Below are 72,089 nucleotides of genomic sequence, written 5' to 3'. Positions count from 1 at the left end.
GGCCCGCCCAGCAAATGGGCTGCTGGTCCACCACGACGGACTGGGAGGCTAAAAATACAAGTTGTATGGTGCAGAGGCAAGTAAAAAACGCTATCGAGAGCCATCCACTGAAGAAGAAAAAATCGCTCCTGATGTGCTTCTTCAGTCGTGCCGCCGGCCCCCTCTTTAATCCAGTTCGCTCGGGGATCTGGTATCATTTTTTTCAGAGGGCGAACAAGTATCAGCTAGGCCTAGGTTTTGTATTTTAACATGCGTAGCCCACGACATACGGAGACAGTGGTTTCAACTTATTTTTTGAGGTCCATACCGGCCTATGGGCTTTTTCTAAAAGATCGGCAGCCCAATGTATTTTTTAATAAAACGCAGGTCTCTGTTCTATTTATCTATATATAAGAATAATAATGTTGTGTCCAATTTATGTTTTCCCTTCTAACCACATTATATATATTTATATTATTACTATTATCGTATATTTTATAGAGACTTATATATACATTATAAAAACATCCCACGTGTTATTAACTTATAAAAGTAAATGTTTAACGGAAGTTGGCAAGGAAAATCCTGGTTGTTTTTGACTCACAGGCAAGGAAAATCCTGGTGATTGCGTACAAAAGCTTGCGAAGATTTTAAGGACCAATTTAATAATAACGCGCTCATTTTTATTTTGAGCAATAACTCGCTAATTGGTTAATTATATATATAAAAAATGTGCCTCTCTAGTTTATTCTTTGATATTAATTGCTCCTTCTAACATAACATTATATATATAATGAGCCCACCTAATACATGTATTTCAAGGAAGTGCAAATGGGCTGGGATTTCTTAGAAACTATAAATGGGCCTGATTGATGCGAAATTATTTATTCACCCACCCAGCAAATGGATTGTACATTCTAGAAAACATGGGTTAAATATATGCCACATTTTTGCAGGCTGACATGTGGGCCAATAGGTCGAAGCCTACGCAGGGCATTGTCAACTTGGTCAACAAATGATTGTGTCATCCACAGTCATTGGATTTATATCCAGCGGCTGACATGCACCTTCAATCTCTCGTCTTCTTCCTCCAGCGTCGCCGGGACCGCCTGGTCCGGCCTCCGGCGGCTAGCGGCTCTGCTTAGCACGCATCACTGCGAAGCGCTACCCCACCGCCGGCCAGGCTATCCCTCCACCCCTCGACACCTCCTGTTATTCTCCACAGACTGCAGCCCCACGCTGCAACAGAACCAGTTATAACCCTTCTCCTCCTCTCAATCTGCGACTCCACTGCCGCGTCTTCCCATCTCCGAGTCGTTCCCGTCCGGGGCCTCGCCGTCGTCCACCGCCTCGCTGCGCTCGGTGCGGCGTGGTCAACAAACGAGAGTCATCGGAAGAGGACTGTACGTGGAGAGCCTGACGGCTGGGACCCACGAGGTCCATGGTCGCACGCAAGGAAAGTTCCTCCTTATTAAGCTAAAAAAATGTTTCCTCCACCTGACAGCTGGGACCCACCGGCTGTATCTTCGCACGGAAGGAAGTGCCTCCTTGTTTTGCGAAAAAAATTATTCATCCCGTTGACAGCTGGGACCCGTCAGATTTGGTGGCTGACTTGTGGGCCTACTAAGCGGACGTGTACGCACGGCTTTGTCAACTTAATCAACAAATGATTCTAGCAGCTGGACCGTTGGATGTTAATCCAACAGCCGTGCTCCTTCTTCAACCTCTGTTCTTTGCTCCTGTCTCCCGTGGGCGGCACCGCGGCTGTGCTGCCGCGCACCCGAACCAGTGAAGTTTCCCACTCCTCTCCATCTGCGACTCCACTGCCCCGTCTTCCCCATCTCCGGGTCATTCCAGTCTGGGTGCGCTCGGCACGGTGTGGTCAACATGGTCAACAACCGAGAGTCATCAGAAGATGACTGTACATGAGAGGCTGATAGTGGGGACGCACCACACCCATGGACGCATGCATGCAACAGAACGTGGCGTGGTCAACATGGTCAAGGAACGACTTCCATCGAAAGTATACTGTACGTGGAGAGTCTGACAGCTAGGGCCACGGCCACAGCAAGGAAGTGCCTCCTTATTATGTGGAAAATAATGATTCCTCCAACTGACAGCAGAGACCCACTGGACGGGCCACCGTATTTTGCAAAAATCGTTTGCCCCCTGACTGCTGGGACCCACCTGACGGGCCACCGTATTTCACGAAAAAAACGTTCCCCCCCGCTGTCAGCTCGGACCCACCGGAAGTGCCTCCTTATTAAGAAGAAAAAATGAATACTCCCCCTGCTAGCTGGGACCCACCTTGGTGGGAGGCTGACTTGTGGGCCCACTAAGTTGACGGGGACGGAGGGCTTTGTCAACTTAGTCAATATGAACGATTCTAGCTGCAGTGAGCGTACGATGTCCATCCAACGGCCATCGTGCTTCGTCAACATCTGGTCTTCTTGCTCCAGCCGCCCAAAGCAGCGCCGATCGTGCCGCCTGCTCCTGCCTCCTGTGGCCGGCTGTGATGCCGCGGAGGCCTCACCGCCCCCTACTACTCCCGCCGCTGGCCAGGCCATCCCTCCACTCACCCACACCCCCTGTTATTCTGCAGCGACGGCAGCCTCACACCGCAGCCGAACGAGTGAACCCTCATACTCCTCTACGCGTGGGCATCCACTGCCGCGTCTTCCCCGGCTCCGTGTCGTCCCCTTCCTAGGCCTCGCTGTCGTCCACCGCTGTGGTGCTCTCGGTGCGGCGTGGTCAATGACCGACTTCCATCGAAAGAGTATTGTACGTGGATAGGCTGATAGCTGGTCCATGGCAGCCGCAAGGAAGTGTCTCCTTATTACGCGCAAAATAAATATTCCTCCACCTGACAGCAGGGACCCACCGGACGGGCCACCATATTTTGCAAAAAAAATGTTTCCCCATTGACTGTTGGGACCCACCAGCTACACCTTCGCACACAAGGAAGTGCGTCCGGGCAAAAAAAATTCGCCCCCTGACTGCTGGGACCCACCAGCTACATCTTCGCACGCAAGGAAGTGCCTGACAGTCGGGACCCACCTGGTCGAAGCGTATGTAGCGTTGTCATTCTGGTCGCAAACGTGTACGTACATATATACTGGTGGATGTAGAGGCGCGCACGTGTCGATGTAGAGGCGCGCACGTAGCATGTACATGTACGTACAACGGCCAGTGTGCAAGAAAGAAAATACGGCCATGTATGTGTACATACGGGCGGGGTCTCGAACGCCTACTCGCGCATACGTACGGCCAGGGCTCGTGTACATGGCTGGGTCAGAACGGAGAAACAACATCGTCGTTGTGTTAATGGGAGGCAAAAAAATGCATCGTGTTCATGGGGAGGCAACGGAATGCGTCGTGTTCATCGGGAGGCAACGGAACGCGTGGGAGCCAACCGGCTGGGTCGGAACGGAATGCGCGGTCGTGTTCATCGGGAGGGCTTGGACGGAACATGAGATGGAAACAAGGCCTGGCGTACCGCAGAACGTAGGAAATGGCCTTGTGTTCGACCGGCCATGTTCGAAACGAGATCCTGTTCATCGGGAGGGGTGTGGCGTACCGCAAAACGGAGGAAACAGACATCCTACTGTCGAAACGGGGGTCCTGTTGATCGGGAGGGGTGTGGCGTACCGCAAAACGGACGAAACGGACCTCCTACGGTCGAAACGGGGGTCATATTGATTGGGAGGGGTGTGGGATACCGCAAAACAGACGAAACAGACTAGTGTTGGAGCGCTACGGTCGAAACGGGGGTCCTCTTCATTGGGAGGGGTGTGGCGTACCGCAAAACGGGACTCCATGGGATATTGTTCATCTCCACCATCGACCTCCTCCAGCCTCCACGGGCTACCGTCGACCTCCTCCAGCCTCCACGGACTCCTGTTCATCCAGCCTCCACCGCATGCCACTCCACCAGCTACTGTTCAACCACCCCTCCACGGGCACCCCTCCATCGTCTACTGTTCATCCAGCCCTCCACACCACGGGGTCCTGTTCATCCAGAGGCAACGCCGCCGCTCACTGTTCATCCAACCCCCCCCCCCCCCCCCGCAATGCTCACTGTTCATCCCAGAGGCAACATCGATCGACTTCAATTAGCAGAAGTAGCGAAGGAATCGCTCGATCGGGTTCAGTTAACAACCATCGATTGATCGCTCGGGTTCAGTAATGCGTAGCCTGCAGTGCAATCGCTTGGGTTCAGTTAGAGCCCAACGCCTTGCTCGGGTTCAGTTAGAGCCAACGCCTGGCACACATGCGTGTACGTGTACGAGAGAAACACGCATCGCTCGGCCCCGACCTCCCACCGTAACCGGGAACTCCCCGAAATTTTCCTTGCCCTCGCTTCTACCACGGGTTTTTCTGTCATGGACGGACCAAAGAATGTCATGCAACTGCGTCTCCGGCCCGCCCAGGACGAAAAGCCCATTTTCTGTCATGATTTTTTGTCATAGAAGTAGGAGCCCACCACATCTATGATGATATCGGGTTTTGTCACAATTATCGTCATAGAAGTGTCATATGTATGACAGAAAAAAGTTCCGTTCGGCCCAAAATGTCACGGATGTGTCTTTTTTTGTAGTGAAGGGTTTGCACCCCCTGTAACACCACACACATATAATCCAGTCGACCGCCTCTGGGCACCGAGACGTAGGGATTTTACTTCCTCCGCGAAGGGCCTGAACTCGTAAATCTTGTGTGTACACCTTCACCATAGCTGAGATCTTGCCTCTCCATACCTACCCCCCCTTTCTACTGTCAGTCTTAGGACCACGACACCTAAGCAAAGTCATCAACCCGCACATCCTCGCATAGCAAACAAAGTGCAGATCGAGAAGATCATCAATGACATTCGTGCACCAGGTCCCCTCACGCGCTCAAAAGCTTCACATTTATCTAACTTTTGTGGGCATTTTGCATTTGTCTCTATCATAGAGCCCACTAAAGTAGATTAAGTATTCATGGAATCTGAGTGGATTCAAGCCATGCAAGATGAATTGCATCAATTCAAGCTCAACAATGTGTGGGAGCTTGTCATGCGACCAGACCCACGCAAGCACAACATCATCGGTACCAAATGGATCTACTGCAACAAACAAGACGAAAATGGCCTCGTGGTGAGGAATAAGGCTCGTCTTGTAGCTCATGGCTACACACAGGTTGAAGGAATTGATTTCGATGAAACTTTTGCACCTATTGCTAGACTTGAGGCTATTCGCATATTGCTTGCGTATGCTAACCATCATAATATCATCTTACAACAAATGGATGTGAAAAGTGCATTCCTCAATGGTAAGCTTGAGGAAGAAGTATATGTTGCTCAATCACCAGGTTTTGAGGATCCAAAATTTCCAGATCGCGTCTACAAACTCAACAAGGCCCTCTATGGCCTCAAGCAAGCACCTCGGGCTTGGTATGACACACTGAAGGAATTCCTCATGAAGAAAGGCTTCAAACCCGGTTCACTTGACCCAACTTTTTTCACCAAAACATATGATGATGAATTATTCGTGTGCCAAATATATGTTGATGATATTATCTTTGGTTGTACTAACCAACATTACAGTGATGAATTTGACTATATGATGAGTGAAGAATATCACATGTATATGATGGGAGAATTGAAATTCTTCTTAGATCTTCAGATTCATCAACAATACAATGGCATATTCATATCTCGGGAGAAATACCTCAAGGATGTGTTGAGGAAATTCGGCATGCAAGATTGCAAAGGCGTCAAAAATCCTATGCCCACAAATGGTCATCTATGCACCGATGAAAATGGTAAAGAGTTCGATCAAAAGGTATACCGCTCCATGATTGGCTCTTTATTGTACCTATGTGCATCTAGGCCGGATATCATGCTTAGTGTTTGCATGTGTGCCCGATTTCAAGCTACACCGAAGGAATCACACCATAAGGCTGTGAAGCATATTCTTCGATATCTAGCTCACACACAAACACTTGGATTATGGTATCCCAAGGGCTCTTCTTTTGATCTCATTGGATATTCAGACTTTGACTATGCTGGCGATCGCGTGGACCGCAATTCAACGTCAGGCACATGTCATTTCCTCGGACGATCCTTGGTATGTTGGTCCTCGAAGAAACAGAACTGCGTATCACTCTCCACTGCAGAAGCTGAGTATATTGCTGCTGGATCTTGCTGTGCTCAACTACTATGGATGAAGCAAACACTCAAGGACTATGGCATCAAAGAATGTGCCACTCTACCGCGACAACGAGAGTGCTATCAAGATTGCACACAACCCAGTTCAGCACTCGAAGACAAAGCACATCTAGATTCGTCATCATTTTCTTCATGACCATGTGTTGAAGGGCGACATCTCCATCGACCATGCAAGTACTGAAGACCAGCTGGCCGATATCTTCACAAAGCCCTTGGATGAGAAGAGATTTAGCAAGTTGCGGTGTGAGCTAAATATCCTAGAATCTTCGAATGTTCTTTGAAAAGGACACACATCCTAACACTTATGCTGACTTGATGACTTAGATGTGCAACACATGAAGTAATGTTTTTCTTCAATCAATGAAGACTAACCATCTAAGTGTGAAGAAATTAATGAAGAAATTGATTCTCAGAACCCTAGAGAGTTGTACGCAGTGTCTGAAATCAGATTTCTTATACGGTGGGTTACGCCACCAACCAAAATTGAAAATCTTCAATTTGAGTTTTTCTTCATTTTCGAAATTCCTCGGTTTTTCAAATTCTTAAACTTTGCATTGTCTTCACTCTTTCCGCCGTTGTTCTTCATTTGACTATGTGTGTGTGTGTGTGTGTGAGTTTATGTCCTCTACATCATTCACTTATTGATAATTCTTCAATTTGACTTTTCTGCTAAGTGAGTGTGATCGGACCCTTCTCCCTCTATGCTAAACTCAACCCAGTCTGTTCACAAATTCTTCATGTGCATTCTATTTGAAACTCGTTCAAATTCTTCGTTCTGTCCCTGTCAGTTGAAGAAATTGCGAACAAAACTTTAAGATATTCTTATCCGAATTTTCGGCTTTTGCCGCCCAAACCGTTACGCATTCCACGATATACTTATCTATCCACCCACGATCTCACATGATCTCCACCTCTCAGTACGTGGGTGACACATGTCGCTCGAATGAGAAGGGACAGGGGCACGTTTGTCCAAATTCTTCGGGCAAACACTGTTTCACCTCAGCTATAAATACCCCCTTCGCTTCCTCATTTCACTTTTACTCCGCCCGACCCCACTCCCTCGCTCGAGCTTCTCAAGACCTAGCTTCGCTGCTACCTCCATCATTGCCGGTGAGGAAGAGCTTCACTGCATCGACCTCGTCGCCGTCATACTCGCGTCGGCTGCGGAAATCTTCCCTCCGCCGCCGCCGTAGACGTCTTCCTCCGCCAAGTTAGGGCATGGAAGATCCGAGCCGACAAACTTCTAAATCTACACCTCTTGTTCATCGTGTTCTTCATCAAGGTTAATTAAAAGTTACTTTTACCGCATTTATTCTACTGATGATTTTCATTAAATCTTCGAAAGGTGTTTATTCTTCTACCTCCACACTCTAAACACCTAGCACAAATCTTCGGTTCTTGATCTGTTTCTCTAAGTGACGTTTTTCTTCATGATTCCTCAATTATGTGAATCTCACGATCCGCACAACTCTGGAACCTAAGTCAAAGAATGCTTAGTGAAATTCTTCAAGACACATTGGGTCAATTTCCTCAAACTTGTTCAGCTTTGCAAAAACTTCTAAGAACGCATATGAACTCTCCAAATTCTTCGCACCTATACTCTGTTCACAGGTACACATGTCTGCTGTTGAATCACTAGGTTCTCATCAACTAAACTCATTTGCAGCGTTCCTCGAAGAAAAGCTGCATACTTCTTCAGAGAACTCGATTGTGAAAATTCCTCAGCTGAAGAAAATGGCAGATGGAAAAAGGCCTCGGAAAGGAGGAAAGAAGCTTGAAGTTAACACTACTGGAAACAACTTCTTTGCTGTCTGCCATGGCAGACGGCAAAGGCATAAATCTCGGACGGCAAACATCTTTGTCGTCCGCCAGCAGACGACAAACTATCCGTCTGAACAGGTGCCAGCAAAGTCCTTCTTTGCCATCCGCTTCCACAAAACGGACGGCAAACGATTGTGCCATTCGTCGTCTGAGGCCAGCAGACGGCAAAGACAATGAACGACAGTGGGGTGGCATCAGAGTCGTTAGGGCGTTAACGGCGCTCTTTGCCATCCGCGAGCAGACGGCAAAGATTCAAAGGTCTTTGCCGTCTGCCAGCAAACGGCAAAGAGCTCAGTTAGGCCAGAACTGGGAAGCTGCCACATGGCCAGCTATGCCGTCCGCCAGCTAATGACAAAGATTCAAAGGTCTTTGTCGTCCGCTAGCCGACGACATAGCTGACCAAATAGGCAGCCAGTGTTCCCAGTGTCTACAGGAAGCTGCCACGTGTACTCTTTGCTATCTGCTAGCAGACGGCAAAGCTCTTTGTCGTCCACTAGCAGACGGCAAAGAGGCTATATATCCCCTATTTTCATTTATATCCATTTAATTTCACTGGAATTCACACACAGATATACATATTTTTTCACATGCACAGCAGACATATGATCTATGCAACACATAGCTCCATCCATGACAACATATATACATACATAAGAAACACAGTTTCATCCATACATCTTACACTACTATCACAATGTTCATCCAACACTACTATCACAATGTTCATCCAACACATGCATCCATATAACAAGTTCCACATTATTCTTCGATAAAAACAAAAAGAAGAACAGAGAAACAAGCACTCCATCCATGCAAGCTTCCATATAGTGATTTAAATCTGCAAAATGGGAAACAAGAAAGTTAGAAGAAGAAGAGGAAGAAAACTAGAAGAAGAAGAAGAAGAAGAAGAAGGAGAAGAAGGAGAAGAACACTAGAAGAAGGCAAAGAAGACTAGAAGAAGAAGAAGTAGTAGAACTTCTTCTTCTTCTTCTTCTTTTCTTCCTATTCCTTCTTTTCTTCCTCTTCCTTGATTTTCTTCATCTTATATGTCATTATGGACTAAATAGGCTAAATTATGTCATAAATGGACTAAATAGGATAAATAAGAAGAAAATGCCATTTTTGAGCTAACGTAGCAAATTATGCCATTTTTGGCCTAACTAAGCTTATTGTGTCATTTCAGAGGACAACAAGCTATGTATATGCCATTTATGAGGTTAGCAGGGTTATGATGCCATTTACGAATAAAAACAAGTAAGAGGAGGAAAAGAAGAAGAAGAAGAAAAGAGGAAGAAAAACTTCTTCTTCTTCTTCTTCTTTTCTTCCTATTCCTTCTTTCCTTCCTCTTCCCTGATTTTCTTCATCTTATTATGTCATTTGTGGACTAAATAGGCTAAATTATGTCATAAATGGACTAAACAGGCTAAATAAGAAGAAAAATACCGTTATCACGAAGGTGTAGGAATGGTCGGGGCTGCGCCATTGACAGACGGAGGTGAAGGACCGATCGGGGTTCCGGCATTGGCAGACGCAGAAGGATTGGTCGATGTTTGTTGGGAGCCATGCTGAACCAAAGATCATTTCCAATAATGTCTCGTTAGCATGATGCAAACTGAAATGTGAATAGTAGTAACTAAGGACCATTCAAATCAAACTCACCGTGCCTGCCAGAGCAATCTGGGGCATCGGCAGAGGGGCCTGACCGTTTTTCTCGCACATGGTCTACACATTTGGTTCTCACGAGTCAGTCATATTAGTTAGTAATGCGAACATTGCGTGCATGATTGGGCTAATGTGCACAAGAAACGTACCACGATGAGCTCATATAGGGCCCGATGAGACGCCTCGTTCTAGTTCCTCTCCTCCTCCAACAACTTAGTTGTCTTCTCCTTCCTCTACCTCTCCCTCTCCGCCGCCTCCCTTTTTTCCTCCTCCAAAAGCTCCTGGGTCTTCAATCTCTTTTTCTGAACCGCTGCTTGCAACACAACACTCCTCGCTAGCATTGTAACCATCGACGGACGCACACACAATGTAATGGGGGAAAGGTCAGAGAGTCTGTATAACTAACCGTCACGGCGAGCTTCGCTAGCCGTGCACGAGGCGTTATCTCAGGATTAGAGCTACTCAGGCGCTTATTGATCTGCGGGAGAGTCTTAGGGCAACATATCAGTCCATCACCAATGGCTTGAGAGCCATGGGACCTCCCGCCACCAGATATCATCACCAACTCTGTATCAAAAGGATACTGGCTTGGGTTAAAGTCCTCCCCTTTCCTCGTCTTCCCCTCGTCTCTGTACTTCACAAGCTTGTGGTGGGAGGAGATGTTGGTGAAGTTCTCTGGATGATCTAGGTCCGACTCCGTGAATGCCTTGGCCTTCTTGTACGGGGCCATATGGGCCATGCCATAGAGGTCGAACAGAGTAGGCACAGGCTTCTTGTGGTAGTGCGCCTGAGAGAGAGGAACAAAATATTAGTTAAGTAGGGCTCAAGCTAGCATTAAGAATGATATTACAATGTAAATAGGTCATTTTGGAGCTAAGAAAGGTTATTATGTCATTTTCGAGGAAAATAAGCTAAGTTTAGGTCATTTTGGAGCTAAGAAATATTATTATGCCATTTTTGACCAAAGTATGCTAATTATGTCATTATTGAGCTATCCAAGGTAGTTATGCTATTTTTAGCTAACTAAAGCATATTAAGTCATTATTGAGCTATCGAAGGTAGTTATGCCATTTTTTAACTAACTAAAGCATATTAAGTCATTTTATAGAGCTATCTAAAGGTTATTATGTCATTTTAGAGCTAAATATGTCATAAATGAACTATCCAAGGTAGTTATTATGTCATTTTAACTAACTAAGCATATTAAGTCATTTTGGAAAGGATAAATGCTACCATGAAGAATGAAATTGCATGAATCATGTGGCAAACCACATACCCAGTTATCCCCGTACTCAAACAGGTTGGAGCTCCCTTGATGGTGTGGCACACCTTCCATTTGGTCACTCTTATCCTTGACCCTTTGGTGTTCGAGCCGCCATTAGGGAGAGCACCACACATCCACCAATGCCTCCCAACAGTCCATCTTATCGACACACCATCTCAGGGGCACCTAAGTGAGTCAAGATAAATTTCAGCGCTACGAATCAAATCAAGAAAACTAAGTTCAAGGCCTTAAGGATAGGTATAATTACCAACAAGTACTTCTCCCTACTCAGAAACTTGTTGTGACACTTCTTCTTGGCCCTCCTAATACCCTGCGAGGCGTAGTAGTCTCGAACGGCCTGCACCCGAGCCTTGTGACGTAAGTTCTGAAGTAAGCGCTTGAACTCAGCTTCGACAACCATAGCCGTGGCCTCCTGTTCTCCCTCTGAAACCCTATCGAAGGTCTACAATCAAAGAAGACAACAACGATTAGTACAATCACTAGGTAGGTAGTGTTCGTTTTTAATTCTCTAAAGGAGAAATTACCCAAAACCGACGGAACACAATGTCGGCCACCATCCCGCATGCGACAGCGGCGACCATCTCCCCTGGAGGGGCCGGGGCAACAGAGTACAGCTCCTAGCTCAGTGCTAGTTGTGGAACCTGACCCTCATCGGGCATCGTGACCCACCCAGGGAAGTGTTGCCGGCAAAGCGTGCCAAGGACCTGGTTGGGCCTGCGGACACCACGGTCACGGGGGTATACCCAGCCCCTACAGTATGACAAGGCAAACGCATTAGATATTAATTTGCAGGAACATGAAGGCAAAAGGTTAAAAAATAGTAAATGCACTTACTTCAACCCTTTAGGCGCAATCAACACCTCTGGTCGGGGGTCATCGGCACAGGCGGGAGCGTTGTACCGGCATGCTTGTAGAACTTATTGCCCTTCTCAACCATCCCGTCCTCGTTGTACCTATTATCTGAAAAGATGACCTTGCTACCATCCTCCGGGCCACTAGCCTCCGGAGTCTCGTGGGAAGAAGACAGCGGGACCGGAGTCTCGTGGGAAGAAGACGGTGGGACCGGAGTCTCTGGGAAGAAGACGACGGGACCGGAGTCTTCTGGGATGAAGACCCTGTGACCGAAGTCTTCTGGGACGAAAACCCCATGACCGGAGTCTTATGGGACGAAGACTCTAGGACCGTACTCACATGGGCCGAAGGATCGGCGACCCGAGTCTGGTGGGGCGAAGGATCAGCGACCGGAGGCTCAAGGACCAGAGTCCGAGACGGGTCCGCGTCAGACGGAGCAGTCCTGTGGTCGGGTGAATCAGCTGAGGGTGGCGGCAAGGAAGGCGTAGCAGCCTTGCTACCTCTCCTGGGGCCACGTCCACCTCTACCAGCCTTCTTCGTCCTCCCCTGACCTCTCCCAGCCAAAGTAGAAGCGCCCGCCACAGTTGTCTCCATACTATCTAGCAGCGCTCTCTGGAGGGGTTGGGGTGCAATAATGGAACCACCCCTCACAGTAGCGCTCGCAGGAGGCTCAGGGCGCTCTGGACCCTTGCCCACCATCCTGTCAACACTTGCAATGACAAAAAGTAAACGAAATTAGTACAACATAAAAAAATTGGATACCTGACATGAAGAAGAAGAAGAAGAAGAAGAAACTAATTAAAAAAAGGGGGAGGAGCTCACCTGCAGGAGGAGGAGGCGACCCGGTGGAGGGGGAGGCCGGACGGCCGCGGCGGCCGCTGGAGGAGGCGGCGACCCGGTGGAGGGGGAAGCCGGACGGTCGTGGCGGGATGGGGTGGGGACAGCCGTGGCGTGGCTGGCCGACGTGGAAGGAGTGACGGGGCCACGGTGGAGGTCGGGGAGAGGGGTGCGGGGCGGCCGGCTACGCCGGACGGGGTCGGTGGCGGGGCGATGTGGGTGGGGGATGGCGACGGACGGGAGGGGGCAGGGGGGCGACGTGGAAGGGGCGGTGGAGGTCAGGGCGCCGCAGGGGAGGGATGCGTGGCGGCGGGGCGGCCGGCTACGGCAGACGGGGTCGGCGGTGGCGGCGCGGTTGTGGGTGGGAGGGAAGGCGAGAGAGAGTGGAGAGAAGAGACAAAGGGCGGGACGGCCGTTAACGTACCCGCCTCTTTGTCGTCCGCCAACGGTCGGCAAACATTCTTTGTCGTCCTCTTGCGGATGGCAAAGAGGTGGGGCCGGTAGGCTTGGGTTGGTTACACAATAACTGGACCCACCAACCTCATTGCCGTCTGCTAGCGGACGACATAGTTTCTTTGACGTCAGCCAGCGGACGACAAAGAGTTGGCTGATGGCAAAGACCTTGTTTGCCATCAGCCACTTCTTTGCCGTCTGTTTTCGTGTGGCTGACGGCAAAGACCTTCTTTGTCGTCCGCCAGCGGACGGCAAAGAGTTGGCAGATGCCAAATAAGCTAATTCCAATAGTGTAATACTGCTTTTGAGATCCCTGTGGACATCTATGCGAGGTACTGCACGCCTGATGAGGCAACTCATGGCAAGGAGACAAAGAATGAGCGCAAAGTGCACATTCGAAGGATTGAAAGAAGATGCGCAAGAGAGTGGAGGGAGTACACATATGTCACTCCCAAATACATGAAGAAATTCGCTCTTAACCCTCCATGCTCAAGACCTCCTCTGGCACCTGGCCAAAGAGCTGATCCAACAAGCCTTAAACGTGGTGAGGATTATGCTGATGAATGGGCCAGGAGGCAAGCTAAGTTGGCCAAGCAGGCCAAAGAAGCAGTGAAGAAATTTAATGAGGATTCTGCTGCTGCCGCTGCCGCTGCTGAGGCTTCTTCAAGCAAGAAGGCTATGCCAAAGAAGCCAGCCAAGAAAACACATTCCTCGGCAATGCCCTCACGGCCAAGTTCTTCAATGCCCTCACGGCCCATCTCCTTAGTGCCACCAAGGAAAATTCCTCAAGCTGCACAAATTCCTCGGGTTTCAAAACCCTCAGCTCCTACGGCAAAGTCCTCAGCACCCGTGCATCTCGCCACGTGCCAAAGGACCACTGGCATATCAATTGCCTCAGGAGCTTCAGCAAGTTCTTCAGCTCATCCTTCATCAACCGGTCCCACTCTGCTGAAGACCAAGGCCACTGCTGGACGAGGCACTAGACCAAGTCCTCACAAGAAGTAGGTGGTCTTTCAAACTCCATCTGATGATGAGGCTGATGATGATGGATTAGCTGATATCATCATGGACAGACAGTAGCGGGCCGCTAGAGCCAAAGGGAGTGTTGTGCCCCTTCTACTGCATCTGAAGAAGATCCTCAATTTCATCGATCTTTGGCACAAAGATCCCAATGCTCCAATGCCAGAGTTGGGCATCACTCCTGGACAAAGTCACATGGTGATGGCTTTCATTGCTGAAGAAAAATGGAAGTATGACCAAGCCAGAGTGGCTAAGAAAGCGTCGTACAAGAAGCAGCGCTATCTAAAGGACAATGTCCTCAGTCTTTCGCCTGAGCAGCTCATTGAACTGCAAGTTGATATCAAAAAGCTCAATGATGAATTTGACGCCTACAAGGCTGAATGGCAGGGTGCCAAGGTCAGATTCATCAAGCTAACAAAGAAATACACTTCAAGTGTTGCTGCTCCTGTGCACATTGAAGTCATTCCGACTGAAGCATCTGCACAAGCCACTGAAGGAATTGCCAGCACCGCTGATGAAAATCGGGCTGCTGATGAAACTGCTAGTACCAGCGCTGCTGGAGAAATTCCAGCCTCTGAAGAAACTGCCAGGGCAACCACTAGTGTTGCGCTTGAAGAATCTGCCAGGCCAGCTGAAGACTCTGTTGCTGCGCCTGAAGAAATTTCTCAAGACAGGCCAACTGCATCAGTTGGGCTTGAAGAAATTGATCCTACTCCCACTGCTCCGCCTGCACCAACACCAAGCCTAGTTCTTCCTTCTTCTCTGGAAGTGAAGAAAACCAAAGCTGCAGAGCAAGCTGCTCTGAAGAAGAGGAAAGCATCGGCTGCCTCGGAATCTTCAGCCCCCAAGAAGGCGAAGATTTTGACAAGTTCAATGGACAATCTCATTGATGTTGTTCCTCTTGCAAGCATGCCATCAAAGGAACTTGTTCCTTATGGTGGAGAATATCAGATTCCTGAAGAATCTGCTGACGAAGATCCCTCTGCTGCTTCCATAGAGCAAGTGGATGAAGAAATTGAAGTTGAGACTTTCACTTCAACTCCCTAGGTATCATCGCCAATGCCTCAGTTTACTGCTGAAGAAGCCCGTGTTGAAGAAATGGAAGTGGATGAGGATGTGGACATTGGCTGCACCACTCTAATTCGTCTCCAACGTATCTATAATTTTTGATTGTTCCATGCTATTATATTACCCCTTTTGGATGTTTATGGGCTTTATTTTACGTATATATATCATTTTTGGGACTAACCTACTAACCGGAGGCCCAGTCCGTATTGCTGTTTTTTTTCCTATTTTAGTATTTCGAAGAAAAGGAATATCAAATGGAGTCCAAACGGAATGAAACCTTCGGGAGTGTGATTTTCGGAACGAACGTGATCCAGAGGACTTGGAGTGCAAGACAAGAAGTGATCGAGGCGGCCAGGAGATAGGAGGGCGCGCCCACCCCCTCTGGGCGCGCCCCCTGTCTTGTGGGCCCCTCGGGCGGCCACCGACGTACTTCTTCCTCCTATATATACCCACGTACCCCGAAAACATCCAGGGAGCCAACAAAAAACAATTTCCACCGCCATAACCTTGTGTATCCACGAGATCCCATCTTGGAGCCTTCGCCGACGCTCCGCCGGAGGGGGAATCGACCACAGAGGGCTTCTACATCAACACCATAGCCCTTCCGATGAGTTGTGAGTAGTTTACCACAAATCTTCGGGTCCATAGTTATTAGCTAGATGGCTTATTCTCTCTTTTTGGATCTCAATACCATGTTCTCCCCTCTCTTGTGGAGATCTATTTGATGTAACTCTTTTTGCGGTGTGTTTGTCGAGATCCGATGAGTTGTGGGTTTATGATCAAGTTTATCTATGAGAAATATTTGAATCTCCTCTGAATTCTTTTATGTATGATTGAGTTATCTTTGCAAGTCTCTTCGAATTATCAGTTTGGTTTGGCCTACTAGATTGATCTTTCTTGCCATGGGAGAAGTGCTTAGCTTTGGGTTCAATCTTGTGGTGTCCTTACCCAGTGACAGCAGGGGTTACAAGGCACGTATTGTATTGTTGCCATCGAGGATAAAAAGATGGGGTTTATATCATATTGCTTGAGTTTATCCCTCTACATCATGTCATCTTTCTTAATGTGTTACTCTTTTCTTATGAACTTAATACTCTAGATGCATGCTGGATAGCGGTCGACGTGTGGAGTAATAGTAGTAGATGCAGGCAGGAGTCGGTCTACTTTTCACGGACGTGATGCCTATATACATGATCATGCCTAGATAATCTCATAATTATTCGCTTTTCTATCAATTGCTCGAGAGTAATTTCTTCACCCACCGTAATACTTATGCTATCTTGAGAGAAGCCACTAGTGAAACCTATGGCCCCCGGGTCTATCTTTCGTCATATAAGCTTTCAATCTACTTTTATTTGCATCTTTACTTTTCGCATTTATATTATAAAATACCAAAAATATATTTACCTTATCATACTATCTCTATTAGATCTCACTTTCGCAAGTGGCCGTGAAGGGATTGACAACCCCTTTATTGCGTTGGTTGCGAGTTCTTTGTTTGTTTGTGTAGGTGCGTGGGACTTTTGAGGAGCCTCCTACTGGATTGATACCTTGGTTCTCAAAAACTGAGGGAAATACTTACGCTACTATTTCTGCATCACCCTTTCCTCTTCAAGGAAAACCAACGCAAGCTCAAGACCCGGATGTCATCCCCTCTTTCGTCTTCGTTCATCGGTAATTTTACTTGGAGCTATATTTTTATTCACCACATGGTATGTATTTTGCTTGGAGCGTCATTTTATTTTATTACGTTTTGCTTGCTGTTTGAATAAAATACCAATATCTGAAATTCTTAAATGTTAGAGAGTCTTCAAATAGTTGCACAATTATTCGACTACTCATTGATCTTCACTTATATCTTCGGAGTAGTTTGTCGTTTGCTCTAGTGCTTCACTTATACCTTTTTAGAGCACGGCGGTGGTTTTATTTTGAAGAAATAGATGAAATGTCATGATTCACTTATATTATTTTGAGAGCCTTTTAGAACAGCATGGTAATTTTCTTTGGTTATGAATTTAGTCCTAATATGATAGGCATCCAAGAGGGATATAATAAAAACTTTCATATGAAGTGCATTGAATACTATGAGAAGTTTGATTCTTTATGATTGTTTTGAGATATGAAGATGGTGATATTAGAGTCATGCTAGTGAGTAGTTGTGAATTTGAGAGATACTTGTGTTAAAGTTTGTGATTCCCATAGCATGCACGTATGGTGAACCGTTATGTGATGAAGTTGGAGCATGATTTGTTTATTGATTGTCTTCCTTATGAGTGGCGGTCGGGGATGAGCGATGGTCTTTTCCTACCAATCTATCCCCCTAGAAGCATGCGTGTAGTACTTTGTTTCGATAACTAATAGATTTTTGCAATAAGTATGTGAGTTCTTTATGACTAATGTTGAGTCCATGGATTATACGCACTCTCACCCTTCCACCATTGCTAGCCTCTCTTGTACCGCGCAACTTTCGTCGGTACCATACGCCTGCCTTATACCTTCCTCAAAACAGACACCATACCTACCTATTATGGCATTTCCATAGCCATTCCGAGATATATTGCCATGCAAGTTTCCACCGTTCCATTTATTATGATATGCTCCATCATTGTCATATTGCTTTGCATGATCATGTAGTTGACATCGTATTTGTGGCAAAGCCACCGTTCATAATTCTTTCATACATGTCACTCTTGATTCATTGCACATCCTGGTACACCGCCGGAAGCATTCACATAGAGTCATATTTTGTTCTAAGTATCGAGTTGTAATTCTTGAGTTGTAAGTAAATAAAAGTGTGATGATCTTCATTATTAGAGCATTGTCCCAGTGAGGAAAGGATGATGGAGACTATGATTGCCCCCGCAAGTCGGGATGAGATTCCAGACCCAAAAAAAAGTGGCCATAAAAAAAGGAGAAGGCCCAAATAAAAAAATAAAAAATGAGAGAAAAAGAGAGAAGGGGCAATGTTACTATCCTTTTACCACACTTGTGCTTCAAAGTAGCACCATGATCTTCATGATAGAGAGTCTCCTATGTTGTCACTTTCATATACTAGTGCGAATTTTTCAGTAAAGAACTTGGCTTGTATACTCCAATGATGGGCTTCCTCAAAAGTGCCCTAGGTCTTCGTGAGCAAGCAAGTTGGATGCACACCCACTTAGTTTCTTTTTGAGCTTTCATACACTTATAGCTCTAGTGCATCCGTTGCATGGCAATCCCTACTCACCCACATTGATATATATTGATGGGCATCTCCATAGCCCATTGATATGCCTAGTTGATGTGAGACTATCTTCTCCTTTTTGTCATCTCCACAACCACCATTCTATTCCACCTATAGTGCTATATCCATGGCTCACGCTCATGTATAGCGTGAAGATTGAAAAAGTTTGAGAACATCAAAAGTATGAAACAATTGCTTGGCTTGTCATCAGGGTTGTGCATGATTTAAATATTTTGTGTGATGAAGATAGAGCATAGCCAGACTATATGATTTTGTAGGGATAGCTTTCTTTAGCCATGTTATTTTGATAAGACATGATTGCTTTATTAGTATGCTTGAAGTATTATTGTTTTTATGTCAATATTAAACTTTTGTTTTGAATCTTATGGATCTGAATATTCTTGCCACAATAAAGAAGCTTACATTGATAAATATGTTAGGTAGCATTCCACATCAAAAATTCTATTTTTATCATTTACCTACTCGAGGACGAGCAGGAATTAAGCTTGGGGATGTTGATACGTCTCCAACGTATCTATAATTTTTGATGTATTCATGCCATGTTTACAATATTTTTATATGATTTTGGTATGATTTGATTAGAACTAACCCGTACTGATGTTGTTTTCAGCAGAACTAACGTGGTGGTGTTTTTGTGCGAAAATAAAAGTTCTCGAAATGCGCTGAAAATCAACAGAGATTTTTTCTGGAAAATATAAAAAATACTGTAATGAAGAGTTACCGGAGGGGAGTCCCGTGGGCCCCATGATGGTGGAAGGCGCCCCCCCTAGGGCATCCCCTGCCTCGTGGACTCTCCATGGGGCCCCCTGACTTGTTCTCAACGCCAACCTCTCCTATAAATCTCCAAACCTCCAGAACATAACCTAGATCAGGAGTTCCGTCGCCGCAAGCCTATGTAGCCACCAAAAACCAATTGGTACCCTGTTCCGGCACCCTGCCTGAGGGGGGATCCATCACAAGTGGCCATCTTCATCATCCCGGCGCTCTCCATGACGAGGAGGGAGTAGTTCACCCTCGGGGTTGTGGTATGTACCAATAGCTATGTGTTTGATCTCTCTCTCTCTCTCTCTCTCTCTCATGTTCTTGATTTGGCACGATCTTGATGTACCGCGAGCTTTGTTACTATAGTTGGATCTTATGATGTTTCTCCCCCTCTACTTTCTTGTAATGGATTGAGTTTTTCCTTTGAAGTTATCTTATCGGATCGAGTCTTTAAGGATTTGAGAACACTTGATGTATGTCTTACGTGGGATACCCGTGGTGACAATGGGGTATTCTATTGATCTGCTTGATGTATGTTTTGGTGATCAACTTGCGGGTTCCGTGACCTTGGGAATCTATGCATAGGGGTTGGCACACGTTTTCGTCTTGACTCTCTGGTAGAAACTTTGGGGCACTCTTTGAAGTTCTTTGTGTTTGTTTGAATAGATGAATCTGAGATTGTGTGATGCATATCATATAATCATACCCGCGGATACTTGTGGTGACATTGGAGTATCTAGGTGACATTAGGTTTTTGGTTGATGTGTGTCTTAAGGTGTTATTTCACTACGAACTCTAGGGCTGTTTGTGACACTTATAGGAATAGCCCAATGGATTGATCGGAAAGAATAACTTTGAGGTGGTTTCGTACCCTACAATAATCTCTTCGTTTGTTCTCCGTTATTAGTGACTTTGGAGTGACTCTTTGTTGCATGTTGAGGGATTGTTATATGATCCAATTGTGTTATTATTGTTGAGAGAACTTGCACTAGTGAAGGTATGAACCTTAGGCCTTGCTTCCTAGCATTGCAATACCGTTTTCGCTCACTTTTACCACTTGCTACCTTGCTGTTTTTATATTTTCAAATTACAAAAACCTATATCTACCATCCATATTGCACTTGTATCATCATCTCTTCGCCGAACTAGTGCACCTATACAATTCACCATTGTATTGGGTGTGTTGGGGACACAAGAGACTCTTTGTTATTTGGTTGCAGGGTTGTTTGAGAGAGATCATCTTTATCCTACGCCTCCCACGGATTGATAAACCTTAGGTCATCCACTTGAGGGAAATTTGCTACTATCCTACAAACCTCTGCACTTGGAGGCCCAACAACGTCTACAAGAATAAGGTTGCATAGTAGACATCATGCATAAACTAGGTTTTAAGCTTCTGTCACTCTTGTAGACCATCATCTACTTATTACTCCCCAATGTCTTCCCCTAGGCCCAAACATGGTGAAGTGTCATGTAGTCGACGTTCACATGACACCACTAGAGGAAGAACAACATACATATTAGGAATTTTTTTAATGAATACCAACTTTACATGATTGCTTATCACAAGACTTGTCCTGTGTCCTCAAGAACAAACAGAACTACTCACAAATCATATTCATGGTCAGGATCAGAGAGTATAATATATGATTAAGGGTCTAAACATATAATCTTCTACCAAGTAAACCAACTAGCATCAACTAGAAGATGTAATCAACTCTACTAGCAACCCACATGTATCAATCTGAGGTTTGGAGACAAATATTGAATACAAGAGATGAACTAGGGTTTTAGATGACATGGTGTTGGTGAAGATGTTGATGGAGATGAGTCCTCCCACGATGAGAGGAACGTGGGTGATGACGATGGTTTCGTTTCGGCCCCCAGGAGGGAAGTATCCCCGGCGGAATCGCTCCACCTGAGAGCAAAAGTGCTCCTGTCCAAGTTCCTCTTTGAGACGACGACTCTTCGTCCTGAAAGTCTTCTCGTGATTTTTTTTCTAGGGCAAATGGCTTCATATAGGATATAGTGCCATAGAGGCCTCCCAAGCGCCCCCCATCGTGCTGGGTTCGGCCTGGGATCGCCGGGCTTAAAAACAGGCCGAGCCGGCAGATTTCAGAGTCTTGGGGGCGCGACTGGGGCTTTTTTTCGGTGTCGGCGCCCAAAAAGTCACCCTGGGGGCCTTTTGGGGACGCGGCTGGAGATGCTCTAATGCATAGAATCTGATTTTCAAGTATACAAGTCTGCACAATGTTAGAGAAATTTCATGCACACCTTGTAAATCCACAAGCAATTATAGATGTTAGCTGGGCAGTTGTCTTACAAGAAACATAACAAATCAAAAGGAATATATACATGAAGCAAAGTTTGTAGGAGGGCCTCTTCCATTACATAGCTGCAAGTAGATGAGACATATTGCGGGAATATAAATAAATGGCACGTCTTAATAGTTTGATGGAGGAGCAGAGGCTAGAGAGCAATCTTTACGGCGATTATCTGTGTACTTAGGAGGAGACTCATCTTCATTAATCTCAACAATGGCAGGAGAATTCTTTTGCAAAAAAAATGGTAGGAGAATTTATCTTGTGTCGCACTTGGACCTCCGTTTCTTTGAAACACCACTCATACCTTTGTTTGTTAGTAGTTTGATGAAATAGCGGATGCTAAAAAAATTCCAGATAGGGACCTACCTCCCTTCCATCTTATCCCTAAATGTTCTTCCGATTTTCTCCGAAATAGTCAAAGAATGGTACACAGTTACAATCAACCAAAACACTATACTTCAACAATATATGCATGAGACAAATAGAGATAACAACCGATTACAACGCAGATAAGCATAAATGCATAGTATGTAAAAGGATTTTAATATGAAGAATGAGCACAAGAGAAACAAGGTTGAATATCAAATTAGTAGGATCCAAGATCAGGCAAAAAAACATGTTCAGGTGGTACGATGCAGACGGCAGAGGAACGATATTCCATTATCTAAAAAAGAAGTTAAGCATATGAATTACCAAGATGAAATTTTGTAACCATGACCGTAGCTGAAATATCTAGTCATTACAAACTTCACAATTTTCATGTCTACAACATCTCTTTGCCTTACCTTCAGCAATCACATAAATATACAGGAAACTAAAACATGATACATTTTTTTAGATTTTACAAACCACTAACTTCTTTTTCTCAAAAGGGCAAGTTATCCCCTTGAGCTAGCGGTATGTATACAAAAATTTACATCGGGAAATTTTAGAAGAAAATAAGGAAGCAAAATACATTTCTACAAATTGCCAGATCGTGCATATTTAATCGTCGGCTAGAAAGCGAGAAACTCAAATGCAAAAAATGCCTAAGATCACAATATTGTAAGAGGGAATAAGACTTTTTGTTTTTAGCTAAAATACCTTACAAGACATATTGCAAAAGAGGGGCAGAGGGTTTTGCACATGAATGGAGAAAGCCGTACTCATCTCCGATTTGACATTTTTACAATCAGAAAGACAACATTTTCCAAATAAAAAGATACCATTGTATCATATTTCTTCAAAGAATGCATGTGTCCTTCAATTTTGCCATGTTTTGAATCTCCACTTCCCCATAAATACCACAAGCGACTCCTCAAGTTGCAAGAAAAATGCTACGAAAAAAGCTTGTGAACTATTGGAGGATGTTTTGAAGGATGCACGAATATAAGAAATTCAGGCAATCTCACTATCAATGTAGGTCTGTGAGGCCAATGTAGATCCCAAGTGATAACCGGGTGTCAACCGTGGATGAAGCATTACACTGGTTATGTTGTATATTCGCGAGTATGCTGGCCGACTGATTCTGTCGTTGTTGGCGAGGATGATAGAGCAAAAGAATGGTGCGAGATTGCCGGAGCATTCCAAATTTGGATTTTGGCAGTGCTAGTGACCTTCCTCCTTCGTCAATCTTCATCGCATCTATGACTACAACCTTCGACATTGACCTTCCTCCCTCGTTAAACTTCAATGGATGTGTGACGACGACCTTCATCATTCGCAAGTTTTGGTGGCCACCAGCACTTGTGGCGTCTTGGCTATCTGCTTGTGCAAGCTGTTTTCACCCGCGTGACATCTCACAAGACTATGCTACATATGTAGTTGGTCGGAGCGTGGAAAGTGGTGATAACAACACATGTATGACTTTGATTTCGTGGTGCTTTCTCGAGTACCCAGTCTTAAGTTTTAGGGTAAAAACCGTAGGTATGATCCTAACTTGTTATACTTGAGAGTATCAGTGTTTTTCCGTCGTTACCTTGTTGAGGGCATTGCGCAGATCTAAGCTTCAGGGTGAAAACTCAGGATCTGGCCTTCGGTGGTTGGATTCGCCGATGGTAGAGCTTGAGCATTGTTCCCTTATAGAAATATTGTTAGAGTAGCTTTCTCGTTGTTCTTGTGATGTCAAGAGATGGTTGATGCGGATAGTCATTGTTGTTGTTTATCAATCACTATTTTGATCGTTTTGGAGTTCTATTTTTCACCTACGCATATATAGCTTGAATCTTATATGATTGCTCCTGCCTGATAATTTGTGTATGTGTGCCTTATTTTTGCTTATGTGCATGGTAGTCATAAAGAGACCATGGCATATGCTCATTATGTTTTGTATCTTTGATGTTTCATTTTAAGCCACTAACATGCATCCTTTTTCGAAAAAGCCAACAACAACAATAAAGTATTTAGTCCCAAACAAATTGGGGTAGGCTAGAGCTGAAATCCATAAGATATCGCAACTGGTTCTAGTACATGGATAGCTAGCTTCCACGCACACTAGTACATGACTAGTTCTTTGGTGATACTCAGGTCCTTCAGATCTCTATTTACGAACTCCTCACATGTCAAGTTTGGTCTACCTCGATATCTCTTGACATTATCAGCACACTTTGGCCATCCGCTACGCTCTGAAGTTTCTGGAGGTCTGTGCCGAATATGCCCAATTCATCTCAGACGATGTTGAACAAGCTTCTCTTCAATTGATGCTACCCCAACTGTATCATGTATATCATCATTCCTGGCCTGGTCCTTCCTTGTGTGACCTCACATCCATCTCTCTCCTCTACACCTAACTGTTGAACATGTCGGCTTTTAGTCGGCCAACACTCAATGCCATACAATATTGCGGGTCGATCGATGTCCTATAGAACGTGCCTTTTAGCTTTTGTGGCACTCTCTTATCACCGAGAACGTCAGAAGCTTTGCGCCACTTCATCCATCTGACTTTGATTCGATGGTTCATATCTTCATTGATATCCTGCTGAGGCACCACCTGCCCATCAAAGCTAACATCCTCCTCTTCACGCCTAGTAGTACTGTAGCCTCACCTCTTGTACTTGTTTTAGTTCTACTAAGACTAAAATCTTTAGATTTCAAGGTTTGTCTCCATAGCTCTAACTTTCTACTAACTTCGTTCGACTATCATCGATTAGCACCACATCATCCGCGAACATCATACGCCATGAGATATCTTCTTGCATATCCCTTGTGACCTCATCCATCGCCAAAGCAAAACAGATAAGAGCTCAACTGACTGATTTCCAATGATCATAAATATATAATGAAAAATCCTAGTGCTCAACTGACTGATTTTTGCCACGTCATCCGTCGTCTCGCGCACGTGTCCATGTGGGAGCTCAGCTTGGGTTTGCAACATGGTCCATGTTGCAATCGCAACACGGGTCATGTTGTAATCATAGGATGAGCCCCAAACAGTCGGCTGATCATGGGGCTTCATTAGTTGTCTCTTCTATGTGACGCATATCCCATGCAGGCCTACCCACCATGTGGTGGCCTTATCTCTTTCAAACGAAGCTTGTCCACATGGTGTATCTCTAAAACTTGTTCTTTCCCATGTTTTTCTCCGGCTTTCTCACCTATCGCTCGCCGCCGAATGTTTTGGCGCCGCCCCCATCACCGTTGATGCCTGCTTCACCCGTCTCCACTGCCAGAGCTCTGCTACGAGTATCGCGCTGCAAAGGCTCCGCTGCCACCACTCCCCACTGGTGCAAAGTCAAAGGTCGGCCACCGCTCAGACAAGCCCTGCAAAGAGCGTCGGCGTTGCAAGTGACGAACACCGATGCAGGTGAAAACCATCGGCGTTGCAACGGGAGGTGTGTGCCAGTGTTGCAGTGGAGTTCGCCAGGGCTTTGTCGGTATGTGCTCGGCCCGGGTTGTAACGTCCCATTGTTGCAGGTCGCCGGATTGCAACATCACCAACATTTCTGAAACATCGCCGGTGTGTCGGGAGCGGGTGTTGCAAGCTTGCTGAGTTTTCAATGTCCCCCGTGTTTCCAAAACACGGCCAGTATTGCGGCGACGTTGTTTTTTGAAAGCGGGGGAGGGGAGGGGGAGGATCGGAACGTCCTCGATGTTTCTGGAACATCTGCGGTGTTGTGATGCTTTGGATGCGAGGGAATGCTGCGCCGCCGGATTGTGACGCCTGGGAGGACGGCGGATAACTGAAAGTTATCACCCGACAAACGCGTAGCACACCGTCATCCGCCCGACTCGCGTGACACGCGGAAACCATGGCCCCCCCTCGTCACTCCTCCGTACGGCACGCGCTTGTGCATGATGGGAAAGCAACCCGACCACGTTTTCATCTCCCGCCAGCAGGATGATCTTTCAAAAAGAAAAAAAATCTCCCGTTCAGCGCCGGCCACGCACGCACACATGCATGCCCGATCGACCACGAGCCGTGGTGACAGTGGCACACGCGCGAGGCGTTGCCGGAAAGCCGGTGGGCGGCTTACCCGGAAGCAGCGGCGGCGCCTCCCATCTCGGCGCCGAGGAGCCGCGTGGGCTGAGCGGCGGCAGCGCATATATAGGAGCGGCTCGGGGAGGTCCTCCTCAGGCCGCCGCGTGTTCCTTCGCTCGCTACCGCCGTCTTCCTCCCAATTCCCACTCCTCCGGCTCAAGCCAAGTGCAGCGGTACCGCGTACGGCCTATTCAGACCTGCTGCTTCGTCAGGTGAGTCACCGACCGAGCACACCGAGCGGGAGATTCTCTCCACCTCCTCCGTTTTTTCCTTCTATTTTCGTGAAGCGTAGCTCTGCTAATTCGGAAAAGAGCATTGGACAAATTCAGTATCACACACTTAAGTTAGGGCGAGGATAAAAACCTGGGATGGAAACAGAGACTATATTACCATGGAAAAGGTCAAGCTCACACTAGACCTGGCAACACCGTTGAGGGCTTAAAAAAAGTTGTGAACATTTTTTGGGTTATGCTTCCATCATTCTCAACAAAAAATCTCAAAAAACGAGGATATACCCCGGCCTCTGCATCTTGACGATGCATACATCCATTTTATCAATTATTCACAAAGACCTAACAAAGTAATACATCAGTCAGCCTGAAGCCACCATCTTGGCAACACTTGTCGCTACTCCTATCCACTTGATGAAGGGGTGCCGAATGTCTGAGCCGAATACCAAACAGACATCGCATCAAAGCCTAACATCTAAAGCCGGATGCCCCAACCAAGCCACAATGTCGGGACTAGGGTCACACACCGATCAGGCGCACTCTCAGAGGCCGTCGCTGCCGTCTTCCAACGATCCATCTCCAGAGCAGGTACTGGCGCACCGACCTTGCCTGGCTGTCGTCGATGCCACCACAGCGTCAGAGAACGCCACCATGCATCCTGCATTTAGCACCGCTCTTGCTCTTGTCCCCTCCAGCCAGCACTTGCTCCAAAACGACGCCCCCAGGAGGGAGAACGACACCGAAGACGTCGTCATCGTTCGATCCGGTAGACCTAGATATACGGTTTCCCCCGGAACATCCCGATCGAGTTGACGTGACCTGCAACGACAATGCCTCGAGAAGTAAACGATGTCAGAGACACCGCCACCATCCGTCAAGACCGCAGTCAGGCGCGGGTTTCACCAGAAACCGCCCCGTCCCAATCTCGCGGCTGGATAGAACCACGCGGAGCTTTGCCATAAATACGTATGCCGCCAATGGTACTGCGGCGGAGATCCTCCATGCCTTCACGGGAGATCTCATCGTGTCGCCGACTATCCACGTGAAGAATCGATGATGGATCTGGGTGGGATCCAGATCCGCGATCACCGCCATGCCAACCATCACCAACACCACCAGCCATGGGGGCGTCAGTTGCCGCCGCACGGCTAGGGATCCACCCTAGCCACGGCGCAAAGCCCCCAGTCCGAGGTGCCCCAGCCGCCTCGAGGGGTTGCGGCCGCCTCCTCCTGCCTTAGCGCCTTGGCACCGGGCGCCGCCGCCACCGCGGCCAACGCCGACAGCAGCGGCGATAGGGTCTTTCGCTGTGGGTTGTGGCGCCAGCGGCGCCGGGATCTGATCCCCCTGGCATCGCTCTAGGGTGGCGGCGGGAGGGGGCGGCAGGGTGAGGGCGAGGGGTGATTCTACAATTTCCTATCAAAATCAATTGATAGCACGAAAGACTCTACATTCCATCACTCTCAGTTATGGAATTGTAACTCTATGTTTCCTTGTCTTGGTAGAAACAAAAACATAAAATGGCGAAGATGATAGATCCTCCGAAGGGCAAGGGAAACAGTGGGAAGCATTACTACATAATGTGCGGGACGATGTTTGAGATCGACACCAAGTACGTGCCGATCAAGCCCATCGGAAGAGGATCTTACGGGGTAGTTTGCTCGTCCATGAACAAGGATACGAACGAGAAGGTTGCGATAAAAAAGATTAACAATATCTTTGACAACCGTGAGGATGCACTCAGGACGCTGCGCGAGCTGAAGCTCCTTCGGCACTTGAGTCACGAGAATGTCATTGCTTTGAAGGATGTAATGATGCCAATACAGAGGAGGAACTTCAAGGATGTCTACTTGGTGTCCGAACTAATGGACACGGATCTGCAGAAGATCATCAGCTCGTGTATAACGCTTTCCAATGACCACTGCCAATATTTCCTATTTCAGGTATGCGATAGTCACCTCTTCTTTTTCATTCTTTTTTTTTTTGCTTGACACTTGTCCAGTAATATTTCATATGTTCTCCATTATGTCATAACTTAGTTCATTCACACCTCATGTTATTATCCGGAAGTAATGCCTTTGGGCTTGCTTAGCTAGACATAGTCAATCCCATGAGTTATTTGGATGTAATGCCCATGGCTATTCTTCCTCCCGACATGAATCAAAAGATCTGGTAATGTTACAACCTTCATCTAAGCTATGCCTGCCTATTTAACTGGACATATATTCTATTCTAGACGCCTAGGTGCTGCGATTGGTGAGATCTTGTTTAATCGAGTCATGATGTTTGGTTGTTCCAGGAAAGGTTCTTGTATGATAATATAATGTTTTTATAGTTGTATACCAGTTTGCAGTTAGTCCATGGTACATGTTAAGTTGCCAAGTTCCAACTTGTTAAGTTGCCAGAGAATGATCAGCTAATTTCTGGAAGAAGCACCGGTCAATTTCAGTATCTGTAACTGTAATGGCACTATATATAGTAGATTCTATAGCTGCACCCGGATAGTAGTTGTGTCCTTAGGAATGATAGGTCTTAAAACAAAACAACTTGATACAAAACTTATTTTGCACATGGGTATTTGCATGAACATATATGGCGTAAGCCTGTGTGTAAATAATAAGAAAAGTTACATGTATATATATACACCTGGACTCGAGCATTTTAACCGATACTTACCTGCTCGACTTGTCTTACGGATTACTTTACTTTGTAATTACTGTGATATCTGTAGTTTTTCTGCCGACCATTTTATGATTTCTCTAATATTTGTGAATCAATCAATAGTCTAAGCTGCCGCCTTTTATTGACTGTAGCTGCTCCGAGGGCTGAAGTATCTTCATTCAGCAGGGATACTGCATAGAGACCTGAAACCAGAAAACCTCTTGGTTAATGCAAACTGTGACCTGAAGATCTGTGACTTTGGTCTTGCTCGCACAATTAACGCTAAAGTTCAGTCTATGACTGGATACGTTGTCACCCGCTGGTATAGAGCTCCCGAGCTGCTGCTCGGCTGCGACAACTATGGCACCTCCATAGATGACTGGTCAGTTGGCTGCATCTTTGCTGAGCTACTTGGCCGCAAGTCGATCTTCCCAGGAACCGATTGCCTAAATCAGCTTAAGCTTATAGTCAATGTTCTTGGCACCATGAGCGATGATGACCTTGAGTTCATTGACAACATGAAAGCTCGCAAGTACATCAAATCCCTTTCGTACGCCGACGGGATTCCCCTCACTAGCATGTACCCACAAGCGGACCCTCTCGCCATTGATCTGTTGCAGAAGATGCTGGTCTTCGATCCTTCCAATAGGATCAGTGTCACTGAGGCTCTGGAGCACCCCTATATGTCTACGCTGTATGATCCCGACGCAAACCCTCCTGCTCAGGCGCCCATCGATCTCGATATAGATGAAAAACTCGGCGTGGACATGATCCGAGAAATGTTGTGGCAGGAGATGCTCCAGTACCCCTGAGGCTGCCATGGTGGTGAATATGTGACGAGCAGGAATGAACACGTGAAGAGCTATTTGCCACACACCCACAACATGATCTTCACATGTCGTTTCAGTGTAAAGCTTACTGCGATTATCGCACCTATCAAGTTATCACAATGAACGTCTGGTGACCTGTTATGTAAATAGGTGCGCAATAAGACCGCCTATGGACTACTTGTAGTATATAAATATGTTGTAGAACTAGAAGTAGAGTTCAGTTAATAAGGATTCAGTTATGAAGACGCTTGTGTAAATTGCAATCCTCTTTTTTTTTACCTGATTTCAAATTGAAATCTTAGAGGCTGCTCTATGTATGGAGATCTCGACTTTCAAGTGGCCTTGGTTTTCGTCTGTTTGCTTCAGAGTGGTTACCTTGAAATCTGTCTTGTTTCTTCAAGAGCTAGAAACTGCAGTGTGTATGGTGATTTCTTTTTGGCTGAAAGTGTATAAACTCTGAAGCTCTCTGTAATTTGCAAATTCAGTACCATCACGTTGATGTAATGGTGGTCAAAGTTATTAGTCCTATTCCCTGGGCAAACTACTTCCGGGAAGAATTCCGATCTCCCACTGGAGTAATCAATATGCGGTCACAACTTGTCGGAATAAATAATTGAGCAATTAGCAAGCAATGGTATGAGGAAATATTACCGACACTACTATCCCATAAGCCCATAATAACTCTAGCAGATGCGTCGTATATGTCTGATCGCCATAATAACTACTAGTATGGCGATCAGCACACAAAAAGTTGCCTCCTCCATGATATAAAATACTCCCTCCATTCCACAATGTAGTGCCTATAGATTTTTGTGAAAGTCAAACTTTGCCAACTTTGACCAAACGTATAGAGAAAACTGTCTACATCTACAATACGAAACAAGTATATTCTGAAAATATAACTCACGATGTATCCAATGATGTGCATTTCGTCTTCTAGATGTACCTACTTTTCTCTATAAACATGATCAAAGTTTGTAATGTTTGACTTTTGTAAAAATCTATAGGCACTACATTGTGAAACGGAGGGAGTAGTTTATTTCAACAGGTTGAGAATATCAGCAGTGATCGGCATTTGCTGCAACTAAGGTTTTTTGTCACATTTTTAGATGTATGTTTTATTCACAAAAAACATCTACCAGTTGGTGTAGCCCTTCCTACAACCATGGAACAAATCATGAAAGACGACAAATATGCTTGACTGAATCCAAGAAAGACTTAAGAGTTCAAATGTACTTGTTTGCAACATTTAAGAATTCAACATGTCAACATAAGATGAGAACTATGCGTATTTCTTGCAACATTTAAGAATTCAGTTTAGATTCCCGTGTATTAAATTTATCAAGAGGTGTACCATCATTGTGTGCTTGTACTGATTTAAGAAGCTCCCCGTTGTTGTTGTTGTTTTTAACATGACACAGATGAAGAATCATCATCCACTTGCATCTCCGTTAGGATCAGGGGAACGTTCACCGTTTAAAGAACTGAAGAATACGCAAAAATGGTTTGCCCGAACGTGTGATGAGAAGAGAGCGGAAATACAACCGGAAGCGATGCACAACCCGCAGAGAAAAGAAGACTGAATCTATGATTAGTTTTACCACGAGCAAGTTCCTTAGCTCGACGCACCGCGGAGGACCACACCGCTCTGCTCCGGCACGCCGGTCTCGCCAGCAGGCATGTCCCTAAACATGCACAGAGCCTGGGACGATGTGCGCCCGCATCATGGAGGCCCGGAACGCAACGTCTCAGAGAGGCATTTCGTCGAACAGCCCGACCGCCACGCAGGTGTCCCCCGATGCAGGGAGTTGGGCACGGTGCAGCCCCCAGGGCAGGGTGGATGTAGGCTGTCTTGAGGAGGCAGGCATGCACGGCCATGGGGCGATGGGAGAGGGCGGGCGTGGGTGGGAGCTGAGCTGCGTTGCAGATGACGTGGTTCCCTTGCGGTGGATGAGCAACGGGAGGTGCGCGCCGGCGAGATCTGGGTGGATTGCGGGGAGGTTGCCGCGGAGCGCCGCTGTTGCTGCTGTTCCTATTGCCATTCCAACGGACAGAGTATATGCGTCGGAAGAGACAGACACATCACGGAGTGTTCCCTATGTAAAGTTCCAGGCTTCCAGCCACCCTCGGATCTCAATCCCATGCGTCGCGTTTATCTTCAACCTCCAGCCACCTGCCCTTCTTCCCAGCCCCGCAACCGGCATCACCCTCGGCCAACCACCACCTCCGCCATCCCCATCCCGTGACTTTTCTGTGAAATAGGAGATCACAAGCGCCTGCGGTACGGCAAATGCACTATATCAACCCCCATCAACCCTGCTGACTAAACGTAGCAACATGCCCCTGGCTAGAAAATAGCTTCTTCGAAAAATCCTTTGAGCAGAATTACGGCTGAGCAAGATGGCAGCGCCGATAAAATGTAAGCAGAATTGCTACAGCCAACGAGTAACAAGTTCTACCACTGTCGGAGAAGATAAACCAATTTGTTTGTTTTGTTCCGTTGAATTAATTTAAGGAAGCAACCCTCCATGATCCATCTATCCAAAGGCAAGAGAGAAAATATGCATGCAGATTTGCACACAGGCAGCCTGACTGACTGCTCCTAAACTGTTTGTCAAGGAGCATTGCAGACAGACTCCCCGTATAATGTACCAAGAAGCTAGGCAAAAAGTTTAACGACGGTGCCATCCTTTTCCTGACTATATAATTACAAAGACATTTTCTCCTCCTTCAGCAGCCGCCTCCTCTCCGCATATCGACATGACATGGTACTCTCTGATTCACTATATAGCCTGCGTCAACCCAGTCAATCAGTCGAATTGCATCCCAAGGTCGAAACGGCTACAATTTTGTCTCAATACAAGAAGTCAACTCATTCAATCCTTATTAGCAGAACATCACTCAAAACATAAGTGGAAATAAATGGTTTTGCCAAGTTAACATGGCATGTTTGAAAGAAACAGCATGCTGATGAAATGAGCCACGGGTATCAGGGATTGTCAAATACATAAATGCAACAGGGATCCTCGAGGTTTCCCACTTTTCAGGAATGAGTTTAATAGAAACTACAACGTTAACATACTATCTTTCTAACCAAGAACCAGAAGTGCTTGGTTGGCTGGAAGCACGAGTCAAGCACTCGTCCACCTGCATTCGAGACCCCACCTAGGCAGGTGCTCACTTCTTTTAAAAATAAATAAATGCCCCGGTGATAATGTCCATGGGTCAAGTTTTTTGTGGTCAAGAAAAAAATATTTCCTAAAATGGCCACATATCTTCGCACATAGTAGCAAGTTTAATGGAAACTACAATGTAACATATTGTTTTTCCTAATGAGAACCGAGCACAGCAGTTACTCGGTGGGTTAGCAGCATGTGTGTGTGTCACATGCTCACCCACACGCGTTCAAGGACCCCCCTCCACAGGTGTTTGCTTCTTTTATTAAATTAAATAAAAACATTTTCTTTCCTAAATTGGCCACACAGAACATTTATTCCTTCCGAATAGTTGCCAATAAGTAAATAAATAAACTAAAGCATTGTTCAACCAACGACAATATAAGTGTTTCACCTGCAGAAGACAGTACCTACCTTGACAAATTAGGGCAATGTCGCTTCACTATGTTTATAAATAAGGCTCTCCATTCATGTACAAGAAAGCTAGAGTCAGGAGGTAACTGAAAAACAAAATTATATTGCATTGCATACAACAGTGAGATGATTGCTCGATACACAGAAACAAAAACCAAAAATATTTAGTCAGGAAGACCATCCAAGCAAAATTTCACCTACCAATTTGGGACGTGGAAGGGAGACTTGGCCTTTTCTCTACTAGCTCATAATGGAGAACAAAGTTATCCTGCAGCAACACACATGCTCCACTATCATATGCAATAAGTGTGCAAGAGATGCTGGATATTCACCCAATGTAAGTACCTTACGCACTGTTTCCCAATTGGGTTGATGAAAGAAGGCATAAGACCCCTGTTCATATGTAGGAGTTTTGATGAGAGGCTCCATGTTAGGAATTCTTGTGAGCCATTGCCGCACTTCTTTATGGTAAAACCATCCACGATTATACCTGACGAAAACAATACACATGCATTACATATCTAAGAATTAGTATATACCAAAAAATAAACTGGCTGAAGCTCTGCTCAGTTGTGATGTATGCACTAGGCACGAGCAAGGGTTAAGACAAGATATTATTGCCAAAAATGGATAGCTTACAAGTCAGTTTGAACAATGCTCAGCAATGCTAAACATAACTTGTGCAACTTGGCAAAAAAATCATCAAAAATAAATAATAGAAAATATTGATATTTGATAGAGAAAACAAAGAAAATGGAAATGGAAACATCCACACAGCTTTAGATGCTAAGCGGGTCATGAATACATTCAAATGTTGCCGACTTAGTATTCATCCAGGAAGATGAATAAATCCACAAGGTTACTTAATTTTTTGTGATAGATCCATGAAGTCAATGGGCCTGGTCCACTATATGACAGGTTACAGGTTAATATTTCTCTAGTGTTATGCGTTTGATCAAGACATAGCAGTATGTTCCCTTATCAAATGATACCGCAATAAGATCACATTTCTTGGTAAAAGATTCAGAACATGAACAAGCCGCATGCATGACGATTCAATTATTACATCTAATAAGATATGTAAATGAGATAACCAGTGAAACCATGCACTCACAGTTCATTGGCAGCACATATTTGAGCTTCATCCTTCGGCATGCTGAAAACCAAAGACAAAAGATCATAACCTTAAAATTTACCAAAACTAATGGCCGAACCTAATACATTCAAGTAGTGAAAGTACCTGTAGAATATGTAAAACAGTATGAGTGTCTGAAATTTCTGAAAATGCATAGGCTGCACCAAGACAGAACTTGTTACAATATATTTATCATAAAATGAACCGGCTGCATCAAAGAAAGATTCTCGGCCTTTCTTGAATATGGGTTTAAAACATCTCATTACACAGAAATAGCCTACAGATATTGGCAGCTACCTGAAATGCTGGGGGTTGCTCGGCCACATAACAAGCTGGAGTAGGATATTCAGGATCTCCTTTTGCTGGCTCATTTGAAAATGGAGAGCCAAATGTCTTGTACAGATTGTCTGGTGAGTTCAAATTCAAACCCAACGTTGTCAAATCTATTCCCAAAGCAAGAGATGACAAATCAGGATCATTCATCCTTATAACCCCCAGCAATCCTAACAAACCGTATGGATCAGGTGGTGTTCGGCCTCCCAGAATGGGCTTTAGACCATGATCCCCATATGACTGTGTGGCTGAAGACATCTGCTGCAACCCGAAAGGACTCTGAGCCTGCGGCTGCTGGTATTGCTGGAGCAGTTGCTCGTATGATCCCAAACTAGAAGTTTGACTCAGAGAGTTTAGTGGTCTTAGTCCAATATTTCGGGGTCCGGCACTCTGAATCTGACAAACATAATGAAGATTATTCTATGTGTTAATGGGTAAGTATGAGCAGTAAATCTGAATATGACGTGCCAAAACAGAAACATATCAGAACCATGACAATGCAACAGATGTTAAATGTGTGATGATTATTTCAAGGGATTTCTGATATAACTTACTGAATTAGCACCCTGCTGATGTTGCTGACGATTTGGTTGGTAGCTACTTCCTAAATTAAACCCAACGGACCTTGCCATCTGTGTAAGTGTTCATAACATGTCAAAATAAATGCTCGGAGAAACAAAAATTCAAAATTCAGAGACATGAACCCACAGGATATTGTTGTGCTTGCATTACAGTTACATTCTCGTGAAGTTGTTCCTTGTGATGTAACTCCATACCATAATCTGAACTGCTACCTGATAATTCAAAATGTCAATATTCCGTATAACTTGGCGGAATGGGGAAAAAGGAAGGTAGTGCAATGATCAACCAAAAGATCTACTTCAGGAAAGAATTAAAAAGCCTAAAGAATGAAGAAACACTACCAAGGTCTTATTTTGTTTCGTGCATGTTTATGGAGCATTAAAGCATAAGCATATTGCACATGGAAAGAATAGGTCCAAAAATCAGAAGATTTAAACCATGCAAAACATGTGGCACCATTAAAGGAGAATAGCACAAAAGTTGACCAAACAAATGATAAATTACATTTTATGGGAAGATGGTTCGTCAGCCTAAACTGTAACAATAGTACTAAGATATTAAAAAACATTATAGTTACATTTGGGCAAGTGCAACTATTTGTATTCATCCGTACAGCTGTCTTGATGCCCCGAAGCGGGCACAAGAAAACAAACAGTCTGAGATGCTTACCAAAGTTGAGGAGTAAATGTATGTGCGCGGATGGCCAAATTGGCAACTTTGGCAGCAATCTCTATTAAATGCTGCAGCTAATTTTCAGGACGTTCTTTTGATCCATATTGGTCCACACGGTGGGTCATGAGTCTCATAGTTAACTTACTGCCATGGTAAGCTTAAATGAATTATAACCATGGTAAGCACCGGGATTAAGTTGGCTTAACCACCTCCCAATGCTGCTATGCCTCAAATCATACCTAATATTTAGCTCAGGTTTTATATGAAGAGTAGGACCTATGGAAAACACGATGGGTTAGGATGCCCTTCCATCTATGACCGTAAGTCATGATATGAGAAGCTTACAATAAATTCTCTATACGAGTTCTCGCAGGAAAGACAAATTGATTATCTTCCCCTAAAGTAACTAATTCACGAGCTCTATACCCATCTTGTGTATTACATTGCCCTACACACTTCCATTTCTCGCCAAAAATTAGGGCTACTTGTTACTTATAGGCATCCGAATTGCAGCGCACGTAAGCATGTTGCAGTGAGACCCTTTTATCTAAATGTCGTTTGGCACATTTTTTCTAGGTTGCCACCATATATTCTAATGATGATTCATGGTAATTTCAGTTCGAGCATCACATAATAATAATAAGTATATTATTATTGCCAATAGATGGTGCACATATGCATCCTTGATTTGGCATATGTATATCTTATAAAGCAATACTACCTCTGCACCAAAATATAAGACGTTTTGTAGGCTAAAACGTCTTATACTTTGATACGAAGGGAGTACCAAATTAGTATTTATGAGATAATTTTCTAAATTCCCGCGAGGCCACATCAGCTGCATGGTCTTGCCCCACTGGCCCTCTCATGAACTTGCTGCATCTTCGCCTTCCCACCTTTATGATTGTATTCACAAAAATGGTGTGCTATAAATTTCGCTTGAACGAGCGCAATACCTTTTAGTTAGGTCAGTCAAAGGTGGCAAGAGAAGTAGAGAACACAAAAATACCTGTCAATGTATAGAACGGTAGTAAGCATTCATTGACTTGAGGAGAAGATCACCGTATTCCTACTACACGACTAAAAAAACAATAGGCATTAACAGATAGAAGATTTTATGACAGAGTAATTTTGTTGGTAACTAAGCTGTTCAAATACTGAGGTTCAATCAGTACAGAGTAGCGGAGCTGTATAATAACTGGCATGCAGCCAATATTAGAACTTCAAGATCACAAAGTAACACAATTAAATAATCATGCACCACTGCACCGAAAGTATAATGAGAACAATCTCACTGAATCAACAGACAGGTTCTAGAATTAATTCAACTGTAACAACCTTTAAATCCTGGCAAAGCCGGGAAATCTTCGTTCTGAATACTGAACTCGTGGTTTTGTTGAACAATGGAGTTAACACCAACTCCTTGCTTCCGTAGTGACCCTGCAATTTAGAGAGATTGGCCAAGAATCCTCCAAAAATAGGGAAAAATATTTATGATTTTCCAGCAATTTTACCATATTGTCCCTGTGGACCACCAGCTGAATTAGGTCGACCAGTCAATTGGGGAAAATCATTGATGTCGAATGGAGTGCTGTCACTGGCGTCATGTAGCATCCCCATAGAACCTAGAGAATTGTTTCCTGGTTGCATTTGGTTCTGGGATATTGAACCTCCAGACGTTGGGTATGAACTTCCAATCATATTGATCAGTTGTGATGATCCTGGTGTTCGAGATAAATAAAAATAAACAACAAACTGAATGAGAACATGCAGTTCAACAAAAGAAAATAACACACTGTATGCTTCTTTATCATTCACCCTCATGAGACTATCACGATTGTATAAAGTATAAACAAGCTTTTATCATAACCCAGCTACTTTCATAAATTAAATTGGTAATATCACAAAATATAACAACATTAAGAAATAGGTACAGTAACAATCACTAAAAAAGCAAGAACAGACATATTCGAACAACCAACATATGCCTGCAAAAGAAAGAATATCGATGACAGGAATTCCAACAACGTTGCACTTCACTATTTAAGGTCTTAAATTCTAAAAGTTGGCTCCTAATGTACAGAGGTAACAAAATGCCTATTGCTCTAGATAGTGTTACACTTTCAAAAAAGAATTCTGCAATACACTATAGCATCACATGGTTCATAATTTATGAAGCATGAACACCAAGGCTACCTACTGTGTTTTCCAACAAAAATAAAGGTCCAATGAAACCTATATCATATGCTGACCAGTTATTTCATATGCCAACCTTTTTTTGTAAGAAAGTCAAGGGGTGAGGATACAGCTCAAAGCAAAGGATATGGTAAGTAAACTCTGAACAGAGTATTAACATAGCAATGGTTAAACATGCTTAAAAATATTATTTCGAGCTAAAACATAAAGCTTAGCGTAAATTTATGAAGTAAAAAAACCAACTGATGGTTAAATAAACTACCTTGCGGAATAAGGTCATTCATCATCCTGTTGGATCCTTGCACATTTAGTCTTCCACTTCCAGCATTGTTACTAAAATCGACGCGCGATGAGATACTCGGCACCGACAATCCACCAGAGCTTATATTTCTTCCAATGTTACTTCCACCCACGATGTTTCCTGCGGAGCTTGTAATACGTGGACCCAAGTTTCCTAAAGCTGGAGATACTGACATGCCAGGAACAGAATTTCGATTCCCACTGATCCCCAAATTTGAGTATAAACCTTGAATGGTACCACCCATATTCATGCCACTACTAAATGCTTGACCTCCACCAACATTCATTCCTCTACCACTGACACCTGAATGTGCATGAGGAATCTGCAAAAGAAACAATATAATACCAAAACAGTAAAAATCATCATCCTCCACATGAAACCACGGCAAGAATATGTTGTATTTAACCCAACAAAATTGTTCCTTAGATTGCAAACCCATTAACATGCATGTTCGTGCTGTTCAAAGTATAAAAATAAAAATATTGCAAACCTCCATAAAGGTGGGCATTCAAACCTGAGACATGGCAACTGGAAGGTTGTTTGAAGCAAATCTCCCAGAAATGATCCCTCCATGTTGTTGAACCCCAGAGGACGGAAGGCCGCTCATCGCAGCATTCCTTTGTGCAAGTGATCCAGGCATATTTGGAAGACTGAAATTTCCATGAGTGTTGCGCAGACCTGAAAAATGCAGAAAATGATAAGAGATAAAAAAGGTGTACACAATGGATGTTGCACTATGTCAATGGGCTAGCCTAGCTAGTGTACCATATGCTCACCAGAGTGATGGAAACCTTGAACTGATCCAGATTGACCAGAAAAGGATGTCGCAAATGGTCGTGCAGTTGAGTCTGGAAGATTCGATGCAGAACTGTTAAGATTTGACTGCCAAGGAAGAAAGCATCAAGTTATCAAGACAAATAATAACAAAACATAGTGAACTGTTAAGATTGGCAGTAAACATAGTAAATGCATGGTAGTACAGTTACAAGGATAAGCAAGTACATTCAGCAAGCCAGACATTGATGAGAACAGAAAAGCGAGTCAGCACTCAGGATCAAATGATGATTGTCCACCAAAAATGCCTGAACCGGTGATTCCTGCCAATCTGAAACAGGAATGTACACATCCGTTAGTAGCTTGTAAATTAAAGGACAAATTGCGCATAATATTTAACTTGGTATGAAGTTGACATATGAGCGATCCTTCCAACATAGGCCAACGATCAAGTCAGAACAGTATAGAAATGTACAGATTTCAGCAGTGAGGAAATGCAGCCAGCCTAGGGGCCAGACATGGCATGTACATCTCTAAACTTGTGCCGATAATGCTCGAGTGTGAAACTAAAAGAAGGCCTAATTTCCAACCACCTGACTGTTTTTTTAACACACCAACTGACTGTTGAGCAGCAAACGGTAGCAAACACTTGAATAAATACCAAGTAATTCAGTATTCAAAATACTTTAACATGATATGATTGTTTAAGAAAAAACAGAATGATGCAGAAAAACCAAAAAAAAAAAAACATGGTTAGTAGAGCCACAAACCACATGACTGAGCGGTTGAGCTGATCACTGCAAACACGATGCCGATACACTATGCTCCACAGCGTACAGCCTGTCGTTTCATGGCTCTTTTAACCATGCAGCATATTTTCTTGCGTGCTGTTTTCAGGGTTTCAGAAAAAAGAAAGAAGAAAAAAAACGCCGATGGCAGAGTAGTTTTGGATGCTGAATTCAGCCGCAGTAATTCAACTGTTGGCTCCCTCCACATTCATCATCCATCACCTGTTCTGCCGCTGGATATACACATCTTATGTACTCCAGGCGACACTACCAGATCACGGATGCAGTAATAAAATGAAAAGGAAAAACAGGGCGATTTTGGCCTAGCCATGTACAGGATCGTTCCTGGAACAGTCCACGGGGGAGGACCTATGCTCCCACCAACGGAATTCGGCAAATACGACGGACCGCGGACACATATGCAGGTATGATCTGTGCGTTTCCCGTCTAATCCGCGGGGCGAGTAGTTCCGTACCTACAAAATTCCGAGCACGCTCTAGTCCATTTCACCACTCGGGCAGTGCCAGATCGAAAAATTGTAGAGCGGGGTGAGGAGGGACGGGCGAAGAGGCGAGGGGCGCGCGGCGGGGGCGACGGGGAAGCACTGGGGAGCGGCGAGGGTGGCGGGGCAGTGGCGGGCGGTGGGGCGGGAGGAGGCCGGAGGCGCAGCGGACGGCGGCGCTCGAGTCGCTTGCTGTGAGGGTGGGGGACTGGGGGTGTGGGCTGTGGGGGGAAGAGACAGATTTTTTTTTTTTTTGAGAACTAGAGACAGATCTAAGGAAATGTGTTTTTTTTTGAGAGAGAGAGAAATCAAGGAAATGTGTGAATAGTAGAAACTGTCAAACCGGGCCCGCGCGTACTGGGCCTCGATGTCGCATGAGCCTAGCGTGAAGCAGCCCGTCTAGCCCAGCATCATTGTGGGCGGATATTTCCGTAGACAGCCCTCATCTCAGGGACGGGCGACCCTTTTTTCGTTTTCGTTTTCTTTTACTTTTTTTGGCTTCATTAGAAGATGAATTCATGAAGATTTTTTATTTTTATTTTTCTCACTTTCGTGTTTCCTTTCCTTTTTAAATTTTCGCTTTTTCTTTACTATTTATGTTCCTTTTTTTATTTTTACTTCTCCTTTTGTTCTTCCCTATTTCCTATTTTACTTTTATTTTCATTTTGCGAACATTTTTCAAATTCATGAAAACCTTCAGGATTTCAAACACAAAAGGAAATTCAAACATCTTCATGAATTCAAAAAATGGTATTGAATTCAAAAAATGTCTGTGAGTTTGAAAAAATAATCTTGGGTTTTAAAAATGTTCATGAATTCAAAAATATTCCCCTGTTTGATAAAATGTTCGCAAATTCCAAACGGATTTCAAAAAAAATCTTGAGACTCAAAAAAAATTGTGATTCTGGAAAGTGTTCATGATTTCAAAGTATGTTCATGACTTGTAAAATGTTCACAAATTCGAAAATATTCCCATGTTTGATAAAATGTTCGCAAATTCCAAACGGATTTTAAAAAACCTTGAAAATAAAAAAACAATCGTGATTCTGGAAAGTGTTCATGATTTCAAAGTACATTCATGACTTGTAAAAATGTTCACGAATTCGAAAAATGTTCATGATTTCAAAAAAGTTCACTAATTAGTATAAAAATTAACAATTTCAAAAAATGACGTAAATTTGTAAAAAAAAAGTTTGTGTTGTTGAGAAAAGTTCATGATTTCAAAAAATATTCAGGATTTCAAAATAATTGTGAACAGGGGTCATTGACAAAAAAAACAAACAAAACGTATTTTGTATATTTTTGTTTGGCAAAAAAATCTGAAAGATTTATCCTAAATTCTACTCCCACCGTCTCAAAATGTAAGATGTCTACACTAGTGTCAAAAAACATCTTGCATTTTGGGACGGAGGGAGTACTTAAAAAGCTTTGCCACGCTGCATAGGTACGAACTTCAACATATGTTCTATGTGGGAGAGAAAAATTGTACTTGCAAGAATCGCGATGCGAAAAATGGATGACTAGATAGAGAGGGCCTGGATGCAGATGCTCTATTATATATTTTTGTGACTACCCTGCAGTGATGGGGAGCAGGATGGGTGCACAGTTTCCGGCTTTAACCGTGGAGCAGTCAATAAAATTGGCCGGATCATTACTCTTCGACTTTTCGTGGGCATCAACCTCTACCTCATTGTTCGCGCGCACGCCGACGAGAGTGCCTTCGATTTGAAGCACAGGAATTACTACAACGATGCAGCCGTCATCGCAAGTAAGCTGCTGCCGTTACAATCCAACTTTGTGATCCAAACGAAGCATCACTGTTAGTTAATGCAATTCAGCCTCACTAACATGCATCATTTTCTTCCTTCACTGTGATTATTTCTTTACTTTGGTTCTGAAACAATCATAAGATGTGTAAATTTGATTAGTGTGACTTGTGCACGGCCACGTCGCGTCTGCTCCCTGGGCTCTAGGGAAGCTACTGGACCACCTGAGATTGACGTACAGAAATCCTCCAGTCATGATCCATGAAAATGGTAGGCCAAAGGAAAACAGAACTTGCTTTTGCATATAGTGACATGTTTTCCGAACATGAGCTGGCACTGTAAATACTCGCCGGTTTGGTTTGAACTGAGAAACGAAACATGCTAACCTATGAAAGAAATTTCAAAGGCATGAAGAACCTTTTGTTTGATGATTCAGGGTTTTCAGACTCCTCCGAGCTCCGGAGAAAGATGAGTACGACGACGAGGACAGATCAGAGTACCTGCAAAATTACCTGGAGGTTCTCTCTACCTGTACATACGGTGAGTTTTTTTTATCTCCCTGTGTGTATACCGTGTTTGTTTATCACGATCAAAATGTCTTTCATGAACTCCAACCATGGCCATGTCAAGAAAACCAACACCATAAGAGTTCTGTCGAATCTCTTGAGTACAAGTGTCCAAGAAACAGAGAAGGGATTAGTTCAGTTCAAGTAAACCTTGGTGTTGTGCTTGCAGGAACGGGTCGGATGCGCGGGGATACCGTGTGGTCTTTCCTCGACGTGTTCGAGTTCATTTTCGGCTATCGGTCGCGCTTCGGCCTGTGCGGCGTCGACATGAACGCCAGGGGGAGGACGCGGTATGTGAGGAATTCTGTCCGATGGTACTCTGGCTTTCTCAAAGGTGGCGAGCTGCGGCCGACATCATCGTCGGGGAAAGACTACGTTGCCGCGTGACTTGGGTTCTGTGAGCGACGCTGACAGTGTTATTTCATTTATTTTTTCTCATGATCTGCTCAAGTTGGTCGTCGTTCAAGCTATGTTGCTAGTGCGACTTGGTTGTTCAATCATTCGTTTCTGTCTCAATATTTCTGGGTGTAACATTTTGTACTCCTCCGATCCAAAAAAAAGTGTCGCTGGGTTGAACTAAGGTTAGTTCAATTTGAGTTCAAAGCTGCGGCGCTTATTTTGGATCGAAGGGAGTAGCATTTAAGCCGGAATCAGTATATATACATTTTTTGGATGAAAAGGAAGACCACAGTCTACCTTATATACTAGACGATACCCCGTGCATTGCTGTGAAATTGGATATGTAATTTCTAAATATTGTATAGAATATTAATTCAGTCCTTCCGATTTAAACTACTTGAGAAATATCTGCATAAATAAAAGAATGTCTTAACATGAAGAGTCGTGCATGTCACAATTAAATGCAATGTGATCTAAAACCCACTTTAAATGCACCATGCATGTTGCACGGGGAAACGGATTCTCTAACATTATGAAGGGATGTCACGAAGCTACAGTGCAATCCCAGTGCAAAACGGAGAAGGGATGTCACGGACACTGTAGCAAAGACATTGTGCACAGTTACTGTTCATAGAAAATAAAATCTGAAATTAATTTTATTGCATCGTAATTTTGTTTGTATGTAATTTTTGTAAATGTATACAGTAGATTTGTAATTTACAGATTAATTCAAGTCATTTTAGGCTTAATCATATAGATGTGAAGAAGGGATGTCAGGGTACTGTAGCTTCCTGACATCCCTTCGTGATATTAGAGGATCTCGTTCCGTTGCATGGTAGAGAATTCTCATGAGTGGATCGAACCGAACATATACCAATGGACCAGGCTAGTAAATCTACCGACTGCAGTAATTTTGTTGATGTGGAAGCACACAAGTTAAGATAATTAGATATGGTGGAAATCAGGCTGTAGGTGGACACGGGTTGTAGTATATGTTGAGCAGCTGGTGATGCCTCCTTTTAGTGATCCGGTAATGGAACAGAAAAGTATCCCGCACCTATTTTCCTAGAGGTGACCCTGGGATATCGAACCCACAAGAGAAAGATTCCCTTGAAGTGATGGTCTTTAGCAAGCTTTTGTTAAATGATCAATTTTAGCTTTTGACCGGATCAATCAAGCAAACCATGATTCAAACATTATAATAAAAATAGGTGTGGGTATCATGTCTTAATGCTTACAACCATGTATTTGTGTTGGGACCAGATATGATCTTAATTTGTGCGCTGAAAGTCACCCATATCGAGATATGCTTGTTACGAACCGAAATGGGGATGTGTCCAAATAACATCTTGACCGGCACGAGTCATGCATCAAGATCAGTTGTTCTACCGCAAGCCCTATCCGTCGCACGGGGTTGCCTTGATAATTAAGATTATAAATAATCAGTCAAGAGCTTTGGGCGTTTAATGACTACACCTCATGAATCCCCAAGGACTGGATCCGCGTTACCGTACTAAACCCTTCTGTCACTTGTGTTCAGAATAACACTTCACGTTCTCCCTGCACTTAACCTCACCGTTGCTCGATCTCCATGATCCTGGGTACCTTCGAGGATGAAGATCACGGACAAGACAAGAGACATCTACGGAAACTTGATCACGTATAGGGTGATGACTGGCAACTTCACATCTACTCTGTTTTTGCAGCAATACTCCTTAGTGGCTTTCCTCAATAGCTCAACAATTTGAAAAACTTGACCAACACAAAACTTGGGACAATGAAGGTATTCTGTTCTGAATGCATTGAACTTCATTTATACATCTTCATCATCAGAACCTGGTGCCCATAATTCATCACCCTATGATTCATATAACTCATCATCAAGATCACAACATGATGCTTTATCTCCATCTTTCTCATTTGCTTTCACTGATTCTTTTTCTTTTTGTAGTTTCTGCTTCCCTTTCTTCTTTATCTCTACAGGCTCATCCATGTATACATTATCAGCATATAAATCATCATGACCATCACTTATGTCAAAGTCACTATACACTATGGCCGCAGGATCAAAGGCAGAGTCATCTGAATCACTATCAACTTCTTCCATGTAATGGGGTGTGCAATTCTGTCTAGTTTTCCTTTTGCACACTCATGATGTTCCACCTTCATCAGTACCCTGTTGTTGTGTTTCTGGCATCACAATTGGAGCTTCAACATTTTCATCCCGGTTGACAAAAGAACACTTCCTTCTTGCAAACACATATTTGCTCACATCAACATCTGAGCTCTCAGGATACACAACTTGTATAGGTATTGGGTTTGCTTCACCTTCATGCTCTGCACCTTCAGCAAGATGACCATATGTCTCTGCATTTATAGCCTTATTGCTTTCTGCCCGATCAACTCTTGTCTTGGAAGGACTAAACACTAGAGGTAGCTGGCCTCTTGGGAAATTGACCACATCATCATTCAAGTTTGAAAGTGTGTTAAGTCGATTAGAGGGGGGGTGAATAGTCGATTTTTACAAATTCGTCACTGAGGAATTTCAGGGTGAGGAAATTCCTAAGTCACGAACAACTAGCAGCTAAATAAGTACTCAAGTGTAAGCATAACAGAGTAACAGCATAGTCATCATGATGAAATGAAAAACAAACACAGAGCACAAATAGTGTAAACACATGATAAGCAGCCTGAAGACAATGTGACTGAAGAAATTGGATTGAGAAAATAGAGAAAGTCTTCAGTAAAGTCTTCAAACAGTAATGATCAGGCTCATCAACACATGAATGAGGAAATGAACGGGTTGAGGAAATAGAACCAGTTGGCTTGGTGAAGACAATGATTTGGTAGACTAGTTCCAACTACTGTGACAGTTGTACGTCTGGTTGGAGCGGCTGAGTATTTAAACTCGAGGACACACAGTCCTCATCGTATTCTCCTTGAGCTAAGGTCACACAGACCTCGCCCAACACTCGTGGTAAGTCTTCACAGGTGACTTCCAACCCTTCACAGACTTGGTCACTCGACGATCCACAATTCCTCTTGGATGCTCAGACCATGACGCCTAACCGTCTGGAGGATACACAATCCTCAAAGGTAACAAGCGTCGGTTCCACACAGGAACAATCACTTTGGGTTTGTAGGTGTTTGGGTTTGGGTTTTGGGTTTTCCTCACTTGATGATTTTCGCTCAAAGTCCTCAGAGGATGGGATGCTCTCAATGACAAGTGTCAGTTTTTCTCGGAGCAGCCAACCAGCTAGTGGTTGTAGGGGGGCGGCTATTTATAGCCTAGAGAGCAACCTGACATGATAAGACATAAACGCCGTCCAATGATATGAACGTTAGGTGGTAGGATATTTTGGACAACTGGCGTGGCACATCAACAGTCAGATTTGAGGTATCAAATTTCTCAGGGCTATCATGTTCCCTTTCTTTTCTTGACTTAAAAAGGCAATCAATCCTTTCTTTCCATCTTTTATCAAGTCTTCCTCTTCCTGATTGAGTCAATCAGGGATAGAAATTCGGATCAACAACTGGCGCGTGGCACATCAACAGTCAGATTTGAGGTTCTCAGGGCTATCATGTTCCTCACTGTGTAGGCAATCCGCACTGGCGAATTCCTAACTCCTCAGTCAGAACAAATTCCTCAGAGACCAGAAGATCTTCATCTCTGTCACTAAAGAAATTGACTGAGCTGATATGAGATTTCCAATGGCTTCACTCGAAAGGATTGGGTAGGTGTAGGATTTTGAGATGAGCATCACTTAGAAATCAGCTTCCTTAGTATTACTCGACCCCCTTTAACAGTACGGTGTTTCCTATGACTCAAGAAAGAGAAAATGAAACTACGAAAACAAAAGTCTTCACGCTTCATAATCCTCGCATGAATATCCAAGTCTTCAAGGTCACACCAATTTCTTCACTTTCAAAATCTTCAGGAGAACCAAAGTCTTCAACTGAAGACATACATTTTTAGGGGTCGACTTTCACAGTAAATATCAAACTCCTCATCGACTTATAGAGCATGTGTACACTCATAAACATATTAGTCCCTTAACCTATAAGTCTTCAATACACCAAAATCACTAAGGGGCACTAGATGCACTTACAATCTCCCCCTTTTTTGGTGATTGATGACAAATAGGTTAAGTTCTCAATGGGGATAAACATATTAAATGAAAGTGCTCAAAAATGAGGAATTTGATTGCAAGATATAGAAGAACTCCCCCTGAAGATGTGCATATTTGAGGAATTTGCTTTTGATAGCCGATGCACATTGTAGAGTAATATCATGGAGATCTCCCCCTATATCTTGTAATTCATACACGCATTTAACATATCGAATGAAGAATTTGAAATGCATGATGAAATATGGTGACTGATGTAATTCAGCATGTGTGCATAAAATATATGAGGAAATAGCATGCAGAAAAACAGAGGAAAAGTATCAGGTCACCATCGGACTTAAGTTTACAACTCGATCCAACAAACCCTTCAGAAGAGCGAGAGTTGCAACTTAACAAAAAAAACACCCATATAAATAGACCCACTTGAAGACTAACTCAAATTTCTCCCCCTTTGTCATCAAATGACCAAAAGGGATGAAAAGTGAGGACTAACACCCCTAAAGAATATCATCACGAAGTTGATGGAGGAGCGGCAGCATTGTTGGGGTCGGTTGTTGGAGTAGGGCCTGTCGTAGTGTCGTCCAAATCTTCATTTTCATCCGTCTCGCACGATGAAGAAAATGAGTTGGCCACCAAAGAAGGAACTTCGACTTTCTTGAATTTCTTCGACAGTCGCTTAGACTAGTCGAAGTCCTGCTTTAAGCCCATTTGCTTAAGATCTTCTTCACCGTAGAGATGAGATAGAACAACCCAGGTGCGATCAAATACTTCATGGAGGTAGTAGTGGTTCTTCTTCACTGAATTGTGTGTAGCAGTCATGTTGTGAAGAATTGAACCAAACTGATGCTTGACCCATTTGTGGTTGCGATCGACTGAAAGCACAAGTGCTCCCTGGGTGATTTTGGTAATTTATGTCAACATATCTCTTGTTGGACTAATACCTTTACCTAGTATGTTTCAGATAAGTTCAACAATGGAGTTGCATGAACTAGAGGAAGTGGATCCCTCAAAATGCTAAGGACAAAAGGATTGGCTCAAGCTCAAGGCTCAAGACTATGCATTTTCTATTTTAGTGATCCAAGATCACATTGAGTCTATAGGAAAAGCCAATACTGTCAAGGAGGGATGAGGTGTTGCTTAATGAGGTTCTTGCTCAAAGTGCTTAGTGATATGCTCAAAAGCCCTTAACTTCTTTCTCACATCCACATATGACCTAAACCAAAAGTCAAACTCCGCCCCACCGATTCTTTCTATCCGGCGCCACCGAGTTCAGATGTCATAGCCACTGCCACAAACCCTAGAAAAATAGGTCTCACCGATAGGGATCTCGGTCTCACCGAGATGGGATTGTAATCTCTCTGTTTCCCTTCGTAACGTTTCGGTCCCACCGAGATGAGCGATCGGTCCCATCGAGATTGCAATGTAAACTCTCTGTTTCCTTTTCGCAACGTTTCAGTCCCACCGAGATGAGCGAATCAGTCCCACCGAGTTTACTTGACCAACACTCTAGTTAGCTTATTACCAAAATCGGTCTCACCGAGTTTGTGTAATCGGTCTCACCGAGATTACATTATGCCCTAACCCTAACCATATCGGTCCTACCGAGTTGCATATCGGTCCCACCAAAAATCCTAACGGTCACTAGATTTACTGAATCGGTCTGGCCGAGTTTCTCAATTCGGTCCCACCGAGATTGGTAAGTTGTGTGTAACGATTAGATTTTGTGTGGAGGCTATATATACCCCTCCACCTCCTCTTCATTCGTGGAGAGAGCCATCAGAACATGCCTACACTTCCAACTTACATTTTCTGAGAGAGAACCACCTACACTTGTGTTGAGGTCAAGATATTCCAATCCTACCATATGAATCTTGGTCTCTAGCCTTCCCCAAGTTGCTTTCCACTCAAATCTTCTTTCCACCAAATCCAAATCCTGTGAGAGAGAGTTGAGTGTTGGGGAGACTATCATTTGAAGCACAAGAGCAAGGAGTTCATCATCAACACACCATTTGTTACTTCTTGGAGAGTGGTGTCTCCTAGATTGGCTAGGTGTCACTTGGGAGCCTCCAACAAGATTGTGGAGTTGAACCAAGGAGTTTGTACGGGCAAGGAGACTGCCTACTTCGTGAACATCTACCCCTAGTGAGGCAAGTCCTTCGTGGGCGACGGCCATGGTGGGATAGACAAGGTTGCTTCTTCGTGGACCCTTCATGGGTGGAGCCCTCCGTGGTCTCGCGCAATCATTACCCTTCGTGGGTTGAAGTCTCCATCAACGTGGATGTACGATAGCACCACCTATCGGAACCACACCTCAAAAATCTCCGTGTCTCCAAATTGCGTTTGCACATTCCAATCCCATCCCTTTACATTCTTGCAAGTTGCATGCTTTGCTTTCCACTGCTCATATACTCTTTGCATGCTTGCTTGATTTGTATTGTGATTGTTAAACTTGTGCTAAAACTCCACTTAAACCTAAAAAGATTAAAAACTGCAACTTTGGTACATAGTGTCTAATCACCCCCCTCTAGACACCTCTTCTCAATCCCTTTCAATTGGTATTAGAGCATTGGTCTCCATTGCTTTGGTTTAATCATCATTGGAGAAAGATGGATGAGTCTACTTTGGGGAGTCTTAGACATAGAGTGCCTATACTTGATGGAGAGTACTTTCATGAGTGGAAAAATGAGATGCTTGTGATCTTCAATCAATATCATTTGAACAAGTACATTGCTAGTCCTTGTGCACCTCATGCTGATCCTATGCATCCTACCCTTGATGAGTCAATTGACATGATTCACAATCTTAGAACTGTTAATCTTATCACTAGAGGCTTGCCTAGAAACTTGATTGTAAATTTGCCTACTCTTGAGTGTGCCTAGACTATATGGAAATTCCTTGAGGAACGATTTCCGAATTACTCCTTGAAAAATCTAGATGAAATTCTCCATAAATCTATTGCTTTGAGTAAGATGAATTCCAATGATCCTATGTTTGGTAATTGTCTATTTGAACTTACAAAGCTTATGCGTGCCAAAGGAGATGTTGGAATCATTAGCGATATTATCTCTGAAGCCACAAGAATTCATAAAGTAAATCATTGTCAAACTCATTCTAACGAATCACCCTCTCTAGGAATTGATCCACCACATGACGATGTTGAACATGGATACTATGATGAGGATGATGATGATGATGACTTTGATCTTGATGATGCAATGAGATACTTTGGTCTTATGGCAAATCTTCGGGGATATATAGCAGGTGGAAAGGAATGGGTTCTTGATAGTGGATGTACTGATCACATGACCGGAGATAAATACATGTTTCATGAGATTGCTGAAAACGATGGTCCTTGAAAGTTTGTCACTTTCGGTGACAACTCAAAGGGTAAGGTGGTTGGCCTCGGTAAGGTCGCCATATCACATGATAGCTCCATAAAAAAAATTATGCTCGTTGAATCTCTTGGATACAACTTACTTTTAGTATCTAGACTTGCTGATTTCGGTTTCAATGTCCTATTTACTAAAGTAGATTGCCAAGTGTTTCATAGAGATAATCATAAAATGGTCTTTACCGGAATTCGTAGAGGTGATCTATACATTGTTGACTTCACTAAAAAGGCTCAACCTAGAACTTGCTTCATTGCTAAATCTTCTAAAGGTTGGTTATGGCATAGACAATTAGGTTATGTGGGCATGCGAAACCTTGACAAGCTTATTAAAGGTAACAATATCCTTGGCGTTAACGATGTCATATTTGATAAGGATAGACTATGCAGCGCTTGTCAAGCAGGTAAACAGGTTGGAGGAAGGCATCCCGTGAAGAACATCATGACCACAAGGAGGCCACTCGAGCTACTTCATATGGATCTTTTTGGTCCCAACGCTTACAAAAGTCTCGGTGGAAATTCTTTTGGTCTAGTTATAGTAGATGATTTTTCAAGATTTATGTGGGTGTTCTTTCTCAATGATAAATCGCAGGCCCAAAAGATCTTCAAAAACTTCGCAAGGAAAGCCCAAAACCAATTTGAAGTGAAGATCAAGAAGGTTCGGAGCGACAACGGAATGGAGTTCAAGAACGCAAATGTGGACACCTTTCTTGACAAAGAAGGGATTTCACATGAGTTCTCGGCTATGTACACACCTCAATAAATGGAGTTGTTGAGAGGAAGAACCGGACGCTCATCAAAATGGCGAGAACGATGCTTGATGATTACAAGACACCAAAGCACTTTTGGGCGGAAGCGGTTGAGACAACTTGTCATGCAACAAATCGCTTGTATCTTCACAAGCTACTCGGCAAGACGACATACGAGCTCCTCACTGGTAACAAACCCCAAGTTGGATACTTTCGAGTATTCGGCTCAAAGTGCTACATTCTTGATAAGCATCATCGCTCTAAATTTGCCCCTAAGTCTCATGAAGGATTCTTACTTGGTTATGGCTCAAACTCTCACACTTACCGTGTCTATAATAATTTCACCCAAAGGTTGAAGAAACGGTAGATGTGAAGTTTGATGAATCTAACGGCTCACAAGTAGAGCAATTGCCAATTGATGTAGGAGATAAAGATCCTTCGGAAGCAATCCAAGACTTGTCTATTGGCAAGGTTCATCCAACGGAAGTGAAGGAGAGTACCTCGTCCGTCCAAGTGGAAGCTTCTACCTCACGATAAGGTGAACCAAGAGTTGATACGGAAGCATCCACAAGTGGGACACACCAAGACGAAGAAAACGAGGAAGTACACCAAGATGAACATCAACAACCTCCCTCTCCACCACAACAAGAGAACGACAACGTCAACAACAGTGAGGAAGAACAAGAAGAAGAACACGATGAAGAAGATGTTCCGCCAAGATCTAAGCAAAGGCTTTCACAAGTTCGAGCTAGAGTCGCCAGAGACCATCTCGTCGAGCAAATCTACAATGATATCGAAACCGGAGAATCACTCGCTCTAAAACTTGTTTAGCTAACTTTTGTGAACACTATTCATTCATCTCTAGCATTGAACCTATGAAGGTTAAAGAAGCATTGGAAGATCCGGATTGGATAAACGCCATGCATGAAGAGCTACACAACTTTGAGAGAAACCAAGTTTGGACATTGGTTGAGAAGCCCGACAACAATCACAACATCATCGGTACCAAATGGGTGTTTCGCAACAAGCAAGATGAAGATGGACAAGTAGTTCGCAACAAAGCACGTCTTGTCGCCCAAGGCTACACACAATTCGAAGGTATGGACTATGGTGAGACATATGCCCCCATTGCTAGACTTGAGTCCATTCGCATCTTACTTGCCTATGCTAATCATCATGATATCACCTTGTACCAAATGGACATTAAAAGTGCCTTTCTAAATGGTGAAATAGAGGAGGAAGTTTATGTTAAGCAACCTCCCGGCTTTATCAATCCTAAGAAACCTAACCATTCAGATACATGCAAGGCTTGATCCTATGACTAATCCTTGATATTTCTCTTATGACGAAAATCTTATGTCTTGGATATATTTGCACCTTGCATGTCATCTAACCCTTGTAGGTACATGGGTGAATCTAAATCTATGAGATTGCAACACACTCACATCTTGAGCAATCTCTACATCACCATGTCTCTACACAATGGTGATTAAAGACAAGGAAGCACGGAACCCTTCAACATATCCTTTGACAAATTCTATTTTGAACTCTACGATTGCCATATTGGATACATGATGTCTACTACACAACCTTCTTCTTGTATACGTTGTTGGGCCTGCAAGTGCACAAGTTCGTAGGACAGTAGCAAATTTCCCTCAAGTGGATGACCTAAGGTTTATCAATCCGTAGGAGGCGTAGGATGAAGATGGTATCTCTCAAACAACCCTGCAACCAAATAACAAAGAGTCTCTTGTGTCCCCAACACACCCAATACAATGGCAATTTGTATAGGTGCACTAGTTCGGCGAAGAGATGGTGATACAAGTGCAATATGGATGGTAGATAAAGGTATTTGTAATCTCGAATTGTAAAAACAGCAAGGTAACAAGTGGTAAAAGTGAGCACAGACGGTATTGCAAAGGTAGGAAACAAGGCCTAGGGTTCATACTTTCACTAGTGCAAGTTCTCTCAACAATAATAACATAGATAAATCATATAACAATCCCTCAACATGCAACAAAGAGTCACTCCAAAGACACTAATAGCAGAGAACGAATGAAGAGATTATGGTAGGGTACGAAACCACCTCAAAGTTATTCTTTCGGATCAATCTATTCAAGAGTTCATACTAGAATAACACCTTAAGACACAAATCAACCAAAACCCTAATGTCACCTAGATACTCCATTGTCACCTCAAGTATCCGTGGGCATGATTATACGATATGCATCACACAATCTCAGATTCATCTATTCAACCAACACAAAGTACTTCGAAGATTGCCCCAAAGTCTCTACCAGAGAGTCAAGAACGTGTGCCAACCCCTATGCATAGGTTCATGGGCGGAACCCGCAAGTTGGTCACCAAAACATACATCAAGAGGCACATGATATCCCATTGTCACCACAGATAAGCACAGCAAGACATACATCAAGTGTTCTCATAAAAGACTCAATCCGATAAGATAACTTCAAGAGGAAAACTCAATTCATCACAAAAGAGTAGAGGGGGAGAAACATCATAAGATCCAACTACAAATCAAAGCTCGGGATACTTCAAGATTGTGCCATAGAGGGAACACGAGAGAGAACATGAGAGAGAGAGAGAGATCAAACACATAGCTACTGGTACATACCCTCAGCCTCGAGGGTGAACTACTCCCTCCTCATCATGGAGAGCACCGGGATGATGAAGATGGCTACGGGTGATGGATCCTCCCTCCGGCAGGGTGCCAGGAAGGGCTCCCGAGAGGTTTTTGGTGGCTACAGAGGCTTACGGCGGTGGAACTCCCGATCTATCTTGATATTCGATGGTTTTAGGGTACGTAGGCTTATATAGGCGAAAGAAGTCGGTCGGGGGGTGCTCGAGGGGTCCACGAGACAGGGGGTCGCACCCTGTAGGGGGGCGCGCCCCCCTATCTCCTAGGATCCTCGAGGATCTTCTGACTTGATCTCCAAGCCTCCAGGATGATATTTTTCCAAAAAATCACGATGCCGAAGGTTTCATTCCGTTTGGACTCCGTTTGATATTCCTTTTCTTCGAAATACTGAAACATGCAATAAAACAGTAATATGGGCTGGGCCTCCGGTTAATAGGTTAGTCCCAAAAGTAATATAAAAGTGTATAATAAAGCCCATAATCATTCAAAACAGATAATAATATAGCATGAATGCTTCATAAATTATAGATACGTTGGAGATGTATCATCATCCCCAAGCTTAATTCCTACTCGTCCTCGAGTAGGTAAATGATAAAGAAAGAATTTATGAAGTGTGAATGCTAGAGGTGCACAAGTTTGATCAATGATAATTTCAAACACCTTTACTAGCATGATTATATGTCATAACAGTAGTTCATCTCATAAAACTTTTCATGATAAAGTAACAAGCAATTCTCATGTCAAAGCATAGACCATAAACTTTCTTGAAAACTAGCAAACTTCATTCTTAGTCATCAAACAATTGCAATTCATCTTACTTTCAGGAAGAGTCTATGTTAGAGCTTTGGTTTAGCAAACTTCACATACTAAACTATCATATAGTCTTCTACAATTGCTAACACTCATGCAATACTTGTGGTTATGAAGTTTTAATCAGACACAGAGAAAGATTGAGGCTTATAATGTTGCCTCCAAACATATTCACCTTTGGGTGATGTCAACAATAATAGTTCATGCTAACATACATCCAATTGGATATATATATCAGGATCACCCTAACACAAAGTGCTTGCCAAAGGATAAAATGAAAAAGGGAAAGGTGAAGATCACCTTGACTCTTGCATAAAGTAAAAGACATAAAGTAAAAGATAGGCCCTTCACAGAGGGAAGCAGAGGTTGCCATGCGCTTTTAGGGTTGGATACACAAAATCTTAATGCGAAAGAACGTCACTTTATATTGCCCCTTGTATATGGACCTTTATTATGCAGTCCGTCGCTTTTATTGCTTCCATAACAAGTTCGTACAAAGCTTATTTTCTCCGCACTAATAACTCATGCATATTTAGAGAGCAATTTTTATTGCTTGCACCGATGACAACTTACTTGAAGGATCTTACTCAATCCATAGGTAGTATGGTGGACTCTCATGGCAAAACTGGGTTTAAGGATATTTGGAAGCACAAGTAGCATCTCTACTTGGTGCTAGGAATTTTTGGCTAGCATGAGGGGGAAAGGCAAGCTCAACATGTTTTAATGATCCATGACAATATACTTTAACTGAGATGCGAGAAAACATAACCCATTACGTTGTCTTCCTTGTCCAACATAAACTCTTTAGAATGTCATACATAATGAGTGCTCACAATTATAAAAGATGTCTATGAAAATATATTTATATGTGAAATCTCTCTTCCTTCAATATTCTTTCATGAATTGTTCAAATGACTAATACAATGCTTGCTAACCGTCAATAAATTTACAACCTCTACTTCTTAGATGTGAAGTCATTACTCCCCATGGGATAAGCAAAAGAGACATATATAATTTCATATTTATGACAATCAACTAATTCAACCATTTACTCATAGGATATAAGTGAAGCACACGAGTAAATGAAAAACTACTCCAACAAGATATAAGTGAAGATCAATGAGTAGCAAAATAATTATGCAACTATGCGAAGACTCTCTCTTAATAAAGAATTTCAGATCTTGGTATTGTATTCAAGCAGAAAGCAAAGCAAAACAAAATAAAATGACATTGTAAGGATAGCCCAACTCATGTGAAGAAGCAAAAACTTAGGTTCAACCGATACTAACCGATAGTTGTTGAAGAAGAAAGGTGGGATGCCTACCGGGGCATCCCCAAGCTTAGATGCTTGAGACTTCTTGAAATATTATCTTGGGGTGCCTTGGGCATCCCCAAGCTTGAGCTTTTATGTCTCCTTAATTCCTCTCATATCATGGTTTCTCTTTTTATCAAAAGCTTCATCCACACCAAACTCAACAAGAACTCGTGAGATAGGTTAGTATAAACCAATGCAAAACCATATCATATTCTACTGTAACAAATAACTAACATTATTATTCAACATTGAATACTAAATGTCTCTCATATTTAATACTCCTATCCTCAAATAGAATCATTAAACAAGCAAACATACGCAAACAATGCAAACATAACAGCAATCTGCCAAAACAGTGTAGTCCGTAAAGAATGCAAGAGTAAAAATACTTCCCTAACTCCAAAAATTATGAACTAAAATTACCACTGTAATAATATGCAAAAAGATTCAACGTTATACCATTCTCTGACTTTTCTAGGGAATTTTTGCAACAACGGTAAACTTTCTGTTTTCAAACAGCAACATGTATGCTAGCAAAATAAGCATGGCAAAGGCTATCCTTGACATTTTTATTGAAAATAAAGATGCAAAAGATTATTCTAAATAACAGCAAGCAAATACTAACAAGATAAAATGACGCTCCAAGCAAAACACATATCATGTGGCGAATAAAAATATAGCTCCAAGTATACCGATGAACGAAGACGAAAGAGGGGATGCCTTCCGGGGCATCCCCAAGCTTAGGCTCTTGGTTGTCCTTGAATATTACCTTGGGGTGACTTGGACATCACAAAGCTTAGGCTCTTTCCAATCCTTATTCCATAGTCCATCGAATCTTTACCCAAAACTTGAAAACTTCAACCACACAAAACTCAAAAACAAAACTCGTTAGCTCCGTTAGTATAAGAAAATAAAACCACCACTTAGGTACTGTAATGAACTCATTCTAAATTCATATTGGTGTAATATCTACTGTATTCTAACTTCTCTATGGTTCATACCACTTAATACTAGCCATAGATGCATCAAAATAAGCAAACAACACAATGAAAACAGAATCTATCAAAAACAGAACAATCTGTAGTAATCTGTATCAACCGTATACCTCTGGAACCCCAAAAATTATGAAATACATTTATGGACCTGAGGAATTTGTCTATTAATCATCTGCAAAAATAATAAACCTAAAATCACTCTCTAATAAAAAATGGCAGCTAATCTCGTGAGCGCTAAAGTTTCTGTTTTCTACAACAAGATCACATAAACTTCACCCAAGTCTTCTCAAAGGTTCTACTTGGCACTTTATTGAAACAAGAGCTATAAAACATGATTACTACAGTATAATAATCATGTGGACACACAAAAACAGTAAGGATAAATATTGGGTTGTCCCCCAACAAGCGCTTTTCTTTAATGCCTTTCTAGCTAGGTATGATGATGGCAATGATGCTCACATAGAAGATAAGAATTGAAACATAACTGGAGCATCATGAAGCATATGACTAGCACATTTAAGGCTAACCCACTTCCTATGCATAGGGATTTTGTGAGAAAACAACTTATGGGAACAATAATCAACTAGCATACGAAGGTAAAACAAGCATAGCTTCAAAAATTTCAACACATAGGGAGGAAACTTGACATTATTGCAATTCCTACAAGCATATATTCCTCCCTCATAATATTTTTCAGTAGCATCATTAATGAATTCAACAATATAACCAGCACCTAAAGCATTCTTTTCATGATCTACAAGCATAGGAAATTTACTACTCTCCACATAAGAAAAATTCTTCTCATGAATAATAGTGGGAGTAAACTTTACAAAACAACTATCATGTGAGGCATAATCCAACTGAAAACTAAAATCATGATGACAAGTTTCATGGTTATCATTATTCTTAATAGCATACAAGTCATCACAATAATCATCATAGATAGCAACTTTGTTCTCATAATCAATTGGAACCTCTTCCGAAATAGTGGAATCATCACTAAATAAAGTTGACACTCTTCCAAATCCACTTTCATGTTCATCACAATAAGATTCAACATCCTACAAAATAGTGGGATCACTACTTCCTAAAGTTGACACTCTTCCAAACCCACTTTCATCAATATAATCATGATAAATAGGAGGCATGCTTTCATCATAATAAATGTTCTCATCAAAACTTGGGGAACAAAAAATATCATATTCATCAAACATAGCATCCCCAAGCTTGTGGCTTTGCATATCATTAGCATCATGGATATTCAAGGAATTCATACTAACAACATTGCAATCATGCTCATCATTCAAAGATCTAGTACCAAACATTTTAATGCATTCTTCTTCTAGCACTTGAGCACAATTTTCCTTTCCATCAAACTCACAAAAGATATTAAAAAGACGAAGCGTATGAGACAAACTTAACTCCATTTTTTGGTAGTTTTCTTTTATAAACTAAACTAGTGATAAAACAAGAAACAAAAAGATTCGTTTGCAAGATCTAAAGATATACCTTCAAGCGCTAACCTCCCCGGCAACGGCGCTCGAAAAGAGCTTGATGTCTCCTACACAACCTTCTTCTTGTAGACGTTGTTGGGCCTGCAAGTGCACAGGTTCGTAGGACAGTAGAAAATTTCCCTCAAGTGGATGACCTAAGGTTTATCAATCCGTAGGAGGCGTAGGATGAAGATGGTCTCTCTCAAACAACCCTGCAACCAAATAACAAAGAGTCTCTTGTGTCCCCAACACACCCAATACAATGGTAATTTGTATAGGTGCACTAGTTCGGCGAAGAGATGGTGATACAAGTGCAATATGTATGGTAGATAAAGGTATTTGTAATCTGAAATTGTAAAAACAGCAAGGTAACAAGTGGTAAAACTGAGCACAAATGGTATTGCAATGGTAGGAAACAAGGCCTAGGGTTCATACTTTCACTAGTGCAAGTTCTTTCAACAATAATAACATAGATAGATCATATAACAATCCCTCAACATGCAACAAAGAGTCACTCCAAATACACTAATAGCGGAGAACGAACGAAGATATTATGGTAGGGTACGAAACCACCTCAAAGTTATTCTTTCGGATCAATCTATTCAAGAGTTTGTACTAGAATAACACCTTAAGACACAAATCAACCAAAACCCTAATGTCACCTAGATACTCCATTGTCACCTCAAGTATCCGTGGGCATGATTATGCGATATGCATCACACAATCTCAGATTCATCTATTCAACCAACACAAAGTACTTCAAAGAGTGCCCCAAAGTCTCTACCAGAGAGTCAAGAACGTGTGCCAACCCCTATGCATAGGTTCATGGGCGGAGCCCGCAAGTTGGTCACCAAAACATACATCAAGAGGCACATGATATCCCATTGTCACCACAGATAAGCATGGCAAGACATGCATCAAGTGTTCTCATAAAAGACTCAATCCGATAAGATAACTTCAAGAGGAAAACTCAATTCATCACAAGAGAGTAGAGGGGGAGAAACATCATAAGATCCAACTACAATATCAAAGCTCGGGATACATCAAGATCGTGCCATAGAGGGAACACGAGAGAGAACACGAGAGAGAGAGAGATCAAACACATAGCTACTGGTACATACCCTCAGCCTCGAGGGTGAACTACTCCCTCCTTGTCATGGAGAGCACCGAGATGATGAAGATGGCTATGGGTGATGGATCCCCCCTCCGGCAGGGTGCCGGGAATGGCTCCCGAGAGGTTTTTGGTGGCTACAGAGGCTTGCGGCGACGGAACTCCCGATCTATCTTCGTATTCGATGGTTTTAGGGTACGTACGCTTATATAGGCGAAAGAAGTTGGTCGGGGGGGGGGGGTGCTCGATGGGTCCACGAGACAGGGGGCCGCGCCCTGTAGGGCGGGCGCGCCCCCCTATCTCCTGGGCTCCTCGAGGATCTTCTGACTTGATCTCCAAGCCTCCAGGATGATATTTTTCCAAAAAATCACGATGCCGGAGGTTTCATTCCGTTTGGACTCCGTTTGATATTCCTTTTCTTCGAAATACTGAAACAGGCAATAAAACAACAATATGGGCTGGGCCTCCAGTTAATAGGTTAGTCCCAAAAGTAATATAAAAGTGTATAATAAAGCCCATAATCATTCAAAACAGATAATAATATAGCATGAATGCTTCATAAATTATAGATACGTTGGAGACGTATCAATACACAGGTGCTCTTCCTTGCAAAAACTAACCCATGTAGGAAGATGAACTCACACTCCAAGTGGTGCTCCCAACTCTTGATGAGCTACATCAACCTCGAGCAATCCACACAAGTTCAACTACGTGATCAACACCACCACCTAAGGTATGTTATTCCATCTTAGAGAAGCTTTACTCCAAGTCATGAGTCAAAGCAACTCAACAAGATGCGAATACATCAAAGTGCTTAAACGAAAAATGGTAACCCCATTTTGAGCTTAAACAATGAGTATGACCTATGATCAAGTGATCTCACTTGACTCCTATGTCAAAATACTCTAACATAGGTGCCTTTGTCGTCGACCATTTCTAGATGAAGTTCTCTCGTGTTCTTTTCTCTGCTTTTGCATTTGTCTCATGCATATTTGTTTCAAAAAACAACTTCATCTAGATTTCTTTTCTTTCTTTTGTTCTGCATTCCCTTGCGTCCAATTCATTGCAAATCTTTGTGAGATCTTACTCGTCTAAGTGAACTAAGGTGACAAGTGTTTCTCTCTGTGATGAACTCAGTCACACCGGCCTGTTCTTTTCGGTCCCACCGAAACCTTTCGGTGCTACCGAAGTATACAACTCGGTGCTACCGATTTCACAACAGGAAAACATCTTGCCACTTGTTCCTGTGTTCTTTTGATCCAACTCCACTCAATGAATCTTGTCCTCTACCAGCATCACATTTTTCTTGCTGCTTTGATCTGTGACTCAAGGACCAAACCCATTTGTGACAACAAATCCAGAAGACCCTTCTTGGAAATTGATGTCAAGGGGGGGGGAGAGATCACATCAAAACTTTATCATATCTATATAGAGAGAGATCGCATCAAGACTTTATCATATCTCTAGGGGAGAGAATACTCAAGAAGAGAGAGTAATCTTCAAGGATCCAGATGCTTGGTGTTCAAGAGGAGAGAAGTCACATGTCTTTAAGAGGGGAAAAGAAATATCCATATTTATTTGGTTGCTTGTGTTCTTTAGCTCTGATTTTATGTTCCCTATCTTCTCCCAGTATCCCATGCTAGATTCAGGGGAGCAAGATATCCAAGGGAAGAAAATCATTGAATTCATTGCACATCTTTACCTTTGGGGACATGTCTATGTTAAATGTAGTACTCAGTACTTACTCTCTACATGTCATCCCAATCTTGGTACCCTTGTAGGTTCTTTTATTTGCCCTGGTGCATCTGTGTTATCTAACCTTGTTTTCATAGGTTCACTCAATCCTAAGCCAACTCAAGGTCACAAGGTAAGTATATGCATCACAATCATGCGTATGAAGATCTCTTGCTAATGTACATACTGTTTGCAAGAGGGACTCGTGAGCATGAAGGTACCTTTTCCCATATTTACATCTCTTACTCTGATGCATATAGCCAAGATACATGTAACACATTGCCTTCTCTATCATGCTTATGCATTCACATACTCCTATATTCCATATTTACATGATTGCATACATGTAGGGGGAGCATATGCCTATTACATGTCTTTCCAAAGCTTTACTTATTATTCTCTATATCTTTATCTAAAGCTTTGATGTATGTTGTCATCAATTACCAAAAAGGGGGAGAAAGCACAAGTGCTCCCTGGGTGATTTTGATAATTTATGTCAACATATCTCTTGTTGGACTAATACCTTTACCTAGTATGTTTCAGATAAGTTCAACAATGGAGTGGCATGAACTAGAGGAAGTGGATCCCTCAAACTGCTAAGGACAAAAGGATTGGCTCAAGCTCAAGGCTCAAGACTCTGCATTTTCTATTTTAGTGATCCAAGATCACATTGAGTCTATAGGAAAAGCCAATACTATCAAGGAGGGATGAGGTGTTGCTTAATGAGGTTCTTGCTCAAAGTGCTTAATGATATGCTCAAAAGCCCTCAACTACTTTCTCACATCCACATATGACCTAAACCAAAAGTCAAACTCGGCCCCACCAATTCTTTCTATCCGGCGCCACCGAGTTCAGATGTCATAGCCACTGCCACAAACCCTAGGCATATCGGTCTCACCGATAGGGATCTCGATCTCACCGAGATGGGATTGTAATCTCTCTGTTTCCCTTCGTAACATTTCGGTCCCACCGAGATTGCAATGTAAACTCTCTGTTTCCCTTTCGTAACGTTTCGGTCCCACCAAGATGAGCGAATCGGTCCCATCGAGTTTACCTGACCAACTCTCTGGTTAGCTTATTACCAAAATCGGTCTCACCGAGTTTGTGTAATCGGTCTCACCGAGATTACATTATGCCCTAACCCTAACCATATCGGTCCTACCGAGTTGCATGTCAGTCCCACCGAAAATCCTAACAGTCACTAGATTTACTAAATCAGTCTGACCGAGTTTCTCAATTCGGTCCCACCGAGATTGGTAAGTTGTGTGTAACGGTTAGATTTTGTGTGGAGGCTATATATACCCCTCCACCCCCTCTTCATTCGTGGAGAGAGCCATCAGAACATGCCTACACTTCCAACTTACATTTTCTGAGAGAGAACCACCTACACTTGTGTTGAGGTCAAGATATTCCAATCCTACCATATGAATCTTGATCTCTAGCCTTCCCCAAGTTGCTTTCCACTCAAATCTTCTTTCCACCAAATCCAAATCCTATGAGAGAGAGTTGAGTGTTGGGAGACTATCATTTGAAGCACAAGAGCAAGGAGTTCATCATCAACACACCATTTGTTACTTCTTGGAGAGTGGTGTCTCCTACATTGGCTAGGTGTCACTTGGGAGCCTCCGACAAGATTGTGGAGTTGAACCAATGAGTTTGTACGGGCAAGGAGATCGCCTACTTCGTGAACATCTACCCCTAGTGAGGCAAGTCCTTCGTGGGCGACGGTCATGGTGGGATAGACAAGGTTGCTTCTTCGTGGACCCTTAGTGGGTGGAGCCCTCCGTGGTCTCGCGCAACCGTTACCCTTCGTGACTTGAAGTCTCCATCAATGTGGATGTACGATAGCACCACCTATCGGAACCACGGCTCAAAAATCTCCGTGTCTCCAAATTGCGTTTACACATTCCAATCCCATCCCTTTACATTCTTGCAAGTTGCATGCTTTACTTTCCGCTACTCATATACTGTTTGCATGCTTGCTTGATTTGTATTGTGATTGTTAAACTTGTACTAAAACTCCACTTAAACCTAAAAAGATTAAAAACTGCAACTTTGGTACATAGTGTCTAATCACCCCCCTCTAGACACCTCTTCTCGATCCCTTCCAATTGGTATCAGAGCATTGGTCTCCATTGCTTTGGATTAATCATCATTGGATAAAGATGGATGAGTCTACTTTGGGGAGTCTTAGACATAGAGTGCCTATACTTGATGGAGAGTACTTTCATGAGTGGAAAAATGAGATGCTTGTGATCTTCAATCAATATCATTTGAACAAGTACATTGCTAGTCCTTGTGCACCTCATGCTGATCCTATGCATCCTACCCTTGATAAGTCAATTGACATGATTCACAATCTTAGAACTGTTAACCTTATCACTAGAGGCTTGCCTAGAAACTTGATTGTAAATTTGCCTACTCCTGAGTGTGCCTACACTATATGGAAATTTCTTGAGGAACGATTTTCGAATTACTCCTTGAAAAATCTAGATGAAATTCTCCATAAATCTATTGCTTTGAGTAAGATGAATTCCAATGATCCTATGTTTGGTAATTGTCTATTTGAACTTACAAAGCTTATGCGTGCCAAAGGAGATGTTGGAATCATTAGCGATATTATTTCTGAAGCCACTAGAATTCATAAAGGAAGTCATTGTCAAACTCATTCTAACGAATCACCCTCTCTAGGAATTGATCCACCACATGACGATGTTGAACATGGATACTATGATGATGAGGATGATGATGATGATGATGACTTTGATCTTGATGATGCAATGAGACACTTGGTCTTATGGCAAATCTTCGGGGATATATGGCAGGTGGAAAGGAATGAGTTCTTGATAGTGGATGTACCGATCACATGATCGGATATAAATACATGTTTCGTGAGATTGCTGAAAACGACGGTCCTCGAAAGTTTGTCACTTTTGGTGACAACTCAAAGGGTAAGGTGGTTGGCCTCGGTAAGGTCGCCATATCACATGATAGCTCCATAAAAAAATTTATGCTCGTTGAATCTCTTGGATACAACTTACTTTCAGTTTCTATACTTGCTGATTTCGGTTTTAATGTCCTATTTACTGAAGTAGATTGCCAAGTGTTTCATAGAGATAATCATAAAATGGTCTTTATCGGAATTCGTAGAGGTGATCTATACATTGTTGACTTCACTAAAAAGGCTCAACCATGAACTTGCTTCATTGCGAAATCTTCTAAAGGTTGGTTATGGCATAGACGATTAGGCCATGTGGGCATGCGAAACCTTGACAAGCTTATTAAAGGTAATCATATCCTTGGTGTTAACGATGTCATATTTGATAAGGATAGACTATGCAACGCTTGTCAACCAGGTAAACAGGTTGGAGGAAGGCATCCCGTGAAGAACATCATGGCCACAAGGAGGCCACTCGAGCTACTTCATATGGATCTTTTTGGTCCCAACGCTTACAAAAGTCTCGGTGAAAATTCTTTTGGTCTAGTTATAGTAGATGATTTTTCAAGATTTACGTGGGTGTTCTTTCTCAATGAGAAATCGCAGGTCCAAAAGATCTTCAAAAACTTCGCAAGGAAAGCCCAAAACCAATTTGAAGTGAAGATCAAGAAGGTTCGGAGCGACAACGAAACAGAGTTCAAGAACGCAAATGTGGACACCTTTCTTGACGAAGAAGGGATTTCACATGAGTTCTCGGCTACATACACACCTCAACAAAATGGAGTCGTTGAGAGGAAGAACCGGACGCTCATCGAAATGGCGAGAACGATGCTTGATGATTACAAGACACCAAAGCACTTTTGGGCGGAAGCGGTTGAGACAGCTTGTCATGCAACAAATCGCTTGTATCTTCACAAGCTACTCGGCAAGACGGCATTCAAGCTCCTCACTGGTAACAAGCCCCAAGTTGGATACTTTCGAGTATTCGGCTCAAAGTGCTACATTCTTGATAAGCATCATCGCTCTAAATTTGCTCCTAAGTCTCATGAAGGATTCTTACTTGGTTATGGCTCAAACTCTCACACTTACCGTTTCTACAATAATTTCACCCGAAAGGTTGAAGAAACGGTAGATGTGAAGTTTGATGAATCTAACGGCTCGCAAGTAGAGCAATTGCCAATTGATGTAGGAGATAAAGATCCTTCGGAAGCAATCCAAGACTTGTCTATCGGCAAGGTTCGTCCAACGGAAGTGAAGGAGAGTACCTCGTCCGTCCAAGTGGAAGCTTCTACCTCATGACAAGGTGAACCAAGAGTTGATACAGAAGCATCCACAAGTGGGACACACCAAGACAAAGAAAATGAGGAAGTACACCAAGATGAACATCAATAACCTCCCTGAGGGAGTCCCGGATTAGGGGGTGTCCAGATAGCCGGACTATGACCTTTGGCCGGACTCCTGGACTATGAAGATACAAGATTGAAGACTTCGTCCCGTGTCCGGATGGGACTTTCCTTGGCGTGGAAGGCAAGCTTGGCGATACAGATATGTAGATCTCCTCCCATTGTAACCGACTCTGTGTAACCCTAGCCCTTTCCGGTGTCTATATAAACCGGAGGGTTTTAGTCCGTAGGACGAACAACAATCATACCATAGGCTAGCTTCTAGGGTTTAGCCTCTCTGATCTCGTGGTAGATCTACTCTTGTACTACCCATATCATCAATATTAATCAAGCAGGAGTAGGGTTTTACCTCCATCGAGAGGGCCCGAACCTGGGTAAAAACATCGTGTCCCTTGTCTCCTGTTTACCATCCGCCTAGACGCACAGTTCGGGACCCCCTACCCGAGATCCGCCGGTTTTGACACCGACATTGGTGCTTTCATTGAGAGTTCCTCTGTGTCATCGCCTTCAGGCCCGATGGCTCCTCCGATCATCAACAACAATGCGGTCCAGGGTGAGACTTTTCTCCCCGGACAGATCTTCGTATTCGGCGGCTTTGCACGGCGGGCCAATTCGCTTGGCCATCCGAAGTAGATCGAAAGCTACACCCCTGGCCATCAGGTCAGATTTGGAAGTTTGAACTACACGGCTGACATCCGCGGAGACTTGATCTTCGACGGGTTCGAGCCGCAGCCGAGCACGCCGCACTGTCATGATGGGCATGATCTAGCTCTGCCGCCGGATAGTGCCCAGAAGGCCGCCCCAGTGTCCGCTCCGACCCTTAGCTCGGAGCCGACTGCGTCGATCGAGGACGGGAGGCTGGACACTGCCTCGGGGGCTGCAATCTCTACGGCGATCGAGCCGAACACCAGTCTTGTCCTTCGCGAAGCTCGTGACTCCAAGGTGCCGGACTCCTTTCCGGACTCCGAGCCTTCCGCACCCCTACCGATCGAACCCGATTGGGCGCCGATCATGGAGTTCGCCGCCGCGGACATCTTTCAGCACTCGCCCTTTGGCGACATTCTGAATTCACTAAAGTCTCTCTCTCTTTATCAGGAGAGCGCTGGCCGGACTATGGTCAGCAGGGATGGGATGCCGATGACGAAGAAATTCAAAGCCCACCCACCACCCACTTCGTCGCCACTATCGATGATTTAACTGACGGGCTCGACTTTGAATCCGAAGACATCGACGGTATGGACGACGATGTAGGAGACAAACAGGAACCAGTGCCTATAGGGCACTGGACAACCATCTCATCTCACGATGTATACATGGTGGACACACCTAAAAGAAACGATGACGAGGAAGAAAGGGGCGCAACGAGGGATCGTTCCCTCGAAAAGCAATCAAAGCGGCGGCGTAAGCGCCGCGCCAAACCCCACCTCAACAGAGACCCAGCCATAGAGCAGGGCAAACCGGCGGACGACGAACATGCCGTCGAGCAACCGTCCGAACAGGGCAACGTGGATAAACAAGCCGAACAAACCGTCCCCGGCGAAGATAATAGTCCGGACGACCTCTTGCCGGACAAGTTGCTGGAGCAGAAGAACCTCCACCAAAGGCTCGCCGCCACCACGCGTAGCCTGAAAAAGCAGAATCGGAAGCTCAAAGCAGCGGAAGATGCACTCAGAATTAGATGGGGGCAAAGTACTCAACACCGCAGACAAATACGGCGATAGTCGCCACACAAAGAGCTATCCGAAGCGAAAATTACTACCGGAATTTGATGAGGAGGCCTTAGAGCCCCGCAATCAAAGAATAAGGAAAACACCCGGTCAGATAAACAACCCCACGGCCAACATATAGCGGAAATGGGCTCCGCACTCAAGCCGGCACGCGATCCGCACAAGGACTCGCATCCAAAAGACGGCCCAGCCAGATCTATCTACGGGCCAAGAAAGCAAGCTCTTGTAAGCAATGCAACGCAACAAGTATCTGAACATCACAGCACACCCAAATACAGGGGTGCCGCACACCCCCTATGTTTCACCGATGAGGTGCTGGACCATGAATTTCCGGCGGGATTCAAACCCGTAAACATAGAGGCATACGACGGAACAACAGAACCTGGAGTCTGGATTGAGGATTATATCCTCCACATACACATGGCCAGAGGAGATGACCTCCACGCCATAAAATATTTACCCCTCAAGCTCAAAGGGCCAGCCCGGCATTGGCTTAAAAGCCTTCCCGAAAACACCATAGGAAGTTGGGAGAGCTCGAGGATGCTTTTCAGGCAAATTTTCAAGGGACTTATATCTGACCTCCAGATGCAGACGATCTAAGTCATATAACTCAACAACCCGGAGAGTCAGCCCGGAAACTCTGGAACAGATTTCTTACTAAAAAGAACCAGATAGTCGACTGTCCGGACGCTGAAGCCTTAGCAGCTTTCAAGCACAGCGTTCGAGACAAATGGCTTGCCAGACACCTCGGCCAAGAAAAGCCAAGAACAATGGCCGCATTAACAAGCCTCATGACCCACTTTTGCGTAGGAGAAGATAGCTGGTTGGCAAGGAGCAGCACCAGCGATCCAAGTACATCCGAATCTAGGGATGGAAACGGGAAACCGCGACGCAACAAGGACCAGCGCCAGATCAAGGGAAGCAACCCGAAGAGCATGGCAGTCAACGCCGGATTCAAAAGCTCTCGACAAAATCAGAAAAAGCCGCCCCTCAAGGATAACAGGGACGAGCTATCTAACCTCAAAAATATCTTGGAGAAAATATGCCAAATCCACAGTACTCCCGGGAGGCCTGCAAACCATACCCACAGAGATTGTTGGGTCTTCAAGCAATCCGACAAACTCAATGTCGAACACAAGGGGCTCGACATACCAAGCGAGGACGACGACGAACCCCACAAGCAGAGCACCGAAGAACAAAAGGAGTTCCCGCAAGAAGTCAAAACAGTAAATTCACTTCACGTGACAAAAGGGAAAAACAGAGTGGCGCCTATGGAGATACGCGCCATACGGCCTGTCCCAGAGGAGTCCCGCCACTGGTTGTTACAACCAATCACCTTTGACCATCAGGATTACTCTAGAAGTATCCAGAGCGCAGGCTGGACTGCCTTGGTATTAGATCCGATAATTGACGGACTCCACTTTACACAAGTCCTAATGGACGGCGGCAGTGATCTAAACCTGCTATACCAGGACACAATCCTCAAAATGGGGATAAACCCAACAATAATTTGCCATGGCAACACTTCCTTTCAAGGGGTAATGCCAGACCTAGATAACCATTGTACGGGTTCCCTCTTGTTAGAAGTTATGTTCGGCTTCCCCGACAACTTCCGAAGCGAAAAGCTAACCTTCCACATCGCCCCATTCACAAGTAGCTATCAAGCACTACTGGGGCACGAAGCTTTCGTCCGCTTTAATGCAATACCGCATTATGCATCCCTTACACTTAAAATGCCCGGTCCGCGAGGCATCATCTCATTAAAGGGAAATATCGAGTGTTCCTCGAGCGCGGAAGATTGTGCGGCTGCCTTGACAGCCACACACTAAACTAGCTTTACTAGTCAAAGCACCTAAACAGGTCGTTCAAGACCCAAGACATGGCTAGACGAGTCCGGCATAAACATACAAAGGCTTACTAGCCGCATACCCCTGTACAAGGGGCTCCGCGCGTATACAACAAGAGACAATAAAGATCAACTCTACCCATTTTTTGAATTATACTTTGTTTATTTAATATAACATAGATTTTTCGCACAATTGTTTTCAACTAAGTTCCTCTTTTTTACAGATGAACACCGTGCTACGCCCGTCCAGGATATGGCACAACGGAGACACAGGCGCAGACGTGCAGTAGGGACCCATTCCAAGGATTCTTTTCAGATTAAGACCCTGCGTAAACCTTCTTTACTGTCTCTTGTTGATAACATCCCCCGGTTTCTTGTTATAACCGAGGAGGAGGCTGGCGTCTTGGCATGTGGCCACGTCAGAATTTTGCACGTACCTAGACACCAGGGGCTTCTTACCCAGGGCTTTGTTCAACCCGTTTTTCATAAAGACCGAATACCTTAGGGAGTGTTCGGCGTCGCGAGTTTGGCCTTATATGCATCAGCTCCGAATCATGTCTTTGGTCAAATGTTGGGTTTGCCCGGCTCCTGTGTTTTGCTGCCTTACATTCCGCTCTATCGGCTAAGGCGGCACCAGGAAAACTACTGTGATTGTGCCCTGGTTCGTCCAGGTGAGCACCTCAGTAGAGAAAGCCGAAAACTGACTGTCATGATATAGCGTGAGACTGGTCAACCACTCGATGACTTGCTGGAATCTTTAGGATTCCTCCGCATTAATGAAGGGTCGTTTCCCGATCAGACACACACGCGCCCCGAATTCGGGTGAGCGCGGTGCCCCTAGGGGCTATATAGTAGCCCCACTGTCAAACTCCTATGGCTAAGTGAAAGTGATAAAGCATTATAGTCCGATTGCCTAGTTCGCTGCGCTATCACCTCCTTTATAGGACCAAGACGTTGGATCAAGTGTGAAAATGCGCCTTCTGCGAACACCCCTGCATTATATGCGTGGGGGCTGAAGCCAACGACTGCCATCTTTCAGGTTATATACACATATACATTAACGGCCGCACAGGAGGTATTCTAATTCTTGAAAGCACAAGTATAAAAAGCTTTTATATTCCATCGAAACATTGTTTTTCAATAATACATGTTATTCGAATACAACATCCTTCGAGCACTGCGTCTCTATTAAACGAGCGCCTTATAGAACTTCCTGAAAATAGTGCTCGGCAGGTACTCGGCTCTCGTCCGAATCTTGGGATGCAACAACAGTGGCCGTCATATCCGCCCAATATGTCTTCACATGGGCAAGAGCCATCTGCGCACCCTCTATGCATGCTGACCTCTTCATTGCATTAATATGCGGCACCGCACCGAGGAACTGCTGCACCAAGCTAAAATAACTCTTCGGCTCGGGCCTTTTCAGCCATAGATGACTCACGACATGCTTCATGGAGAGTCCGGATAACATGTTCAGCTCCGCCCATGCGGCCAAACGATCGGATACAGAAAGTGCGCGCTCTGGATTGTGGAACTGTGACCAAAAAAGTTCTTCCACTTCGTGGTCATTTCGATCCTGGAAGTGTTCGGTCGCGTCCGCGGCACTCGCCGCCAAGTCCAGATAAGTGTTCGCCGCACTCCACTTCCGGTCCAATGGAGCATATTTAGGATCCCCGAACTTCATCCGCAGCATATAGGGCTTTCCAGCCGTGATATCTCCGGCCTGACGTAGCTCCTCCTTCATAGCTCTCATCGCAGAGCGAGTATCCTTGGCCTCGATAGTGACCTTCTCTAGGTCCTTCTATGCCGCACGATCTTCTTTTTCAAGAAGCTTGCAGCGGTCGACAGCATTCTTCAACTTTACAGCCATCTCGGCCATTTCCTTCTTGCTCTGACAGTGAGCAGCCTGTTTGGCTTTCAGCTCTTCAGCCGCCTTTAAGGCAGCCGCATCGCTTATCCTGGCCTGCTCCTTGGCTCGGGCAAGTTCCGCCCGAAGGTTCTCCATGGCAGCGGCACCATATGCATCAAGCACACATGTTATAAGGTATGGGCATCAGGCTCCTCTTACCAGGTGTCTTCGAAATTACATACCTTGTGCCTCATCTAGCTGCTTGTTGACAAGCGCGATGTCGGCATCTGCCACGTCAAGTTGCCGCTTTAGCTCGGCAAATTTATCATTCTGGCTAGGCACCGGACACTTCGCCACCTACATAGGAAAGGCAACATATCATACCTGGGATTATGATCCTCGGCGCACCGTCATTTTTGACAACACACCGAGTCTCAGGGGCTACTATCTATACAGGGCGCATTTTATATATGCGGATCTGTCAAAAGGTACATTATTTCGCATACCTCAAAGCCTGTCAGCAAACTCCTGACGGCCTCGTACAACCCGCTCTCCACGGATGAAATTCTTCTAATCACCGTATCCATCAACGCACGGTGTTCTTCTGAGATAGACGCTCGCCCCAGCAGATCCTTCAGCTCCACCGACCGTGCAC

The 72,089-nt window shown here is 43.9% G+C and overlaps 1 protein-coding gene and 1 non-coding gene across 7 annotated transcripts; one reads left to right on the top strand and one right to left on the bottom strand.

Moving 5' to 3' along the window:
- Nucleotides 1–28,718: 28,718 nt before the first annotated feature.
- On the bottom strand, nucleotides 28,719–40,775 carry LOC123112651 (probable NOT transcription complex subunit VIP2). 6 transcript variants are annotated; one of them, XR_006455626.1, is made up of 16 exons: nucleotides 40,533–40,775; nucleotides 39,498–39,600; nucleotides 39,272–39,377; nucleotides 39,010–39,173; nucleotides 38,457–38,817; nucleotides 37,513–37,719; nucleotides 37,337–37,438; nucleotides 35,453–35,538; nucleotides 35,299–35,376; nucleotides 34,709–35,140; nucleotides 34,517–34,569; nucleotides 34,391–34,432; nucleotides 33,622–33,766; nucleotides 33,478–33,544; nucleotides 33,277–33,362; nucleotides 28,719–29,059 (listed from the first exon to the last, which is right to left on the bottom strand). XR_006455626.1 is itself a non-coding variant. In XM_044533705.1 (16 exons), exons 2-15 carry the CDS (start codon nucleotides 39,513–39,515, stop codon nucleotides 33,311–33,313), a joined length of 1,875 nt encoding a protein of 624 aa, XP_044389640.1. In that variant the 5' UTR covers nucleotides 39,516–39,600; nucleotides 40,533–40,775; the 3' UTR covers nucleotides 28,719–29,059; nucleotides 33,277–33,310. The 6 variants fall into 6 exon arrangements, 4 of the variants coding, with proteins under 4 accessions (XP_044389640.1, XP_044389637.1, XP_044389639.1 ...); XM_044533705.1 differs by having other exon boundaries at nucleotides 33,277–33,324; XR_006455624.1 differs by lacking the exon at nucleotides 28,719–29,059 and adding an exon at nucleotides 32,161–32,478.
- LOC123118286 (small nucleolar RNA snoR35) lies at nucleotides 39,272–39,349 on the top strand. The gene has a single exon (XR_006457836.1). It is a non-coding gene; the product is annotated as a small nucleolar RNA snoR35 (small nucleolar RNA).
- Nucleotides 40,776–72,089: the final 31,314 nt, after the last annotated feature.

This window comes from Triticum aestivum, chromosome 5B (genome assembly GCF_018294505.1).
Source record: "Triticum aestivum cultivar Chinese Spring chromosome 5B, IWGSC CS RefSeq v2.1, whole genome shotgun sequence".
In the NCBI taxonomy this organism is placed as follows: Eukaryota; Viridiplantae; Streptophyta; class Magnoliopsida; order Poales; family Poaceae; genus Triticum; species Triticum aestivum.
This window is presented reverse-complemented; position numbering and strand designations above follow the sequence as displayed.

Coding starts and splice junctions, on each gene's coding strand:
- LOC123112651 (XM_044533702.1), bottom strand. Junction 38,818..39,009: donor TTCCAGTTGCCATGTCTCAG/GTTTGAATGCCC, acceptor TTTCTTTTGCAG/ATTCCTCATGCACATTCAGG. Junction 33,545..33,621: donor ATTGGGAAACAGTGCGTAAG/GTACTTACATTG, acceptor GTGTTGCTGCAG/GATAACTTTGTTCTCCATTA.